The following is a 71249-nucleotide window of genomic DNA, read 5'->3' as shown; positions in this document are numbered from 1 at the left end:
CTCTTTTTGACCTGATGTTTTTGGTTAAAAAGTGGCCATCCAAATCCTTTCTTTTAATTCTGAACTACTTTTTTTTTTTTTTAAATCTCATCCTGAAAAATTTTCAGAGATATGATACTGAAAACAGTTCATTTATCAAAATTTCCCTCTCTCTGTTTTGCATACAGGACTTTCTGCCTTGTTGCTTAAGGAGTGCTGTTGGGCTGATGGGACATTTTAACGTAGAAAACGTGGGAGTGTTTTAAACTGATGTGTAAGGGTTTCTTCATATTTAAACCTCTTATTGTAGCTCTGTTTGCTTGCCAGGGCAGAGCAGTCTACACCTTTTGCTATGTGCTTGCCTGCTGTCATGATTTACATGCAGGATTAAAGCGGGGGCAATAAATTAACCAAGTGTAGCTCCATACTGCATAACTCTTGGCACTTTAAATGAAAAGCAGTGTGCTGTGGGCAGAGGAGTGCTTGGTGCAGAGCTTTGCCCTGCAGGCACATTTTTCACCGCCCCCTCTGTGGCCCCAGATGCTAGTGGTAGAAATGCCCATTTTACGCGTTTTTCTTTTAGGGGATCATCCTTTTCCCTTCATTTTATTATTATTATTGTTTTTTTTTTACATTATCTTTCTTGAGACAGTTACCAACTGCAGATGAAGTCAAGCATTCAACCCAAGGCACAGAAGCGGAATGCATGCTACAAGCTGGAGCAGCATAAAATATTCAAAGAATGAACACGCACGTATTTAGGTCAAGGAAAATGAGGGATCCCTGCAGTCGCTTCCTTTCTGTGCCCTGAGCACACTGTTACTTGCTGGTATTTATGTGCCCACGATGTCTTCTTTCAGCTCCCTTCAGCCGAAGAACTGGTGGCCTGGCATTGGGTCCCTGGAGCCTTTTCCATGCAGTCTGCCTCCATCCCAGCTCAGTCCCCTTTCCACCAGCAGCATCTACAATGGCTTTGCCTATGACAGCTTTGCTTTCCTTCTCCTTTTCGCCTCTCTTCATGACTATTATCTCCTGCCATGGGCTGGAATAGCAGCTGCTCTGGGAAAAGAAAGAAACACAGGACACATATTTTGCTAATTATTTCTCTTTTATTAAACCTCGATCTTCCATTCTGGCATATGCAGGGCCAGCACAGTCTCTGTGAAGAGTATGTGAACATGCAAAATTTCCTCCACAGACATTTTTGCCTGTTGTCCCTTCACATACTCTCAATGTGAGATTTCATTCATCAAGGTCTTTTTGCCACAAACCAAACTTGCTCAGTGACCAGTATATGGGAATTGAGACAAGAAAAGCTCAAACCGCTCCTTTCCCACAGCAATTTGCCCAGACATGGAATGAAAGCTGTTAGATCAATAAATAGATGTAAGCATTTTCTTTCTTTATATATATTTTTTAAAGTCTGCCCCCAGAAATGCAGGTCTAACTCACTGAATGCCTGAAAGCTGAATGGCTGGCACTCTCCTTGACCATTTCCTGTAACTTTTCAGACATATACTTCTGAAACATGTTGAAGCTGTATTAATTCACAGCTAAAACTTTGCTGTTCCCTCCTACCTCATGTAAAAATCCACTATGGGCCAAATACCCACCCGGACTCTCCCAGCTGTGGGGTGCCTGGGGGGTGTGAAGGAGCTGGCCATGGGCGCCCCTTGTCAGGTCTCAGGAATGTGTGGAATGAGAGTAGGAAAAAGCATCCCCCGTTCTCCTTATCTCCAGCATGAGCCATGTCCATCACTACGTGGCTCAGAGAGAGCTCATTTGACCCTTTCAGGTTCAATGCTCTGACAGTGGTCGCCAGAACCTCTCCCGTGGGCAGGCTGCCCCACACACCCCATGGCCCTGCCTGCTGTCCCCTGTAGAAGCCCCTGAATTCCTCCAGGCCACCACAGCTGAGAGTCTGCTCACTACAGGGTCCAGGTCCCCGTAAGTATCCCTCAGATAAGGGACAGCAGATGCCTTCTGGCTTAGGACGGAGCAGCCAGCCTCCACATCTGGGTGGGCTGCTCCCACTTCTTCCCTGGAAGGAAGCAGGAGGTGGCCCCTCTGCAGCGAGGAGCCCTGCGAAGCATCAGCCCTAACCCCCGGGTCAGCATTTTCCTGGCTGGTTCTGCACACTCCGTAATTTTTCTCCAGAACTAACAGGCTCCATCTCATTTGCAGCACATAACCTCTTCCCTCTGAGTTGCCAGTATTTCAATAATAAGATAAGCACTGGAAAATTAGCATGGTTAGTGCTCTAATTGGGCCATCTGTCCCCTCTCTGGCTCTCCATGTGTTTGTTGCCTTTTTGATTGCTGTTTCTTATCCCCACCAGAATCCAGCTTTGAAAAACAGGTTTTGGGGCCAGAGAGCATCTTCCTCCCCACCACACACATTTATGCCAGCACACAGCATAAAATGAACAAAATGAAAGCAAGAGTATCAGTTGGAGGTTTTCTACCATTTGTGCAGACAAACAGGGAAGGAGATCCTGCTCCATGTGCATTTCTATCATGACACAATCCAAGCCTGCTCAGGCTGCCCAGAGAAGCTGTGGATGTCCGATCCCTGGAGGTGTTCAAGGCCAGGCTGGATGGGCCTTTAGGCAACCTGGTCTGGTGGGAGGTGTCCCTGCCCATGGCAGAGGGTTGGAACCAGGTGGGCTTTATGGTCCCTTCCAACCCAAACCTTTCTGTGATTCTGTGATTTTACAATCCAACCCCAGCATCATTGTGCTCAGCCATCTCTCAACCCCTCCACACAGTCCAGGTAAGGTGGCACTGAGTTTAGTAATGGGAGCAATAGAAGCATTAACATTTATTCTTGTGATTTCATTTTTTTTTTTTTTCAAGCAGAGACCAGCTTCTCTAAATGGATTTCTTCAATCCGTAAGAATAACCCCCTGGGTTTTCACACTCCCTGTAAGGAAGAATGAGCAGTATGTTAAAAAGTTCTTCCTGCTGGTTTATTTCAATCTGTCTTCTCTTAATCCCTCTGTTTTAGTCTGGAAATTAAAATACACTTTCTTTCTCCTTTTATTGCAAACTCACGCAGCAATTAGACTGCTGAAGATTTGGAGAAATTCTAGTTGTACTAATGAGATACAGTTCTCTTTTGAGTAATATCTATCCAATGAGATTAGGAGAAGGTGGCAAAAATAATGTTTCATTTTGGGGGTGGAAAAATGGAGCTGAGGCCAGTTCCCTTGTTAGGAAGCACTGCTGGGAAGCTCACACCATGCTGGCCCTCACGTGGCCCCCAGCACAGCCCCTCAGCCTTCCCCATCACTCACATGAGCCCAGCCCAAGGCAATGCCTGACCCCCTCGCTGCCGTGAGCCTGATCCTGAGGCTGGCTGCTCAGCATCCTGGCAGTCTCTGCCCTCCATGCAAAGCCTCAGTGAGATGGCATTAGCCTCGTGCAGTCATGGGATGAATCTGGTTCTCCCTGGCTCGTTACTTCCAATGAGTAACAGCAGATTTGCCAATATTTATGCTGCACCCATAGGAAAAGACAGCTTGTTTAAGCCAACGTCAATATAAACCGTGCTATTGACTCTGGCTGAAAAGCTGTCCACGTTTTCTAAACCGTTCAGTCAAGGTAAAAACCTCTGCATCTTTATAACCGTCTTCATATGCATTCATGCTCTGTATTAATACTCCCCATTACAGAGGTCAGAGAGCAGCGAAATGGCGTTGGCACTTTCCTTCAGCACCTCTGACAGCCTTTGACAGCTTCCCGACAGCACCGGGCGCGCTGTGAACAGCAGGGTCAGCAGGCTGAAGACAGGGTTATATTTTTATTAGAAGTACTTTTCAGCTGTGGCACAATGTCACATCCTCGGGAGCGTCTAGTGCACGTATACAAATGTTCTCTGCCTACATGACTGCCTTTGTGGGGCCCTAAGGGTGCAAGGCCAGCAGTGGGGTGAGAACGGGGACCCTGCATCTCAAACCCAGCCCTCCGCTTCATGGGGACCCATGAAGCACAGAACTTAGGAATTCCCAGTCTGTGTGAGAGCAGTGTTACCCTCCAGGTGGGAATAGCAAGTGCTAAACAAATATTTAGAGCCACCATTTTCACTCCATTTCTCATGTGAAGAAATGCTCTCAGTTTGATCTGCTTTATTGAACCCAGTTCTGCCTGGACTCGGTTGTGTTATTACATGGACATTACCAGGACATGGATGGCAGTGTGCACCTCACAGAAGACAAAGAATGTTCTCTTTTCTGTGAGAGAGCACACGATGCTGGAACCCCTGCCCAAACCCCGCCTCATGTCGGCATACCCAGACTGGTTGAGGGGCTGACGATGTGAAGCTGGGAAGCAGGGGGCTCATGCTGGGCTCCATAATTGTGCTGCCATGTCCTGGCCTGACATGGGGCAAGAGGAGCAGCAGCAGAGACATAGAAACACAGAATGGTTTGGGTTGGAAGGGCCCTTAAAGATCACCTGGTTCCAACCCCCTGCCATCCCATGGGATGCCACCCACTGGCACGGATGCCAAGACCCCATCAGCCTGGCCTTGAACACCTCCAGGGACGGGGAATCCATAACTAAGAAAAAAAATTTTTTTTTCTTCTTCTTTTTTTTCTTTTTCTTTATGGGTTCGAGTCAAACAGTTCTGGCTGCAACGTGGATATGATCTAGATGAGGACAGCACAGCGTCATTAAAACTAGCCAGCAGGCAGAGATGGGTCTGAGGACAAGACCAGAATGTTCCCTTGAGCTTCCGGATCTGAAAATGAAGTGAAAAGAATCAAAATTACATCAAACACCCTTTTTAAATTATTTGCACAGTATTGGAGATTTTATCCTGTCTTCAGCAGTGACAACAAGAAGGAGGCTATTTAGGGAGAGCACATGAGGCTGGCCTCTCTGTGCTGTTCTCTTCTCCAGCACACGTAGTTATATTAAGGCTGCAGAAGGGCACATTCTTCCCAATTCCCTTTAGTATTTATAGTTCTGAAGAAGGAAATACAAGATAAGTGTCTTATGAGAAGCCTTGCAAGGAAGGAAGCCTGCTGGAGCTTTGTGCCCTCTGTTTTCTCCCCACCAGAGCCACCTAAACGTGCCCTCCTGGCTGCTGGCCTCAGGACTGCTGACTGCTCTGCTGTCCTCTCCCCCTGCTCTGCTCCACGTCTGGCTCCACGCAGCCTCCAGGGGCACTGAAGGGGTGTATTGGGTTTATGGGGAAAGGTTTTGGTAGTGGGGGGCTGCAGGGGTGGCCTCGGTGAGAAGAGTCTAGAAGCTGCCCCATGTTAGATAAGGGCCAGTTTATGCCAGATAAGGGCATCAGAAAAGCCAAGCAATTACGTGAGTAAAAGCCAAGGGAATCATTCACCTGTAATCACACCTCATAAGCGTGCACACCTCCTGTAGGCAGATGGAGAGTGTAAATAGGTGGAGTATTTATTATTATTATGAGGCAGTTTAAGATTTTTTTTTTTGGGGGGGTGGAGGGAGGGTTGGAAGAAGAGTGGGGTGGGGAGAGAAGCGTGCATGCTGTTTAAATATGAAATAAAAGACCACTTAAGGACAGAGGAAGCTTTGCTAAAAGGTCTGTCTTCCCCTGGCCTTATTTATTATTCAGGTCTTCAGCTGACATATTTAATACTGCCAGGCACTCGGAGACTGCCGTATGAAAGAAACGTGCTGCACAAAACCAAGCTTCCTCACAGGAGCAGGGAACACATCTTCCAAAGTTAATTGCTCTTTCACAATTAAATAAACCTCTTTATTGCTGCTCTGTTTGGTACACAGAACAACTGTGCAGCATGCCTTCAATTTCTTCAAGGCACATGTTATATGGGCAGCTTGATCCTCCTCCCTTTTCTGTTTTGATAGCAGTGAAAGCTTCACACCAGTCAGTTGACTCTGACTTTATCTTGGCATAGACAAGAGGAGAATTATTTGTGTTATCTGTGATATTTTTTCTTAATGCTGAAATTGGCTAGAGACACAGAGACACACACTGATTTATTTCATAAACGCTGGAGGATAAAGCATAGAAGAGCTGAAAAGAAAACATGGACTTTGTCCCAGGCTGTTTTAAGCCGACAGCAGCAGATAATATATTAAGTGGAAAGCACACTAGAGACACCAGTGTGTGCTGTTACAACAAGGGAAATAAACCCACAGATATCAGAGAGAACAGCTGCAAATATGAGCTCTTCACCATGGTAGGAAGGCAGAGGCCACCACCTGAGCAACAGAGCCGTTCAGATGCTTCTCTCCTCCAGAGCAAACAGAAATATGGTTCATAAAGCTGCTGCAAAGACCTCCCTTGTTTAAGCAACCAACGATCCTATGACTAAACCTGACAACCAAAGCTGTCGGGGCTCTGCACAACAGGTGAACATTGCCCCCCGGCAGCGGTCCCTTAGCGAGGTGCAAAATGGGCGGCAGGAGGTGCACCATGGGCCCAGGGCACGATGCAACCACCTGTCAGGGCTCGGCCCAGGGCCTGGTTTCACAGGCAAGCTGTGAAATGTGGCCTAGGTGAATTGGCAGTGGGGAGGGTTAATAACTTTATTAAACTGGATTAAAAATTGGAGAGCTCTGGGCATTGTGCTCAGTGGTTGAGTCTAGTTGGAGGCCTGTGGCTAGCGGTGTCCCCCAGGGGTCAGTGCTGGCTCCAGTCTTATTTAACTTAATCAGTGATGATGAAACAGAGCACCCTCGGCCAGTCTGCTGATGACACAAAGTTGGGAGGAGTGGCTGGGACCCCAGCAGGCTGTGCTGCCATTCAGAGGGACCTCAACAGGCTGAGGGTTGGACTGAAAGGAACCTCTTGAAGTTCAACAAAGGTAAGTGCAGGGTCCCACACCTAGGGGGGAATAACCCCAAGCACCAGCACAGGCTGGGGGGTGGCCTGCTGGAGAGCAGCTCTGCAGAGAGGGACCTCGGGGTCCTGGTGGGCAGCAGGTTGACCACGAGCCAGCAATGTGCCCTGGTGGCCAAGAAGGCCAACGGTGTCCTGGGGTGTGTAGGAAGAGTGTTGCCAGCAGGTCAAGGGAGGTGATCCTCCTCTGCTCAGCCCTGGTAAGGCCACAGAGAGGTTGTGGAGTCTCCTTCTCTGGAGATATTCAAAACCCACCTGGATGATCTTCACAGGTCCCTTCCAACCTCGGCCATTCTGTGATTCTGTGGTTTGTGGTGCTGGGTCCTGCCCCTGCACACCTGACCCAGAGATGCTGTCTTTGAGGATGAGGGAAATAAGAAGAACTGTGGGTTGGAGTGATCAAGTATGCTTGTGGCTGCATGGAGGAGAAATTGAAAGGCTGGGACTTGATGCATGTGCAAAAGGGAGGGCAAACGAGAGTTCAGACAGGGCCAAATGCATATGTAAATGGCTGCATTACAGAGGGAAACACATCTTTCAGCACTTCCAATGAGCATCCTGTAGTGTGGGTACACCAGCACGCTGCAATGACTTTCATGCAAACCTGCATAAGTTACCTTACAGACAGTTAACTTCTGCAGCCATGAAAGGAACAGGATCTTTAGTGACATTAAATCTATTAGTTGGATACATATCAGAGACTTAGATTGTATATTTACTGAAGTAATGGAAACGACAAACAGGTAACACAAGAATACTCTTCCAGGAGAGTAGGGGCATGTTTCAGGCTCTGAGGTTTCTCAGCTATTCCCCCAGTTTGCATTTTTTTGTGGAGAGCTGCTGCTGTGGTGAGGACTGATTTTGTAGGGCGCTCAAAGCATGCAGCAAGCTTCACTACTTGCAAGCAGCCTCAGCAATTGCATGGGCAAATAAGAACACCCTCATGTTTGCATTTAGCACATGCACTGATGTATAACTCAGGCGCAAAGTACACAGTCTCTTACAAACACAGCAATTGCAGAGATTTTCTCTTTGATGGGAGAAAAAAAGAAAAAAAGAAAGCCATTCAGGCAGGGGATGCCAGATGGCTCACTTTGCACAACCACACCTGCACCTCGTTTGCTTCTGAACGGGGAGGTGGCTGACCCAGTTCCTGAGGCCTTCTGGTGGAAGTTTGGGTTCACTGAGAAATCAGGTGATCTCCATGCTGGTTTTGAACACACTGATAAATGGTGGGAAAGGAAGGAAGGGTGGAGGTTTGGTTGATCTGCTTTGTTCTTTCTGAAATCAGAAATACAGTCTGTCTACTTTGGGGGAAGTTTCAAGAGTGAAGTTTCAAAATGAGCTTTGTGAGATCAGGTAGGAGCTAGATGGTACTAGTGGGAGATGTAGCATAGTTGCCTTCACTGCAGTCTGAAGGAGAAACTAGCACACGCAAATCACAGCTTTTGTGCATCTTGTGTTGGAAGTGTATTTCTAAGTGAGACTGTGGTGGAAGCACCTCCTGACTGGGTGGTGGTGGCAGGAAGTAGACAACACTGCTGGTGAAACATTCATGAGATGAATGAATCTTTAATTGTGGTGTTTATGGTCTGATTTGTTGCTCATCTTTTCACTTCATGTTGGCTGGCTCAGTGAAGTGTCTTAGCAGTGAGAACAGCCATATGCTAAGAATCTCAAAAAATGCCTCTCTTAAAAAGACTGGATGTTGTGCTATTGGGGAACTGTAAGGGATGACTTTATTTGCAAAGTAAGTAAGGAAAAAATGTTTAGTGAATGAATGTAAAGGCTGAAGTTCTATGGCCTGCATTACAAAAGTAAGCAGGCTTTTGAAATAGTGTTTTTTTTTTTTTCTTTTTTTCTGGTTATATAAACCTATAAAAAGAAAAAAACTTCCAGCAGTTCTAGTTAATTAGGTCATCACTCCTTTTTTCCTTCCTTGTAAGCCTTTAATGGTATTTCAGTATTTGTAACCAAATCTTTTGGTTCTGTTTTCTTGTCTGTTTCTAGCAAATCATAAAGAAGCCTCTGTGTTTTGGTTTGCCAGTAATGAAGTGGACCTGGTATTACCTAGTTATCTCACAGGGGTATGCTGGAAGTTAACTACAGTTTGAAAAGCAACCAGGTCCCCCGCTTCTTAATTACCATGTGGTAACTGTACAGCACTGCAGCCTTAAAAATTGCTTAATAATGAGTTACTGAAGATGTGACCTCATTTTATCCCTAGTTTCAGTTTTTCGAAGGTGAAAATGTTCCAGTTAGCCCCTGTTCTGCAACGGAATATTCATGACTAATTAGCAGCGGTTAGTTGACACAGATATAATTTAACTGAAGCGTTGGCTACAGTGTATTTAACGCACTAATAAAGATGCTAGTTGCAGATAACAACGTGTGTGGCAAAAAAAAATAGCGTGTTTCCCTGATCAATATACTTGCTGTAACTGGAGATAGCTCAGAGGCTTGAGGACTCAGAATTCCCGGAGCTGTGACTGAACCAACACTACCAGAGGAAGCTGTGCTACCGAAGAAGTGACAAGTTAGAAATGCTTTCCCCTCTTTTCAGAAGGAATTCAAGACTGGGGGTGGGAAGGTTATCCCTAGATGGGATATTCCTAGACAGGCGTGAGGCTTAGTAACTTTGGCAAAGGGAATTAAAAATTGACGTTAACATCAAACTAATAGTTACAGATCATTCTTTGATGAGGTAAAGCCTGTACCGTTCATGTATCTGTGTGTACATCTATGCCGAGTTTTTTGCTTGCAAAATAAGCCTTATTAGGAATTTTGGGGTCTTTATTAAGATAAGCACGCAGGTGCCATCCCCTCACCGGGAAATTGCGAAGTAACCAGTGGGCAAACTCCGCACCCGCGGGGTGCTCCAACGCTCCCTCTAGCGACTCTGCACCACGGGTACCACAAACTGATTTTATTGTTAATTTTTAATTAGTTTATTTTTTATGAATTCTCCTAATGTCTATTTATCACATGCTTGCTGGCAGCTGTGCAGGGTGGGTGTCACATCCTACTGTGGAGGAGAGGTATGAGTTCTCAGCTAACATCTTGTTGCATGCACCAAGCAGGTTTGGTTAGAAGAAATGAGTTTCATGCGGGTGGGTGTCATGGAGCCTGGTCCTCTGGAAGATTTAGTTCCCAAAAGTGTTTCAGGTTTTGTTCCAGGACAAATAATTGTGCTACACCTAAATGGCCATGCTGCAATGGTGAGGGTGCAATGTAAAGCTTCACTATGGTGGACTTTCGGAGCTCATTGGAGATACCTCCTAACTTTGAGGTCTTCAGCTAAGAGCCCTGTACAAATTGTATCAACACCTGAATGATTAGGACTGCAGGAAAAGTCTCTTATCAAGCATCTGAGCAATTCAGAGTTTAACTCTGAGTTGCAAAAGTGACCTTGGACTTGGAGACACCCAGGCGCTTAGAGGTAAAAGTCACCTGCAGATATTTTCAGCACTCTACAGTTCTTCTGGTGAGATGGGAGCCTATGGCATTACTGAATTCCACTAGGAGCCTGCTTATCTACCCCAGTACGTACATGGATGTGATCTTTAAGTTGATCTGTAGACACTGAAAGGTGTGAAAGGTTCATTTTCTACTGAAGGGTTTCAGCAGGACAAGTCAAAAGTACAGATTCTCTTACTTGCTAGCCAGCTGCTACCTGACCCTGAAAAGGTACTCACATGTCAAGTGTCCATTTTTGACAGCAAATCTAATTGGGAAGGTGGAATTGTGCTTTTGAGGATTTCTAACACTGCCTCAGGTGGGACATACTGCACAGGATTTCTGACCCAATGTATGGCCCTCATTGGCTGCCAGGGCTTTGATGTAGTAAGTGCTTTCAGGGGATTTCTGATAAACCACGCCAAAAAAAAAAAAAAAGCCTCTTGCTTGTCTGTTTTTCCTACCCTTCATAACAGGGGATAACCACCTAGGAAGTACAGGTTCATTGAGTATCTAGTTTTGATTTTCCTGTGATCCTGATGGTTCAGTATGCGCTTGTCTCCCCTTCTCAGTTAGGTTAACAAAATCCTGTGGTTTAGGTCATTAAATCCTTCTAGGCATTGCCTTAAAAAGGAGCCAAGCTGACTGTGCTCTTCTGCTGCGTTTGGAAATAAAAACATTGGACGTGTTCCTTAAGACAGATTGCTTCTGGCAGATGACTCAAGGCTCTGAATGAACGGAGGGCTCTTCTGGTGCCAAGTGAAGTACATAGCCTTGGAAATAAGAGGCATTCAGGACAGCTCTCTAGCACTTTCTATTGCTTAGGCTAGGTGTCCTGTGTGCTTTTGTGGTTCCCATTTACTGGCACCAAACTCTCAATCTGGCAACCAAAGGTGTCATGTGAACTCTGCAAGCTGCAGCAGATGACTTGCTGTGCTGTGTTGCCCAACTATGTCCACAGGCATAGGTCTAAAATGTGTTAGCCCTCTCAGTAGCCACGGCCAGCTCAGCACTTGGTTGCACAACCGTGTCTGTTTATGGCCATACATGAGCATAGCAGCTACCCTGAACGAGTACAGCTCACCACTGGACTCAGCTCTTTGCACGCAGGAAGATGGGTTCTTTGGAGGTAATTGCATCTGTGACTACAGCAGAGGAGACAAAGTGCAGAGTGAGTCTGAAAAATAATTGCTTAAGTCTGGGTTCTTGAATGAACGTGGAAGCATTAATTCTCCAAAACCTTGACCTTTACTTTTGGCTGCTTTGCCTGTTACTTGTACTGTAGCCCCAGTTCTGTGGCTGTGCAATGAAACCCTGACACAGGAGCTGCCTCTGGTGCTCTACTTGCATTCCCATACAAGCAACACTTGCATGGGATGGGTGCCAAGGACATGGTACCAAGGTCCATGGGTACCAAGGACAAAATATTCTGAAGTCCTGTATTTACATGGATAGTTCCAGGCTTGCCTTCTATATGTGTGTGTGTGTGGTTGGTACTTTTATAACCACCTGGAGGAAGAAAGAAGTCACTGCACAAAGCAAGGTAGCTCAGTGCACTGCTGGTCCTGTTGCCTTTCTGTCTTGTCCTTTTTCATAAAGACAATGAAGCCTTCAGGGCAGGCCTAGTTGTCTCTTCTGAGTTTGTTTATAATCTGTGATTGTACCTAAGCCTTTAGGCAATAGTCATACTGATTTTTTTTTTTAATAGGCACTACTTACAGATGCTTGTTACAACGATTCAGTTTCCTCACTGTGTAAAAAGGAATTTGTCATTGTGTTTGGAGATGGCCTATGGCTTCTGAGTGTCCTTCTTGCAACTAAAACCCTTCTGGAAAAGACAGGAATTTGATTTGGCCAATATGCTAGAGGTAGCCCTATCTTCACTTTGAGTGGCCTGCAGCTGCTAAGGAAGCCAAATTGCAGGGTGAGCTGGAAAGCAGGGATTTGTGAACTTGTAGTTCCTCAAAACTGGTGCAGGACTTCATACATTAGGGCTACACCTAAGCTGCAGATGGTTTTCTTCAGTGTGACAGCCATGGGTGAGACACTGGTGTAGTGCCAGTGATTCCTGCGAGCTGTGCCAAGGGGCACAGAGTCATCTCTTGGGATAGTACTGCTGTCCTCGCTACTAGCTTTTGCACTTCGGGATGTGTTGGCTAAATATTCCTGGCTGCTAAAGCAGCAGAGAAACGCTGACAGCTTCCCTGCTCTGCAGGTTGGCTCCTGGCAGATGCTTCAGTGCTGCCAGAGTAAAGCAGCTGCAAAGTAAAGGGATGCTAATTGTAGTGCTGTTGGTGGTCTTTCACTGGGACTACAGCTCAGGAGGAAACAGCAGCTGATCAGTGGGGAAGCTCGGGGCTTCACGTGGAGTACCATGGAAAAAAATACATATATTTAGGGGAAAAGAATGTTTTCAAGTAACTTTTGTTTGAAATAGTCTTAACTGAGATGCGCAGGATGAGCTTGTTCTGGTGAGAATCATGTGTCTAAATTGCTGTGCTATGAGATAAGGAAACATTCCTGTGTTTTCATTTTGTTTTATCTACTTGCTCGCTTTTATGGCACCACTGTAAATGCCTCATGCTTCAGCTGTGCATATCCCAGAATTTAAGCCAGTGCTCCTTTACCCATCAAAAGCTCGTGTCCTCAGAAGCCTCGTAGGCTGAAAAATACCTGGATTTGATGCTGTTGTTTGTTATCCGAAGCAAGGGCACCCCTGAATTGGCACCTCCTGACTCTCTATTGTGCTCTGCCTCGCCATGTGACTGTGCATGCTGCGTGTCAGGGACAAGCTGGCTATTCACAAAGCCACGCCGTGCGTGCCTTGCCGCTCACTCGCTGCACACATCGATCTTTTTGAACAAACACATCCATCGATGGCAAGGCCAGGGGCTTGAAAAGGGTGCAGCGAGAGATGTGTTAGGTAGCTTAATGCTCTTGATGGTCTCTTAAAGCGGTTTGCTTGTGAGACTACATAATGAAAACTCTGTGCTTAATGTTTTATGTTAGGAGGAAGAGCTCAGATTGTAGGCAGGACAGTCGGTGGTCTGTTTTCTCCTCAGCTGTTAAATTCTCTAATGTAGCCATGAGGCACTGGCTTGCCTGTTCTTAAGTGCTAGCAAGTCTCATGGGGGAATCTCTGAAGCTAAAACCAAATCACAGCTTAATTTCAGTAACGTGGCGTTATCTGTGAGCGTGCCTGTGCTTTGCTGGCAAATATATAACAAATAGGAGGTGGAAGCACCGAGGACGGCAGCTTCCACAGCAGCGCGAGGCGGTGTGTTTGGTTATGATACCGTGAAGCCTGTTCATGCTAATGGTGTTAGAGCAAGTTTTTCTTGCCCTGTTACCCTGTGTGAAGTTATGTCGAGGAACAGAAGTCCTGGTGTTGCATTACACGCATACCAGACAAGGTGTACAGACAGCGAGACACCACACTGGGGAGAAAAATGCTTTATAAGGACTTGGATGAAGGGAAAAGGGTTGTGGCTGGAGGAACTGGGGCTGGGTTGGACAAGCCAGTAACCCCAGCCTGTGGGCTTCTAATGCTGGATTAAAACTAAGGGATGTGCAGAGCTGCCCCTGTGTGTGTTCGCTCTGCAGATCTGAGCCTCCCTGAGGCGTGGCTGAGGTCTTTGAAGCCTTTTTTCAGCTGAAGCCATCGCTCCTCGCGGCTGGGAGCCGGGGGCAGCGGCGGGGCCACAAAATGGCGCCCCCAGCCCCCAGCGGCGGCCCCGGGGCGCGTCCCTCCGGGCACCCCCAGCGCTGGGAGCGGCTCCCGTGCCCCCGACACCTCCGTGCGGCCGCTGCCCGGCTTCGAAACCCCGGGGCCGGGCGCTGATGGCGTCTCCTTCCCCCTCGGGGGCCGCCCTCACCTGCGCGGGGCCGGCCCTGACGCGTCCCGCCCCGCCTGGCAGCGCGGGCGGCGCCTCCGCGGCACCGGCAGCGGGGAGCGGCGGAGCCGGGCCGCCATGGAGCCCCGCCGGGAGCAAGGTAGGGCCGGGCAGGGCAGGGCGCTGCCCTTTGCTCGGTGAAACCCCACCGGGGCAGGGGGGGTGCTTATTTATACGGGGGGGCTGCCGGCCAGACCAGGAACCCGGGGTGGGGTGTGGGGGGGGGAGGCGGCTGCCACGTCCCGCTGGCGCCGGCACCCCCCGGGGGCTGCAGGGGGAAGGGGACCGCGGAGCACGGCTGGTGCCTGGCCCCGTGGGTCCGTAAATCCTTCCTAATGGTTTGATTTTTTAAAAAAAAAAAAAAAAAAAAAAAAAGCAAAGCGAGCACCGGCCTCGATGGGTCCGGGCCTGTTGTGATGTTTTCGGGCCGCTGCTGTTGTGCCTGAAGCTTTCTCAGGTTTAGTTGTTGCGCTTACAGAGACTTGGGCAGCTTCTAGTGGGAAAAGCGAGCTATTGAGCTTTCCTCGAGAGCTTTAGAGACAGTGCTGACACTTCCTATGGGCTCGTCCTGTTACTGAACTCATTGTGGCTTGACATCCAGCCCTGGGTAGGAGGGTGCTGCACCCCAGGCTGTGTAACGAAGCGGTGTATCTGGTGTGACAAACCTGCCATGAAGCATCCATGGTAAAACACCCTCTGCTGCCTCATTTTAGGGGATGAATATGCTATTTCCTCTATCAGGCGAGGTGAAGACCTGCAGGTACAAGGAGAAGAACCTAAGGAAGGCACCACACTTGTGCCTGTTCAGTTAGTGGCTGGTCGTGCTCTGCTGGCCAGCCCTCAGAGGCTTTATTTCTGGCAAGCTGGAGTGCTTGTGCTGGAAATCCCATCTGGTGATGCAGCGTTACTCACCAATGACATGCATTTTGCAAAGCCCCAGGCTGTCAAGTCCTGGCCCTGGGGCTGGTGTGAACATCCTGGGTTGCTTCTGTTAACCAGAGAAGAGTTAAAAACTGCCTGTGTTTCCCTCCTCCACCCACCATCTGCACGTGTCAAGAAGCAGTCTCTGCTTGGCTTGTGCACTGAGCCCTTATGCTGGAGAAGAGTGGAAAGGAAGGTACTAGCCTGTGACCAGCAGCAGCAGAATCATTGAATGATTTCTTTCTCAGTTGGAGAGGCTTCATTTTCAGCAGAGGGATGTCTGGCATTCCTTTAAACGATGCTCAGTGCACACTCCTTTGCCAATCACTCCAGATAGCCGGGGCTTTGAGTGCTTGGAGTCTCTTGCTGTGTGATTGCAGGCACCAAAGCAGTGCTGCCAGTTCAGGCTGAAGGGACGTAGTGCTCCGAGCCTTCTATTGCTATGTGTCAAGGTGCCATGAACAAAAATCCTGTTGTTGCGTGGGCTGAGTAGCTGAATGGGCTAATGACTGAAGTTGCATGGTTTCTAATTTCTTTTTTTAATAAAAAAAAAAATAAATAATGTACCTGGTTTTGCTGCAAAAGAGTATCTGTGTGCCTTGCCTCTGATACTGTTAGCGCAGGTCCCATGCACTACTGGAAAACAAGGATGGAGCAGCCCCCGCAGTACAGAAGCAGCACCTTGCGGTGCTCTGACTGAGGAGACTGCCTCTGAGCAGTCTGGTGACTACACACAGCACAAACCATGGTCTGGTGATACAGAAACTCTGACTTGGTGATAAAAGGTGGCTGTATATTCAGCAGCTTTTCGTTTACGTGAACTGGGGACTTTCAAAATGTCCTGTTCTTGGGGGACTTTCAGGACGAGTCCCAAAACACTGCATGGGATCTCTTAAGAGAGCCCGTAAGCCCTTCTTTTCCTAGAGCCTTGACTTGCATTTCTGGGGCTGATAAAGTGGACTTTAACATTCCTTATATGCCGAGGGAACTGGTTGCTGGCAGTGGGACAAAGCTTACCTCATTGTCCGACCGAACAAAGGAGCACCTCTTTCTTCTGCTGTGTTTGCTTTCTCTATCACTGGGTACTTGCAGTACTGGAGGTGAGGTTTTTCTTAACGTGCTGTTGTAAAAGTCAAAGGCTTTGTAAGTAAATAAGACAGCTGGTGTCAGAACTGCAAAGGAGGAATTAGCTCACTGAGCTGAGCATCTCTAGCTGTGTCCTCAGGATGGAGGAGGGAAAAACAGAAGACCTGTTACATCAGCGGGTCCCTTGAACAGGAGCAGAGCTGCCTGAAATCTCTGGGAGGGGGAAATCTTGTTCCGAGGGTCCTAGGTGTTGTTACATGGGTTATTTAATGATGTTTCTGTCCTCCTTTCTTCCTCAGCGGGTGCCTGGATGAGGTGCTGAGCTGCTGGGGATCAGTGCACGGTGTTGGAGGGGCCCTTCAGCAGCTGACATGTGCAGCTGCCTGTGTTTTGGCACAGCGTGGGTGGCTGGAGCAGCGTCAGCTGTTCTTGCTGGGTCAGAGATTTGGGAATCGGAGGGTAACGGGAAGCTGTCACTTGTAATCACCCTCTTTTCAGGAGGAGGAGCAGGTGGGGTGGTGATGAGGCTGGCCCTGCCAGTTCAAAGCAAACTGGGACCATGGGGCTGTGAATGAGGTGAGTGTCTTGCTCTGCTGGATCCGTGTGCCTGGTGGCAGAGTGGTACAGCTGGCTGAGGCTGTCGGATGCTCTGTAAGGCCCATAGGGGACAGAGGAAAAAAGCCTTAGTCATGGCTGTCTTCCTTCCTTCCTCCTCTCTTTGCTGCCCTCGCCGTGAGTGCAATCATCAGATGACCTTGCCTCAAGCCTCTGCCAGGTTCCTCTTTTGGCCAGAGCAGTGGTGCGGGGCTGAACTGGGCTCCTTCCTCCTCACCAGCAGGTCTCGGGGCTGTGTCCTCTTCCTCTCACCCCTTGCTCTTTTAACAGGAAGGGGCCCAGGTGATTTTCGTGGGGAAGGAGCCCCCCAGGCAGCACAGAGGAGCCTTGCGTGAAGTCAAGGGATGAGATTCACCACGTAGCATCAGTGAGAGAGTGCTGGACATCCGTGCAGGTGAGGGAGGATGTCAGCTGTACCAAAGAAGTGATGTTTCCATGGCAGCAGGAACAGGGAGTTGTCTTGAAAGCCAAGGTCTTGATGACCAGCTTTCAAAAGGAGGGTGAAAAAAAACCCACAACCCCTCCAGTCACTGGTAGGTAGACTGGTGACAGTTCCACTCTTAGCTCTGCTGCAGTCCTGGTAGCGTGGGCGCTGTGTGTGGAGGCTCTCCCACCAGAGGAGGGGAGGTGTTCACCCTTGTCCTTTTGATGTCCTGCAGTGAGTAAGCAGAAAAATGTCAAACAAAGGATGACCGAAAGGGAAAGCGAGCATTAAGTGAGATTAAGCACTACGTTGCAATGCTGCTGTGCAGCCAAAAATGTTCCTCTGTCAGCTTCAATTTACGGCTGCAGAGGGACCACTTATGTTCCTCTTAAAGGCAGCGAGTGTCTTTAGAGTCACTCCTGTCTGGGTTTGGATTAGCAGCAGCCAGGGAGGCTGGGGCCTTTGATCAAAAACCCTGAGGTGCTGCGGGAACCTCTGCCCAGCCGAGCTCCTCTGTGGGAAGGAAGATGTGGAGCTGCAGCCAGCAGCGGGCTCTGAGCTGTCCCCCTGCTTTGAGCCACGTGTGCTGTGCCTAAAACCTCCGTGGGCAAAGAGGAGGCACACTTCAATTGCAGTAACGATTCCTGACGCTCCCATGAAGCTTTAGCTGAAGAATAATTATTAATTAGGATCTAGTTACTGCAGAAAGATTACTTATACAGACAGGGTGTCATTAATAGTAACACAGCCAAAGTTCTTATCTGCACACACAGTTTCTGCACCTTCTGGTGGTGTTCTCACCCTTCGACCGGCTTCTGAGGCTGGTAACGTCACCTTGGTGGTGGCAGGGGTGTTGAGAGCAAGCTGGCAGTGTTGTGACCCCTTTGGTGGCTTCTTCATCGCTTTAGGATCTTTAGGATCCTCTTCATGTGTCTGCTAACATGCCTTTTACCCCTTTGCCTTTTCTCTCATTGGTCTGCAAGCTCCACGTTACACTCAAATTCACTCTATTTAACACCTTCATCTGTGTTAGTTCCGATTTCTGTGCCGTTACCTCTGAAATCCAGTTTATTCCCACTGTAGGTCTGACATCCCTGTAGCTGTGGGGTCTCCAGCTTGGAGCAGTGGCAATACCCCACTGCGGGAATATCCCACAGAGGCCGGGGAGCAGCTTGCAGCTTGCTGTGGGCGGTGGGAGTGGTTGGAGGAGGCAGCCAGGCGCACGTTTTCTCCTGTTTTGCTTTCCCTTCCGTAGCAGCTAGAGGGAGCGGAGCGTTGTCAGAGCCTGCCAAGCTGAGCCACGCACAAAGGGATGTGACCGGGGCTGGGTTTGGTGCCTTGGTCAGATGCTTCTCGGGGATCAGAGCCCACGCTCATCTCACTGCGTGAGGAAAAACCTTGAGGGAGAAACTTTGTAAGTGATGCTCTTGAGGATCACCTGGGACAACCCTGGGAGCCTTGAGCAAGGTGGGGAGAGTTCAGGGCTGGGACTGAGGGGCTCTGAGCTCTGTCACAGCCTGGGGTGCTGCCCCTGCAACACAGCCAGCCCCAACACGGTGACCTGGAGTGAGTTCCTGTCTTCTCTTCGTCCAGGATAGCTTCAGCGCCTGCCTGGCAGGTACCTGTCTGTTCTCGTTCTTCAGGGGTTTGTCCTCTGGCTTATGGCAGCCGACAGACCTGGCTGGTTCTTCAGGTGCCCCAGGTACTCGTGTCACAGTGTGCCTGTGCAGGCTGACAGCTGGGAGCAGGCCCCTGGAGGGCTGCAGGGAAGGGATGTCATCCAGGGGGACCTGGGCAGGCTCCAGAGGTGGGGCTGTGTGAACCTCACGGAGTGCAACAAGGCCAAGGGCAAGGTCCTGCATCTGCAAAGTCCCAAGCACAAATACAGGCTGGGTGAGAATGGACTGAGAGCAGCCCTGAGGGGAAGGACCTGGGGGTGCTGGTGGATGAGAAGCTCAACATGAGCCAGCAAGGTGTGCCTGCAGCCCAGAAAGCCAACTGCATCCTGGGCTGCATCAAAAGCAGCGTGGCCAGCAGGGCGAGGGAGGTGATTGTCCCCCTCTGCTCTGCTCCTGTGAGACCTCACCTGGAACCCTGAGTTCAGCTCTGGGGCCCCAGCACAAGGACACAAGTATTAGAGTGAGTCCAGAGGAGGGCCACGAGGATGATCAAGGGGCTGGAGCACCTCTCCTATGCAGACAGGCTGAGGGAGCTGGGGGTGTTCAGCCTGGAGAAGAGAAGGCTCTGGAGAGACCTTACAGCGGCCTTCCAGTGCCTAAAGGGGACCTATAGGAAAGCTGGGGAGGGACTCTGTGTCATGGGGGGCAGTGATAGGACAGGGGGGAATGGCTTTAAACTAAAAGAGGGGAGGCTCAGATTAGGTATCAGGAGGAAATTTAAGGAGTTGCATTATTAACAGTTAGATCTGGAGCACCTTCTGTGCCCATGGCAGAGCTACCAAACCTGGTGTAACACTGATGTGCAGGGTATTTTTAGCTAGACCACTCCTTAAACACAGAGGTTGAAAGGTTTACCAGACTAATCCATTAAATGCCAGCTCATTTCGTGGACCGGAGCATGACCATGTTTTGGGGTGGGGGTTAGAATTGATGTTTTATGTTTACAGTTGTGAAATGGGGCATGTGATGGGTGAGCTTGTGCAATAGGAAGTGATGCTAAATGCAGACCTGCTGGCAAACCCTGAGAGTAAAGCTGTTCACTGCTCCTTGACGCTGAAATCCTGTTCAAATACTGTGAGGCTCCCATATTTCAGTAAAATAAAGGGTTTAACTTGCTCTACCTACTTCTCTTTTAGAAACGTAAGTAAGGATACTGGAGATCAGCTTAACCAAGTATGTTGGTGTTTAGGAGAACTCCCCTTTAGATGGAGTAGACAGGGACAGAATTATGTCATGCATGAATACACGAATACAGCTTGGAAATCTTGGCTTGAGATCAATGCTCTTATCTGAAGGAGTTTCCCATTTAGGTTGTGAAAAAGCAAAGATAAATTGCCTGCAATGTCACCCCGAGCCAGAAAGTGGTGTCCTGCCCAAAGCCAGATCTGATGGAGGCGGGGGATGCTCGAATTCCTCCAGGATCTAGAAATCCTTGAAAGCTTTTCCCCCTTGGCAGGAAATCATCTCTGGACAAGGTTTCTCGACCCTTTTCTTCACCTTCTCCTGCTGCTGGAGTGCTTAGTGCTTTATGGCTGGCCGGTGATTCATGTGACAGCGATATCTGCGGGCCAACCATTGCATTTAATTTACTGTCCTGCTCTGACTTGGAGGAAGAGCAAACGTCTCTTAACAGGATTTACTCAGCTCAGGCAGCATTAAAAGTCATTCAAGGACGTATCAATCAGATCAAGTCTCAGCGTACTTATTAATATAATGGGAACCTCGGTGGTGGTATTACTCTAAAGGTAGGTGCACGAGCTGCATTATGTTTAACACAACCCCCTGCACTGGCTGCCTGTTGTTAGCAAATCGCTCCTGGCTTGTTGCACACACAGCTGCAGGGCTCTGTCTCGGCTCTTCAATGAGATGAAGAGCAGTGCAAAAACATTTGAGCCCACGACTTACTCGGTGCTCTCAGAGAGGTGCCCAGGACCAGGGAGCTGCTGTGCGAAAGCACGGAGGTGGTGTTGGCAAGTGGTGCTGGCGCGCCTGGGCGAGCCCCTATTTCCTCAAGTCTGTGTGTGCTCACCAAAACTCTGCACTGGGTGAGAGAGGTAGGTGAATAATGAGCTTGTAGACATCAAACTGGAAGTGTCATGCAATAATAGCAACCAGATTTCACTCGTTTGACAACATGAAATCTTAAGTTTGGTTAGTCAAGGCCTGGGAAGAGGAAATAGGGAAGTGTATCAGCTTGGTATTTGCTATCGCATTGGCTGGCTTGGCAAAACCTTTATCTTTGTAGTGGATAACTGAGTAAGGAGACGGTGCAGCAGGAGAGCAGCTTAACCATACAACCAGTAACTTCTGTGGGGAAATTCTGGCAAAAAATGTACATTTGTACAGCTTTGTGGTCTTCAAGAGCATGGTGTGACTGAAAGGAGCCGTAGGACTTGAGAAATCAGAAAGGTTTGTGCTTCTCAAGAGGAACCACTTGAAAATAACTGATGTCCTAGGAATGTGAGCATATCTTTTGTTTGAGTACAGCAAGGCGTAGATTTGGCTGTAAGCTCTAAAATTCACTTCCACATCTTAATACTTATTTATTAGAGGCATGCTGGGGGGTTAAGCTTGGGCTCTGGGAAGAAAGGATAAGAGAAGCCTGGCTTCTTGTTCACTTCTGTAGCTTCTGGAGGTTCTGGGTTACCCTGGAACATGCACGTGTGGTGTCTTGTTTCTTTGATGTCCTCACAGGAGGCTATTTAGCCAAGTGTGAAGTCATGGTCTGGCAGAAATGTCCTGTTAGAAGTACCTTTAGTTGAATTCTGTGGCACTGACAGGTAACTTGTCTTCCAGCTTTTCTGTGTTACAAGAGTACATTCTTCCTGCCCAAGAGGTGGACGCTCACTTGTCTTCTGCAGAAAGGGGCTCAGGGAGAAGTGAGTGGCTTTCCAACATGTTTGCCAGGAGCTACTTCTGAGTTAAAGGTCTGAAGTCAGGTATCGTGCCCAACGAGCTGCCTGCTTGTTCATTTTGTGAACAAAATGTAGGCAGTCCTTTTGGTGTAAATACGGAGTATTTGGTGGAGTGCTTCTGAGCCCTGTTTGTGTGCTGCTTGGTTGCAGAGGTGCTTCTGGTACTGCTGCCTGCTGTGCTTCTGTCCCTCGTAGCACATCTACACCCTTTGCTGTGCCAGATCAGGTGCAAACCCAGTAACTGGGTTTGTGGGAGTCAGTCCGTACCTCAAGCACTCAGTGTTTGCTGGCATTGCTGAGCAGCCTTGCTAAATCTACAAATAGTGCTTTTTTCCTTACTTTGCCTTTTAAATTTCCTTTTTGAATCTCATAACACATGATCCATGAATCAGTAACTCAGCCTGCTTTGTTTCTATCGCTCCCAGCAGCGTTTTGTGGCGGGACCTGATGCTGTGAGGTTAGCGCTGTGGGTTCCCGGAGCCGCTTTCCAGAGCCAGAAGCGCCGATGTGCAGCTGGAAGAGGCAGGAGGCTGCAGAGCACAGATCAGAGCTGCCTTCTGGGGGAAGCTGCGAGTCGTTCCAATCAAACGCCCTCTAGTAAAGCTTTTAATTAGATTGCAAACTTACATGCTCAAACTTTAAAACAACGCTGTTCCACGCCACAGCCTTCTTTCTCTCTAATCTCTTCCAAGTGCCATCTAGCTGCAGCTCAGCAATATTTTTCTCACATTTTCGCCATTTGTCTCTGAACGCGGGATCAGAGTCTCTAGAGAATGGCAGCAGAGCTGGGATAAGCAGCTGAAATCAAAGAACAAAATACAAATTCCTCTAAAACCTACCTGGCAGGGTTTTGACTCGGTTAATCTTGTTTGGAAGTGTTCCTCTGTGTTCTCGTTTTGGCCTGGCTTTTCCAAAGGTCGTGCAGTGCCTACCTGATGGCTCACTCAGCGTCCTTTGGCCTGGGCTCTTGGTGTGGGCTGGAAATGTTTTTCACCCATTACTGCTGGAATGGACAAACGGGATTGTTCTGGCCACTGAGGCACAGCACTTGGCAATGAGGCAGGGAGTTCTCCCTAAGAAAAACCTTAAATGCTAGAGGAGATGGCTTCAAAAGGTAGTGGAGAAGCTGTGTGACTTTTATCTGAGATACACAGGCTGCAAATCTTATGGTATCATCTTGTCTGGCTGCAGAATATGCTGCAGCACGGATCTAATGGGTTTAATCCTTTGCAACATCTCAGGAAATCAGCCTGTTTGTAATTGGACCGGGAGGAGGAGGGATGAGAACTGCTGCCCATGCTGAGATCCGCCTCAGCAGGCTGAAATGCTGCAGGCTGAGACTCTGGCCTTAAAAAAGGAGCAGCGCCAGTAACCTGGAAGTCATGAACCCCAAAGCATCCACATTATAGGACAGTACATCTCACCTGGTCATTCTAACAGATCTGTTCTTTAACATGGGTGAATGAGGACAGTTCAGTGCTGAAAAAATGTTGGGGGAGCTGTCTCTGTACAGAGAGCCCTCCTGGGCAGTGCTGTCGTGTGCAGGTTTGGTCTGGAGGAGGTCCTGGGGGGAGGCTGAAGTGTTAGTGAGGGTGGTGGCGGTGAGTTAGGTGCTGCCAGGAGACAGCAGACACCTAAACCTCCACCTGCAGGTCTGCTGGCTGTCCCTAACAGGGCTGTAGGAGCCCCAATTGTTACTGTTCATCTGTTGCTGTATCTCCACAGCTCCACTTGCCCTATTAACAAATCTTGGGGGCTTCTGGTTTCTAAAGGAAGGGGGAGAGAGCACAGCATGGAAATTAGAGTATAAATGCACCGATTTAAGGCTTGCTGAGTGTCTGGCTTTCTGTCTTATTGCCTCATGGCATCTTTTCCTCTTAGAGCAGTCTTAAGGCCTCAGATCAGGCGCCGAAAGGCTTTACGTGTCCGTAAGGTGGTGAGGCTTTGAAGATCAACCTGATGCTACAGAGCCTACGCTGGCTTAAGCTGCTTAAGTGGCTCTTTAGCTCTTGTGAACAGCACTGCTTGATGTAAATTGGTGCTGGCCAGCAGCAGGCTGGGGTGGCAGCTAGAGAGCTGGGGAGCAGAGGGGACCTGAAGAAAGAGCAGCACCTGGCAGTAAGCAGGCAAATGTCTGGTTAGTGGTGTTTGCTCAACCTTTCCGGCTTTGCTAGCTGTGCTTCTTCCCATTATAATTCCCGAGCACAATCTGTGCTACCTGGGAATGCTAAATAGCTACCTGGGAAAGCTTCAAGCACTCAGACCTTAACAGAACTGATGATGGGGTGGTTAGTGGTGGGAGATGTGGTGGTAATGCCTTGCTGAGCGCTCTGTGATACTCGCTTGAACTTGTCAGTAATTGGTTCAAGCATCCTTGACAGAAGTAATTTACCTTCGTGTCAGTCTTCTAGCATGGTGCAGGTGCCTGAAGGGCCAACCTATTTGTCCTTAGCCAGTCAGGATAACAAAGCAGTACAAGTTCTGGAGCAGCAGAAGCATCCACAGCGAAATCTTCAGTTTAAATCTCAGGGGTCGTGAGCAGAACCCCACTGCTACCTGTCTGTGGAGCAAGTAAGTGCTTTTAGACTTCCCTATCTATTGAGGAGGGCAAGGCACATCTAACAGGGCATGGCTTTGCAGCCTCAACTCAGCTTGAGCCAGCTGTGTGGGCCCCAAATTCGTCTGGAGAGTGGGGAGGGAGGCAGGTTGTGCCGTGGTGTGTTTTGGTCATGGGCTGGCCCTTACCAAAGAAGAGAGCCGTTCCCATAGCTTAGGGGAATCCCGATCCCTGCAGCGTTGGGGCTGTGGAGGGCTGGAGGTGACCTGGCTGAGGTGACCGAGGAGGAGCCTCGCTCGGGGGGACGTCATCTCTCAGGCTGCAGTGAGGACGTGTGGCACACGCTTGTGTCTGTGCTGCAGTGGGTGGCCGGGGCGGTAACCTCAGACCAGCAAGCCAGGTGCCAGACGGGATGTGAGAGTGTGAGAGTGCCTTTTGCATAGCAGAGATACAGGAAGAGTCCCAGATCGAGTTTTGCCACATGCCATCTATTGAAAAAACAGCACGGGGCGTTTCCTGTGAGCGAGGGGAACATCAATGTTGACTCTCATTCATGCCCTAGCCCAGGAAATGGTACTCCTGGTGGCATGAATGGATCACCAGGGATGTTTTTAGCTCTAACAGCACGTCAGGACAGTTGCAAGTAGCTCGCATCGATTCGCTCCCAGTGAGTGATTCTCTGGGGCTGTCAACTTGCCGGTGGTAAACTCCCCTTCGTGCTTTTGTTTCAGGGAAGTGGTGGTGGAAAACATTCAGCTTTCCAGTACGCCTCGTGCTCCAAGCTGCTGCACAGGGCACAGGCTGCCTCTGAGCTGCACGAGGAGAGGCTGCAGGACACTGCCACCGAAGCTTTGAACTTTTTGGGGTGAACTTGACGATATTTCTGGCCGCTGCTGCAGTCACGTGTCAGAAATGCAGAGGGATGTTGTATTGTCATCTTCTGAGTGGTTTCAGGCAATAGCAGAGCTGTGTTTCGGGCTTGCGTGCGCTCATTGTTAGGAGCCTGCAGGCAGCCTGCGCCAGAAACCAAAGTAGGTCTGCAGCCCAAAGGAGCTGCTCTTTAATTAGCCCAAAGGCCTGCTCCTGCGGTGGAAGTGAGAAGCTAAAAATTTAAGTGGTGTGCTTTCTTCTGGTACCCCTGGGGAGTTCATGGAGGTGGCTGTGCTGCAGGGCTCCTCTGCTGCTGTGGCTCTGAGCAGAGTGGCCTCCTGTCTCTGCTCCTGTGGCAGAGGAAAAGGAGAACTGCCTTTTGGTTAATTCTGCCTGCAGGCTGCGGCTCGGAGCCCAGGTGAGGGCGTGGGGTTGGGAGGGCTCCGTTCAGGAAATCATTGTTGATTTCTTCATAGTACACGTGGCAAAACACCAGGATGAGGGCCGTGCCTTCCAGCGTTACCAGTTCCTGCCGTAAGGCTGCCTGACGCACCAAGGGCACGGGCAGTGCACCTCAACAGGGTTTTTTTTTTTAAAGAAAAGGGAAGGAAAAAAGCCCCAAACACAGCTTCATATGTAGATACGAAGCCGTCAAATACCGCAGTGCACATCTTCACCTCCGTGGAGCTGGGTGGTGTCTCCAGCACAGCCCTTGAGACGAGGGCTGCTCTGTCACCTCCTGAGCTCGCAGAGCCGGGTTTCTGGCACTCACAGCTGGAGAGACAAGAGTTACACAGGCAGAATTTTCCATTAATCAGAGGAAAAAGTCCTCCCCAGATGGTATATAGGGTAGATTACGGCTACTAATCCTTTTGTGTCCTAGAAGATTAAGGATATCCTGGTGTGGCTGCTGTCAGCTGACCCTTTTTTATTTAAATGATTGAAAATTCTTGGTGCCGTTCTTGCAGTAAGGGCGAAGGTTTCTCCGTTCAGTGCACGGCTCCCGGGCTTCTGTTTGGCAAAGGCACGGTCTGTTTAAGTCCAGCCCCAGTTATAAATTTACAGGAACTCAATTTAGTGCCATGTAAACAGCAGAAGCTACGGCGTGGTTAAGAAATTTCTCACTGGACGGCTCTATCAAACACGGGAGAGGTGTCGGCTGACTTTTAGGAGGAGTTTTTGTACGGTGAGTGCCAGGTGAGGAAACGAGAGCTGAAGGAAGCCCTGTGGCTGCCGAAAGCCAGGATGCCTCCTTCGGCGGCAGCAGAGGGTGGCTACGTGCTCTGAGCTTTCTGACATGGATCTGGCCGAGGATTACAAGTCGCCCTTCGATTTCAACTCGGGAGTGGACAGAAACTACCTGTACCTCTCACCCGGCATAAACCTTTCTCCGCCTGGGTCGCCGACGCTGACGAAGCCTGGTAACGTCCTGCTCTCTCTTTGTCACAGCGTGGTGTGGGAAGCTTAGTGGCTAGTATCTGTAGAAAGGATCTGCTCGTGTGAGGGATCTGTGGCTGGGCTGAAAGGCCAGCGTAAGTGAAGTACTGCTGTTATCTGTGTGGTCTGCGGGCTCTGGGATCTCATGGAGGTAGTATCTCGTGTGCATCTACCACCTTTATCTTACTCATCAACTCTGTAGGAAGGCAGTTTGTGGGGAAACAAAGCAAAAAATTAGGAACAAAAGGGCAACATCTGCAAGATTGATGTAGCCAGGCTAGTTTGATTAGATTACTTTTTTTTTTTTTTGGGGGGGGGGGAAGCGTAGGAATTATATGCTTAGACTGGAGCTCTGAAATTACACTACCTGCTGCTGCCTGAGTGTGTGTGTGTGTGTGTGTATATATATATACATATATATATATGTATATTTAAAAAAAAAAAAAAACGTAGCTGCTTGACAAAAATGTCCTGTAAATCCTCAGCTCTCCTCACTTAGCATGCTCTGGAGGAAGCAGCTGTTAGGTGCTGTGCTGCAGCAGCAGGTGCCCTGTGCTGGTGCCTAGTGCCTACCCTGAGCAGCTCCCAGCTGGTGACCTCTGTTCCTTGCTGCGGGACAGGATTTTTCAGTGCTCGATTCTCTGGAGTAATGAAAAACAGAAGGCTTAGCCCTCCTTCCAGCGTGAGAAAGCAAAGCTAAGTTAGATGTGATGGCTTTTTTTTTCTTTGTGGGCTTGTTCTTTAAAGTCTTGCAACCCCTGGGGGTGTGAACGAAACCAAACCTCTGTGTGACCCAGATGAGCTTCAGGGCACTGAGGAGCAGCGGTCAGCTCTAGCTCTGCACCTTGTCCTCCTCTGAAAGGGGAAGCAGCAGCCCTCAGTACCTAGTGCCGATGCATCACAGCATGTGCCAACCTTCTGCTGTTTCCTTCTTCATTCACTTTGAATGGTTTTATGAGTGGTGTTTGGGAGAGGCCAAAGGATTCCCTTCCTGAGGCTGAAAAAATGGGACTGGCCTTTTCACTGAAAGGGGAAGCACTTCATATTCAATCTTTCTTATATATTGTGAAATAAATCCCCTCTTTTAGCCACATCATATTATAAATTTAAGATCATTCCGGCAGCTTGTTCTTCTGGGCTCTAACAAGTACCTTTAGCTTTTTCTTTGGCTTTGCCAACTGCATAGTGATCATCAGACACTTGCAATGAGTGTTTTGGCACAGAAGGTCTGTCTAAAGGTAAGGTTTTTTAAAGCGAACCCTTCCCCACCCAAAAGGTTGCTCATCTGAAGTGACCAGCGCTTCCTGAAACGGCTGGTGTGTGTTGCTAATCTCTGCCTTCGAGCCAGGAAGTGGTAGGAACTTCAGGTCAAGATGGGTCACAAACTCGGGTTGAAAACAGCAAAGCACAGACCAAAACCTGAGTGAGAACCGAATGCTTCATCTGCCCTGTAAGAGGAACGTGGGCTTTAAGTCTTATTTCTTTGACTGCTTGTGATCTGCAGAGACCTGACAAACTGAGTTCTCAATGTCTTTATTTGGTTCGTTTAACTAGATCTAATCAACTGTTGGGATAATTTCTCAGTCTTAGAAAAGCAGACATCTAAAAACTGACCTTTAAAACTAGGTAAGTTTTCCCAATACAGGCTAACTACTTCCAGCTACTGGATTCTCTCTGCAGAATTTCCCCTCTGCTGAAGAGATTTGAAATGCTCACACTAAACTTGGTTACAGCAGGTTATCCAATGACTGAGTTTTAAGTGCTTTGCAACTCTAAAGAGAAGTAAGGCACTGTGAAATAAGAACAGAGGCCAAGCACTGCCTTGCAGGTGCACCGTGTCCTTCAAGTAGTGACGTGAGAGTAGGAATAATGCCAGGGCAGAGGTGAACAGTAATGGGGTGAGAGCACGGGTGGCAGGTGTCTGCATGCTTCAGATGGGACTGAAGGAGGAGTATCATGTGGGAGGGGGACAGAAAGCAAGAAGGGAAGGTGTGACGAGATGAGCTAGGTGAGGTGTGGAGGCATTTGATTAGCAGTGACTTCCTATCTTCCCAAACCATCTGTAAATGGGGAGGCGAGGTGAGATCTTTCCCATGCTGCTTAGTGTTGAACCTCAAGTTCAGCGTTGTGCTGCAAGAAGCAGCAGAAACTGCCTTGAAACACCACTTTTCCAAAGGCAAAGGATATTCCCCAAATGCAAGCTTATGATGTGGGAGGCAATCCAGCCTGTTTTTCTGCCCCTGAGTTCACTTGATCTATTTTTGGTGAGATAATCCAGATGACCCTTCCTAACCAGATTGAGCAGCCTCTCAGCAGGATGTGCTAATGCTCTGTAGGCAGCGTGCTCTTTGGTGCTTGAAAAGCATCTCAAATTTGGGTTTGAAGTGGTGAGGTCTGTAGCCCTTAAAGGGATTGCTAACCTAACTCAAAACCTGCTGTCAGGAAGAGGACAGTTTGCTGAGGATGACAGTGCATCAGGGAAAAGTGCAGTTTGATTTTCTTCCTTCTTTTGGGCATATATAATAGCATAAGTAGCAATTAGACAAAGGTATGGCATTCCTAATGGCTTGGTGTTACAAAAAGGAAATGTGTTGGTGTATAAATAAGTGATCTGGCTGTGGGACATGAGCTGTAATCCTTCTGTATTTTGGGCTGAAGTGCTATGTTTTGTTTGGGCATTAGACTTGAACCCTCTGTGTCCCCCTTTAGATTTCTGCCAGAAAGTAATTGGGAAACCTGTAGGCTCTCTTATGTTTAAGACAGACGTAATTCTCTGGGGAAAATGTGGTGCTGATTTCATAAATGCAGGATTCAGTGTGCTTCCTGATTGCTGTGCTCCACGGCTGACTCGCCACTTACATTCTGGCCATACATTGGTGTGCTTTTACTGTTCTGGGCACAAATAGAGGTGGAAAACATACCGTTAGGGAGAGGATTTGTGGAAATTGAGCTTTGTTTTAGTTTAATAACTTTATCAAGAAGTCATCATCTCTTCTTATAGATTTGACAGCTGCTGGGAGCATATTTTATAGAATTACAGCTTTGCAGAATCTTTTTTTTTTTTTTTTTTTCCCCAGGCTTTTTCGGTGTGTTGTGATGTAGCTGTTTGATACCAAGCCTCACAAGGAAATTAACAGTGATGTAACATTGCTCATTAATGAGTTGGTGGATTCTCAAGCCAAACGCTATCACGTAATGCCATCAACAGCTGCTGAAACCAGGGTGGGATTGATCTGGTTAATCACTGTGGTGCCTAGCAAGGGAACGCTAATGTGTCCTCAACTTGTCTGAAGGGATGCATGCTTCCAGCCCTGTGAAAGGATAGAGGAGGCAATTGTTCTCCTGGTACCCCTGAAACGCCTCAGTGCCAGGCTGTTGTTAACAGAACAGCTGGCTAATAGCTGGAGAAGATCCACCCATAACTCTGCTTTTCCTGAATTACTGGGTTTGTCACCCTCCACTATCATTTAAAAAAAAATCTCTATGGTTTAATTTGTTAGGCTCTTCATTTTACTCTATTTTACTATATATACAGCTATTTTACCTCTTGGTGAGTGTTAGTTCTGGGATCCTGTAACCATTTCAGCATACAATCTCTCTGCAAATTGGTTTCTTTGCAAATTAGTACAGGATTCCCTCGTTTTGGTGAACTGTGTTTACATATCAGCTAAAAAGATAGAAAATGGGGAATCTTTTGCTGTTTGTTGCATTACTTGGTTTGTTCAGCCCAGAGAAGAGCAGGCTGAGGGGAGGCCTCATGGCGGCCTGCAGCTCCCTCACGAGGGGAGCGGAGGGGCAGGCGCTGAGCTCTGCTCTCTGGGGACAGCGACAGGACCCGAGGGGATGGCATGGAGCTGGGACAGGGGAGGGTCGGGCTGGGGGTTAGGGAAAGGCTCTGCACCCAGAGGGTGGTCGGGCACTGGGACAGGCTCCCCAGGGAGGTGGTCGCAGCACCGAGCCTGCTGGAGTTCAAAATGGAGTTCTTAAAACTGAGCACATCGTGGTGATACAAAGAATGTTGTTCTCCCTCCTCTTCATGAAGGTGTGAAGACAAAGGCTGGGAGGGGTCATAGGGGTGTTTGAGATTCATACAGAGGGGTTCAGCACAGTTCTGGTTTCTGGATTTGGAAGGGGAGGAGTGGAAGAGCTGACTGACATCCTCCTCAGTCCCTTCTCAGCACTCCATCACCTTGTCTGCAGTGGAGGCCTTTTGGTCTTAAACTTTCTCTGGGCTTCTCATCTGTCTTAAGCTGTTCTTTTGTGGCTGGATTTTACTTCTAGTTCCAGGCTCTCTGTGACTTCCTAGCCATGGCAGTTCCAGTTATGAGGGGCAGAAAGGTCAAGCACTGCATATGGGGAGGAGTTCTCCACTTGTGGTGCTGAACTTGCTTGTGGCCATGGCAGTTCCCAGTTTGCTGAGAACAGACACTTTTCTCTGATCCAGAGAGCAGGGAGGGAGGGAGCGAGCCTTCTTTTCTGGTTCCAAGCACCTCTAATGTCTCCAGAGTTGGTGCTGCAGGGGCAATTCAGAGCAGTAATCATATGAAGTCCTGGGCGGAGCATGTGTATGTACTGCTCTGTGGTTGAGATGTGCTCTGAGCCTTGGTTTTCATCAGAGTAGTGGGCCAGGTCGTTCTCAACAAGTTTCCAGTCTCCTCCTACAGCAGAAGTTGAAATTATATTGAGTTTTATTGCAACTTGATAGAATGAAACAGTAAGATATCTTCTGGTCTCCTGTATGCCGTAGTACTTGGAGTGTGTCTCTTGTATCCTGTCATCGGTCTTATTTATACACTGGCGTGAAAGGGCTGTATGTCAGCATGTAGTTGTCTGGCAAACGCACAATGATTTGACTCTTAATGGTTTGTTCACCTCTAGGGCTGCTGAGAACTGACTCTATACCTGAGGTTGGAGAGGATGCTGCTGCTACAGTGGGTATGGCAGAAACACTCTCAGAAGAAGAACAGGATGAGCTAAGAAGAGAGCTTGCTAAGGTAAATCTCTTAAATAGTTCTTAAGTTGGTTTTGAGAATTAAAATCCAGGTCTCTGAACACACAAATAATGCTACGTGTATTCATTCTGAGTGAAGCTGGGTACTGCACTCTTCTGTGTTGTGGGGTGTGAGGAGAAAGGGAACATGTCAGGAAGAAACTCCAGTTATAAATACGGGGAATTAAGCTAAAAGTGCGTAGTAAACAGAGCTTAAAACAGAATTTATAGATGTCTAACTCTTTTGTCCACCCCTTTCTCACCTAAGGGTGGGAAAAAAAAAGCTGTCAGAGAACATGGTTAGAAGCCAGTACCAAGTGTTATCTCTATTGCTATGGTGTGATTAAAACTGTTCTCATGAAGGATGCTTTGTAGTAAACTCCATGTGTACGCTACTTTGCTAATTGCTAACTGTGTAACTATTCTTGTCTATTCTTGTCTATACTTGACAGTAGCAGAAGTTTTAAGAGCAATTAAAGTAGCACTTGTTGAGGGACAGTAAAATATTCAAGCCTGGTGTATGCATTTCATAAATCATCAAAGTCAAGTTTCATTGAGTGGACTTCTTTCCTTTGTAGCTCCCTGTGACTTTAGGACCCTAAAGGGAATAAAAGAAACTAGCATAAGCTTGAAAGTTTGGCATACCAAGGTTAGCTGTGAAATAAACACACAGCTTTTCAGTTAGGCTTTGTTTTTAGTAGTCCTGAGTATTGTTCCACACAGAAACAGTCAATTGAAGGTGGTAGGGGAATCTGGTCCTGCTCAGCTGTCAGGCTGATCTTTATACAGGTATCCAAACACAAGGTGCATTAAGGATATTGGTACTTCCTCAAGGGAGCTTAAATGCGTAGGCAGCCTGACATCCCGAAAAAGGGTGTTCCAGTCTGGATGAAAAAAGTAGGGTTGGAAGTATGCCTTTGTACATGTTGCCTTAGTGCCTCTGTCAAACAGTTCTACAGTGCTATTCTGTAGGCTGTAAGCCTCTGACCATGACCTGGTCCATGTTTCTGAGAGTTAACTGACTACCTGTGTAAATAAGAAAGTACACAGACATTAATAGTTTCTTCTAGTTGTGGAAGAGATTATTATTATTATTATTTTTTTTTTTTTTTAAACCACTCAGTCTGCCACTATTCCCACCCCTCGAAGTCCTTTCCAGCACGCTCTGGGAAGGATACTCCTGTAGCTGAATTCAGCCACAGAAGAATTTTTATGGCCAAGAAAGGAGACAAAACTCGTGTGTGGAACAGACATGCTCTGAGCTTCCTTGTGTTGTTTGTAAGCTAGCATCTCTTCTGATCTGGAAAGAGCATGCAGGCTTGGTGGTTGTCCCAGGTTTGACTAATATTCAAGCTCAATGTAGGCCCGTGGAGTCTAAGGGTAGTAATATCTAACTATACAGTCTTTCAGAGCTACCCAGTTGCTTATGCCTATTATACTAAGAGAGCTAGCTGCAAGTAGGCTTATTTCTGACTAACTGGTTGTTGTTGTAGATTGTTTGATTTCCCCTTCAGTAATTAGAAACAACTGTGAGGCAATGCTAAAAGAAAAAAGCTATTATCCCTTCCATTAATGGTGTCTAGTAGGTGTTTTTTCCTACATATGTAGTTAAATGGCTGTGTAGATCACTTGTTGACTTGATTCTCTCATCTCTGCTGCAATAGGTGGAAGAAGAAATCCAGACACTCTCACAAGTGCTAGCTGCCAAAGAGAAGCACCTAGCAGAAATCAAGAGAAAGCTGGGAATTAACTCCTTACAGGAACTAAAGCAGAACATTACCAAAAGCTGGCAAGATGTTACATCAACTGCAGCGTATGTATCTCTTCATGATGGTAGTCTGAGATGAAAACTAAGAAGTTCTTATGTCTAAATCATCTATTTCTGTGAAATACGATGTGTTGATAACACAAAGTCAGGTTGCACTAAGATTTGTGTAAATAATTCATAGACTTATCTCATTGAGGCCATTACTAGTCATACCACCTCATGCAAAATAAGAATGAACCATAACATGGGAGATTCTAATACATTTGACTAACAGAACTGAGATACCATTACCAAGATATCATGGTGTACCAAGCCAGAGTATCCTTTTCTACTGTGGAAAACTTTGTAAACTGAGCTCATGCAGGAGGAGTACAAAGTCACAGTTAATATTCTAGCCAAACAGAAACTTCTACTTTAAGGGGTAGAGTCAACTTCATTTTCTGCAGTCACTGACTTTCTAGAATGTATGAGGATGTACCTCTTAATACAGAATCTTGTGCTATGAAGTTTATTTACAAAACCATTATGGATAAGACTTCAGACGCTTGGTACCAAAAATAACATTATTTCTTAATGTGTATTTGTGTTGTTTTCTCTTTTTGAAGCCCTACAGTAGCAGATAGCATCTGTTCTGGGGCTGGAGTAGTAGATATATGTTGGTGAATCTGATCTGAAATCTGAGGTGGCAGAGATGCTGTAGCCAAAAGAGACAGCAATGATTCAAAATAGTCTCTTAAGTAGCTTGTCCATTCTTCCCGAAAGTTGAAGTATGCTTCTGGGTTTGATAAAACTTAACATACATACACTAAAAGTTTCTCATGTGTTCTGTTAAAATAACTGCAGACTTAATTTTATTTGAACACAGATACAAGAAAACATCAGAAACCCTGTCTCAGGCTGGTCAGAAGGCTTCAGCTGCTTTTTCAACTGTTGGTTCAGTCATAACCAAGAAGTTAGAAGATGTCAAGTAGGTGTCTTTAGTTTTTAACAAAAAGTTGCATTTTCCTATTTAAGCAGATCACTGAAACAAATTTATGCTGTTAACGTTCTTAGCACTTCTAAAAGTTATTCTATTAAGAACTTGGCATGCCTTAGGAGTGCTGAGTGACTTGCTGCAAAATGTGCATGTATGTCCTGATGTGGAAGAGTTCTGTGGGGTGTGTTTTATATATGCAAGAGACACAACATATGCTATTACCTTTGCTGCCACTCCGATTTTTCTGGTAGGATTGCAGATAGCAGCATCCCTGTCTGCCTCTGTGTGCCCAATGCAGGTAGCATCATCCCTTCTGTTCCCTGACTTTCTCAGCTTGTGGAATGCCACACTTGAAAGACAGTTAAAGACTTCTTGTATTTTGTGTGTGTGAATTCCTTTTATGGTGCCTTACTTGTTTGCAAGCTGTTCTACCTCACAGCAGTGGCTTGATTTTATTACCTTTTAGCAGACTATTTTAATTCCTAAACATTGGTATGTAACAGCGTATTTTGACTGTGTGAAGTGACACAGCCCTTTCATACAAATTAGGTAAGTTTGATGGTAACTTCTATCATTACATGTACTGTTAACGGCGTGCAAACTAAGCTCTTCCTGGGTGCAATCTAATCATATGCTTAGAATTCTTTGATTATATCATTTTTACTGCTGGAACATATAAAACTTATCTCCACTTGTAACTTGTTATGAATAGTGGATCAAACTTATTTTTCAATTATTGGACAAGTAAAACATTCAAACAGAATATTGCTGCACTGGAGAGCAACGTAATAAAATCAACCATTGATTTTTGAAGTGCTGCCATTAACCTCTTTCTTGCTTGTTGAAGTCTAGTGAAAAAAAAACTTTGAGGTGCAGCTTCAGTTACTTATTTTGCTTCAGATTTATCAGAACTTCCTTTCTCTCTTTAATGCTTACTCTGGCATTGCGCAGACTACAGGCATTTTCACATTCCTTTAGGTAAGGTGGGCACAAGAACTGTTTCTGAAACTAAGCATGTAGTCAGACTGTCTCCATTAAAAGCTTTAAATGAGTTGTGTCTGTAAAAGGTAATTTTTTTTTCTCTGCTGTTAGTTGATGTAAAGCTGCAGTTCTTCTAATGTCAGAAGACATTTTGTCAAGTTCATCTGCTAACTGTCCCAGGACATGAAATCTTGATAATATGTAATAGTTTCCCTTTTGTGTAAGAAAGGAATCTGTTAAAGTGACTCTGGATTTCTTTTTTAAAGAAGTGGAATATGGTTTTGAGGTCAATGGCATGCGGAACTCCTCCTTTGTCTGTACAGTGTTTGTGCCTTGAGAGAGTAAATTTTTTCCCTTTCTGGTGTCTATTACAGTAGTCGTTCAGCATTGTGACTCTAACCAAATCACTACAGGTGCAGTGTGAGGTAGTTTGTGCATTCACATGTTCATGGAAACAGTCCTTATCTTTGACCTGATTACTTCAGCATCTCTGGACGTGGAGTATTTTAATTACCTTTGCTGCAGTGCCTTTTATCTGCTTACTCAAAGCAAATATTCACTGTGAAGTTTTCAGTAGATAACTTTCCTGTGTAGCAGCTTCTGTCTATTGCCTCATCCTCTCATGTGCACCTCTGTCTGGCTTCATCTTCTTCGTGCTCTCTCATTATGTACCCATTTAGATGGTAATAGGATCTCTAGAGATGTAGGGATCTGGCTGCTAGAACACGAGCTAGGAGCTCTAGCCCCTTCTGCTGTGCCTGCAGAGGAGGCAGACAGTGAGCCCAGTTTGCTCAAGGATAAGAACATCTGCAATATATCTCATCTCTAGCCATCAGCAAGACAGAGGGAGACTGGAAATGCCTTTGGGATGCAAGGCTCAGCTGCTTGCTTAACTAACGGGGTTCACCTTCCTTCCATCAGGCTGTGGTGTTCTCATCCTGCTATTGGAGTGCTCTGTTTGACAGGGATGAGCAGACTCCTAGCTCTCTTCTGGCCTTAAGAACTTAATACCTCAATATCCAACCCAACAAGAGCGTCCTAATTGCTCAAGGTAGAGAGTATTCAACAGCGACCTGGCCATGATCAGAAATGAGGCCGCTGGGAGCAAGAGTGACAGGGCCTGGGGAGTCACACTGTCTGTGTGCTGCTCTGGGGAAATCATGGCAATGGAAATCCGAGGTATGGATATAAACTCAGGAGCAGATGGATTTAAAAAAAAAAAAAGGGGGGGGGGGAGGGGAATTAGTGCTGTACTAGATCTTAATTGCACTTAGGAGATTAGAAACACTTAATTTTTTGCTTTCATGAGGATCATGTTCAACTGGGATTTCAACTGGGATTCAACCAGTGAATTCAGGTCCTGTGGTTATGTAACCCCTAAAACGGTGTCTACTTTTAAGATGACACAAGCCTGAATTTCAGGAAGCATTAGATGTCAAAGTCTTTTCCTAGAACTGCGAATTTATGGGTCTGATACTTGAACAAGTACGGAATATTGGGGTGCATTTTTCTTCAAAGTGGTTTCTTCATTGTGGCTTCCTCTTGTGCTGTCTTAGCTTAGGGATTTTTTAGCTGTAGTGACATGATTGGATTATTTCCATGCCACAAACGTATGCAGGTGTTCATTGTTGCGATGGGACTGGAGACAGTTGTAAAAAGGAATAAGGCAGCTAGCTAATGGAGCTGTGAACTTGAGAAGTATTGAAACAGGGAGGACTGGGATTGCAAAGTCAGGCAGCTCTTGCTTTCTTTATCTGTTTCTTCTGCTTTTTGTTGTGCTGTAAACAAATTCTGTCCCTTCTGAGGTTTTTCTTAATACCTTTATTCTCCTTTATACGAATGTTTTGATTAGCTAGACATCCTCATGTGGGCAACATGAGTACTACGTGCCAAATAGCAGTAGTACCACGATGCAGCTCTCACCAAACTTCCTGAGCTACCATAACTCTGCACTTAGCTCCTCTTGCACTGCGTCCATACCGTGGAGCAGAAATCCTCATCTTTCCCCTGTTCTGAGGTTGTAGAATAACTTTTGCTTGCTTTGGAAACGTGATGTGATCATGGACTTCAAAATGTCATCATTTGTCAGCATATCAATTGAAAACCTGACTATTAACAAAAGGCATTAGTGCTTATGAGCTCTTAAGCATATTTTCAGGACAGGGACTCTGTCATGGCTCTGTATTCTCAAAATGTGAGGCAATGTAGTAATTATAAAAATAATAATTTCTAATAGACCAGAAGCCTTTTAATGTAATACAAACTATATGGAAGATTAGGGAGGAACTTACTGTGTTGGTTTTGCTTTCATAGGTAAGCTAGTGTCTTAACTTCTGGGTGTTGTAAAAAAGGGCTTCTCATCTTCAAGCTGCCCTGCTTCTAGGTCTAGCTGAGTGAGTGCTTTGTGGTATTCTGTTAATTGGGAAGAGAAAAATTGACTCATCTTTGTAAAGCTTCTCAAGACTTCATCTTGCTTCTTAGAACCCACTCGTTGAACAAATGATGTGATGTTTAAGATTACCCAGTGCTCCTGCAAACCAAACCATTCTGTGCCGAACCTATACATTACGGTGACACTTTACAAAACATCCTGAGTATGTGCAAGTGGATCACATGAGAAGTAAACTCCGGAATGCAAATGGTTCTTCTATTAAGTGATCTGAGATTAAAGCTCTCTAGGCACCTGTTAGAAGATCTGCAATATACCATAGCTTGTTGCTTTTCTGTGCAAGCAGGTTTGCAGATTGTAAACACGGGGAAAAAAAAAGAAGGTAACTTTCACCCTTTTTAGCCTTAAACTTCCTCAGCTACTGAGGCACTTCTTGCAGGCTAAGGGGAAGTGGCTCAGCGTGACTGCACAAAGAGTTATGTAGCACCAGCCTAGTTCTGTGCTGAAACTTGGCGCAGAGCAGTGAAACCAGAATTACTAGAAATCCACAGCAGAGAAAGGAATATGAAGATGCTTCTGAAGATAGTCATCTTCTGTGTGCTCTGAAAAACTTTGTGGAAGCCAAACCATCAGTGAAGATGAAAAACAGCAGAAAGAGGTTTAGGGTAAAGGAGCAAAGCATGGCCACACGTTACTGACGTGTAGCAGGACAGCAGCTGGCCTTAATGAATCTGATTCCCAGTGCACTGTACCTACAAAACCAGGAGTTGTACATCTGCTTTAAGGGATTCCAACCTTAAGGCAAGTTTTCTTACATGTGTGTTTTTCTTCCTATCGTTGCGTTTGGCCAACGAGCCTCTGAGAACTTCCTATGCAATGACCACTTTTGCTTTTGTGAACGTATATTCTATTGTGCTGAGGTACTAATTTGAGCTTTGGAGGTGCATCAAATGTGAGGGTTTTTTGTTATTCCTCCCCACACCAGCAAGCGTGGAAAGGATTCTCTTGAAAGACATCATCAAGCCCTATCAAAAAAACAATATTCCAAACAATTATGAAAAATCATCACTTTTTTCTAATTTACTGTTGTGGTAGCTGACAAGAAACATTTAACACTAAGACTAATTTGTATCAAGAGTAAATAAGGATGTCCCAGAGTATGAAACTGATGGTTTTGAAGTTATTTGGGAGCCCCTTAACCTACCTCCAGCCATCTTCTAGGAGTAGGTGTGTTCTCACCAATCAGTACCAGTGTGGCAACGCTGGTAGGTTACAGAAATCCTCCATGAATTTCAGAAGTGTTGAAACGAGGACTTTTTCCCTGCCCCCACCATAAGTCTGAAGTTGGATATAGGTTGATGTAACTGCTCTCTCTAGATAGGATTTATACACTTATCAATATAAATTATACTGAATTGAAGTGGGAGCCCTCTGACCTTTGGACTAATTCTTTGAGTAGGAAGGTCGGTTGGTTGATAACTCCGGATTGTTTGCTTTCTACTTGATATTGTCAAAACCGTAAATGCAGCATGTCTCACTTGAAAAAACTTACCAGCAGACAGACTTCAGCTAAAAATATGTACTTACTAATGAGCATGGCACTTGGATATTTTTAAAAAGGAAAAAATTGTTGCAGCTTTTGCTCTGTTGTATGTGTATGCGTGCATGGCTAAGCAATTAAAAAAAGCAAAACGAAGCAGTTCTTATTTAAGACTGTATAAGACTGGCTGTTTACCCAAGATGGTGTCTGGAAATCAGCTTTCTAAGCCAATTTCTGCTGTCTATCATTTCGACTAACTTCTTGCTTTCTCTTTTCTTAATGCTGGCAACTTAGTATACGCTCCATACAACATTCAATTAGCATGCCTATTATGAGGTAACGTATGCATAATCCAGCTGTTGGGTATATGTATTGTCATGTGTGGGATCAAGTAAAACTGAATTTAACTAACAGATTAAAAAAAAACAACAACAAACAAACAAAAAACAAAACAAACAAACCCAAGAAAGAACAAGACTTCATATTGGTGCAGGAAATTGACTATGTAGGATAATTTCTTTTTATTTCTACTTAATCTACTTAACAGTGATGGTTATCAGACATCTGGAATGAGACTAAGTGCACTTTCCTGATGTTTGGAGAACTGTAACACTTTACCTTCCTGTTAGAAATGTAATTGACAAGTTTGAAAGACAGTAGTTCACCATCTGATTTAGGACTGTCTTTTGGAACTGAATAGAAAATGCGGTTTCCTAAAAAGTCTTTTTGTTGACTTGTAGTGCTTGCTTGCTTTTCTCTTTGCATTCTTTTTTTGGCACTGTGTCCCTCTATCTCCTGAGGGAATCTGGTTTCAAATATAGATGTCACTGTGTGTTTTCCTAAATGAAAGTGTGCTGCTAGGTGTGGGTGACTGACACAAACACCAAGCAAAGGGAGGGAAGGAAGCTTAACCTGTTAAAAAAAACTTCTTCCATTTTTATGTAACTTATATTTTGTCTGCTATGAATCCTTAGCCTTGGTCCATGGAGGGCAAGCATTTTCCATTCTGCATAAAGGCAGAAAAGGTGTAAAAGCTACTGCAGAAGTTTGCAAGTGTCAGTGACAGGCACTCTTTTGACCCTAGTATTAAAAATACAGTGGCCCTCAGCACTGAACACTGTGAGCTGTCCCGCTCTGCATATGCAGAACGCACTGTTTGTAATCACAGCTGTCTCCAGCCCTTAAAAAACAAGGGGGAGTCTCTCAAACTTACGTTAGCAGAAAATGTCACTGTGAACTATTTTGTTATCTAAACGCAGCCTGTTAAATTAAAGTTGTTTTTCTCCAACAAGTGGAAAAAAAAATCTGACAAGCTTTATTCAGCGGTAATACAGTAGGCTATCCAAAAGGGGATGACAAAGCTTTTCTGAACAAACCCTTTAAGCCAGAAACCTGTTTGAAATCACTGTGTGTGGAGGGGTGGGGGAGTGTGGGGAAATGGCTAGTGCTCTCTTCCATCTTCTAATGAAGGATTCTATAGCTGAGACTGGCAATGGCTAATTGACGTGAATAAGTTGCAGCTTGAGTGTTCTTCAGTTTTATAAATAGAGATCCAGATGTAAACTCTTTTAAGCTGCAATTAAAAACAAAGGAAAAGCCCCAAATAAACAAAATGCATGTTGACATTGGAAAAAGCAACTGCTTGCTTGTTTTCTGATATTTATATGCTAACTGGATACACTTTTAATTTTGTGGTTCCTTTTTGTCCCTAGAAATTCTCCTACATTCAAATCTTTTGAGGAAAAAGTTGAGAACTTAAAGGTAAGCATTAGTAAGAAGTCCTGGTGACTGTGGAGCTGTGTATATGGAGAAGACTTAACTGGGCTCTGGGTAACCTGTGTGTTTTTTATGTTACTGGTAAGTTGTTGAAGGTGCTTAGATGACGTCTTTAGAAATACTGTGCAAATGGTTTCTGTGCCTAATGATTTCAGAATAAAAACAGAAGGATGCTCATAACTAGATGGATCAACAGCTATCTAGCCTGTACAAGTGGATAGTATGATAATACACCTAGTATAATACACCTAGTATTATATCAATACACCTAGTATTATATCAAAAAGTCTAGGCTTTTACTTCTGTGCATTCCTAAGGACTAGTATCATATGTAGGAGTACAGATTGGGTTGCTTCTTTTTAAACTATGTAAGGTCTTTGTACTTTGGTTCTGCAGAAAATATTCGTAAAACTAAATTTACTCATAAAAGCCTTAATACCATTCGGGTAGGTTCTTTCCTACCCCCCCCCCCCCTAAAAATACAAAAACAAACAAAAACACCTAAAACAATACCAACTTCAAAAATAACTAAAACATATAACTAGATCCAGACTCCAATGTTCTCAGGAGCACACTTGGCTTGATGAGAAGCATACAAGCATTAGACAATCATTAGATTTCTGCAAGCTCATTGTCACTAATGGCCATGCCATACCACAAAATAACTTCTGTAGAGAGAAGTGAAAAGGTGAACAGACTGCCTGGAGAAAGTAGCATAGCTGCAAGGCTCCATGAAAGAACTCAAGATCTGCTCGTGAGACTGAAAACCGTTCAAGGCTTCTAATTGAACAACACAGCAGCTAGTTTTAACTCTGAATCTTTCAAAGCCTATCTGGCTTAAAAGGCGGCATACCTGTACTGTTCTTAACTGAGGGTGTGTGTGTGTGTCAGCCTTCAGACTCCCCAGAATTAGGTCTGCTTCATTCTTTTTCATTTTTTGTGTCTTGAAGTCACAGGGAAGCTGGTGTGTCCGTGATATTTAAATATTTTCTAAGTAATATAAAGTGTCGTGGGGGTAGCTCAGTCCTGGAAAAGCTGCTCTGCTGAGAAGAGTTGTTAAGCTTCTTTGTGCAGAGGTACTGGTTTTATGTAGATAACTTTATGTTGAGGCTCTCTTTATGTTCTAGTTTAAAGTTGGAGGAAACAAACCTGCCGGGGGAGACTTTGGAGAAGTTTTGAACTCTGCTGCCAATGCCAGTGCCACAGAAACAATTGCAGAACAGACACAGGAGGAGACCCACTGAGATTCCTGCCTCTGTCCTGCTACCCACTGCCAGATGCTGCAAGCAAGACCTAAGCACACTTCTAACATTCTTTGCGCTCTTTCCACCAGATGTGCTTTTATTTAGCACGTAGCTATTTTACCAGGTTAACTGATACCAAGCTTGTTTGTGGGTTCAAATTATTTTTGAAACTAAAATGCATTGTTTGGGGTTTTGTGTGGGAAGGGGAATTTTTATGCCTTTCAAACATTTAAAGGACTTATCTCTAATTTGAAGGCAACCTTTAAAATACAGCAATGAAAACTCTTCTGAGAAGTTAATTATACTGTACATACACTGTGGATACATAATTGCTTCTGAATCTGTAACTGCTGTTCAACTGGATCATTTTGAATCTACTTTTGCTGCCAAACTTTACTCCCTTGTGATTATTTCAATTAAGTGTTGCCTGCATGGGAACCAGACTAGGAGAATCACTCCCAGCTAAAGAAAGGACTTGTACTTCAGCAGGCTTTAAACAAGTTACTTGTAGCACAGTTACAGATGTGTTGGAATGTACTGTATTAAGAGCTTGGTTTTTGTACAAAAGATACTGGTAGTATAACACATGACATCTAAAACTTACTGATTTGTCTTTGGCTTATCTAACTAGGAGGACTCTGGAAGCAAGATGCCTATTAATGCTGGTTTAGTTCAGTTACAATAACGTGATCAATATCGCGTTTTGTTCTGAACTTTTGATCAGTTGCGAATCTTAATTCAGATGCAGAGGTGTCAGACACTAACAGAGCAGGGATGGTAAGAATAGGCCTGAGCATGAAAGTGGTTCTTCTATTAGGCAGTGGGAGAGAGCTGCTGTCAAATGCTTATGTTCATTCCCCTGTAGACTGACTGGAAAAGATCTACTACATACTACATAGCTGTTTTTTTCTGTAGGTCTTGAGGGCCTGAACCCCTTAAGATGTACCACTACTCCCATTTACTCTGCTGCGCAGAGTGTTACATTGCAGCATGGCACTCTGGCAAGGTCTGTTCCTCTACCTGTTGCTTTATCGGATTGTTGTCTTCAAATTGCTTGTCTTTTCTATGTTTCTGGCACCTGGTGTGGGCAAGATTAGAGCTTTGGGCATGTGTTTATCACCACGGTTAGAACTGGAAGCAGGTTTGAAACAAGTGCGTGAAGCCTGAAACTTCCCCCTGCTGTGGAGGGGTGTGGAAGAAAAATAAGAGTTCCTGACAACATTATTAGCATGCCAGCTGTCATGTATATATGCTCAGTTCCTTGTGAGAAGCTTAATAAAAAAATAAACTAAAAACCAGAAGTGTGAGGAATGTATTGTTAATATAGAGGATTACACTTAAACATAAGAAAATAAATTTACTTCCATGTGAAAATAGCGGGGCTCTGTGCTGCTGAGGGACCCGGGCCCCCCTCAGCCCGCCATGGGGCGGTGCCGGGCGCCCCGCAGCGGCCGCTCCCCGCCCTAAGATGGCGGCCGCCCCGCCTCACCGCCCCCCGCGCGCAGGCGCAGCGCCCCGCCCTGCACGCGGCCCAAGATGGCGGCGCCGGGCTGGCGGCAATGGCGGGCGGCGCGGCGCTGGCTGCTGACGGCGGCCGGGCGGGGAGGCGGCGGCGGCGGCCTCAGGCAGGACGGGCCCCGGCAGGACCCCCCCGGGCAGGGAGCAGCCCCTCGGCAGGAGGCGGGGAGGCGGCCGGGAGGCGCCGTGGCGGCGGCAGGGCGGCAGGTGAGGGCGGGGAGGGGCCGCCCCTGGGCGGCGGGGCGGGACCGGGGCTGCTGGCGGGGGGCGGGCAGAGCCCGGGCGCCTCAGGGGTGGTGGGGTGGGGGTGTGGGGGGGTGGGAATGGCCTCAAGTTGTGCCAGGGGAGGTTCAGGTTGGAAAGGAGGAGACATTTCTGCTCGAAAAGAGCAGTCAGGCACTGGGACGGGTTGCCCAGGGAGGTGGTGGAGTCACCGTCCCTGGGGGTGCTCAAGGAGAGGTTGGACCTGGTGCTTGGGGACGCGGCTTAGTGGGTGACAGTGGTGGTAAGGGATGGTTGGACCAGATGATCTTGGAGAGCCTCTCCAACCATAATGATTATTTGATCTACCTATTCGCATTCACCTATCTCATCTCTCATCCCTTCACTTTCTGTAGTGAATATCCTCCAGAAAAGTTGACAGTTCTCGTGCTTTTCGTTAACATACTCCCACAAAAATGTGTCCTGTTTCTGTAGGAAACACGTGGGTTTAACATAGGAGGTGCAGGTCTGCAGCTAAGCCACGTGCAGGGTTTTATTAGCTGGCAGAAAGAAGGTGAAAAGTGTGATGAAACGTCAGTGGGTGGGATCAAAGACGTTTGAGGATGGTACTCTAGTGGCTTACAGCAGAAATATTAGGGCAGGAATGAGAGAAATAAGTGGAAAGCACTTACGTGAAAGTACTCGCATGTGAAAGCAGCAGAAGTTGCAATATGGGGGTTAAACAGGTAGTTATGAGGGAGGACAGCCACCGTTCCCTGGGTGCTGGTTCCCTGGTGCTGTCACAGTGGTGGCAGGGGGGCGGTGATGTCCTAGGCAAGGCCCAGCAGCACAGAGGTTGGATGGAGAGCAGACCCCGCGTCCCAACAACAGGAGGGCAATCAGCTGGCATCCCCTTACCCACCTGGTGTTCTCCTCTTACCCCACCACGAAGCAGAGATGCTTTAGACAGACATGGCGAGACCCACGGTGAGCAGCAGCTAAGTCACCCTCTGTGGTTGTTGCAGTGAATTTTGTCACGCTGATTTTCCCCCAGTATCAGCTGTGATAGTGGCCAGTAACAGGCACCTAGTTACAGGAAGAAGCAGTAGATGTGTATTAACATATCACAGAATATCTCCTCCAGGCTGAAAAATCCCAATATCTTTGATTTTTCCTTACGTGGAAGATATTCCGTACTGCTGGTCACCCTCATTGTGCTTCGCTTTGTAATTTTTCCAGTTCTGTGTGGCTGGGATAATGTTAGAGTGTGCCCAATAGGATATGGAGGCTAATGCTGTTTGTTAACATTGCAGGACAGACACAGTGCAGGGAATGCAGAAATGCCAGTTACTGGATCCAGGAGCTGATAGCCCAAATTATATTGTAACATTCTGCTTTCCATTGAATATCCATAGTAATGAGGCTGGCTGTGCTAGGATGAAGCTGTGAGCTGGCTCAGGTACTGTCCAAGGGAGAAGTCTGCAAAAGATTTTAAGAGTGGATCCAGCTGACCTGGCTGTAGAATATAGCAAACTCTGCTTCGGGGGTTAGATTCTTTTTTGCCCTGTTAAAGTAACAAGTTAGGAACATAGTTTTTTTTTTTTTTTTTTTTTTTTTTTCTGTTTGTATATATTTATAGAAAGTCTTTAAAACGTCTTTACAGAAAGTCTTTCAAGTTTGTGTAGGTATACTGAACTAACTGAAATGTTATGTGGTATTCACAGCATCGTTTCTAAGTGTAATTATGTGTAGAAATATAAACACCTAATACAATCTGGACTTCAGCGTAGGAATGCAAAATGAAGAGCTGGACCACGGCTCTGGATTTTTCTACGCTGTACTGAATTACCCTGATGTGAGGAAGAGGAAGGGCAGTGCCGTGCTGTGTGATGTCACAGGGATGTTAAGAGCGTGACAAGGAGCTGAAGTGAGACGGCCTCAAGCCTGCTTCTGTGCTGTTCGGAGCCCAGTTAGCAAAGCGCTCAGAGAGCCCCAGTGTGGCCACTGGTTGTTCACGGCTCTTCTCTTTTAAGAGGATGCAGAAGAGGGAGCGTGCTTGATGAGAGTGAGCGAGTATGCAAGGTGGGATACTGGAACACGAGGAGAACACAAGGGGTCCAACACCCAGTGTTATTTGTTGGCTCTTTCCAGGTTTCTTAGCTCTCTGTCTCACTAACTGTAACCTATTTTGATTGCTAGAAAGCGTGTTTTTGGATAAATAAACTTCCCGCAGGTATGTGCAACCTTGATGGTAACGCAGCATGAAGTTCTGTGATACTCATGGGAGATACTCAAAGCATATGAAGTCTTTTTAGGAAAATCCTTTCAAGGGGAGCAACATGCTCCTCTCCTGAGGAAAGGGTGCAGTGGCTCCAGCTGCAGTCCCTTTCCGGGGTGCTGTGCATCCATGGGATCTGCTCTTGCAAGACACAGCAGCTGTAACAGCACAGGGATGTAATTTGGGTCCTCGGTGATTCTGCTTCAATAGAGGAAGAAATACACAGATTCAGTGGCATTTCTGCACTGGTTTCATGTATAGGGTTTTTTTCTTCTCAGTTTTGAAGCTGCACAGGTGCCGCAGTGTTTGGGATGCTGTGGTGTTTTGCAGGCAAAGGTTTATTTTATGTGGATGGCAGAAAACTTGGCAAATGGACATGCTGATTTGCAGTTGTTTTAGGTAACTAAAAAAGCATGATGGTATTTTCCCTGGGTAGCTTCTTAACTTTTTAGGGCACAGCAGCAAATGCGTGATGCCGACCTTGCTTCCTAGCTGCCTGCTGTTGTTCCCTGCTGGCTGGTAATGTATCAGAGTAACGTGTTTTATTTTTCAGGTAGGGAAATCTATGGAGCAGGTGCGTAAATGTTGCTTTAAGTCGTTAAAAGTTAGCAGCACGGTAAGCAAACTATTCTGGGAACCCTGCGTGCTGGTTAACCTTGCCTACAGCGGGCGGCTTACCTCTCACTGCTTTCTCCTTCTGCATTTTCGTGATGATGTAGTGCCGAGCCTAGAACACCAAACCAAAAGACAAGCCTGGAGCTCTCCTCCTCTGCGTGGAGCCCCGTAAGGAAATCTGTCAGAATCGGGGGAGATGCTTCGGGTGCTACCCGCGCAGCCAGGTAGGGAGCCCCTTTTTTGGGAAGGACGGAGGGGCGCTGAGAGGGTCTGGGCCCCCTGCCCCTGCCTCTCCTGCGGCGGCCGGCAGGGGGGGGTCGCGTCGCGCACAGGCAGCTCCAGGGGAGGCGCAGGGTCAGAGCAAACCTCGCTCTTTTTTATGGCTATTTTTTTAAAGTTGGCCTTACGGGGACAGGCTCCGTGCAGAAGCTGGCCTGCGTCTGAACTGGGCGGCGCTGAGAGTGTCACCTTGCAGCGTTCAGGCTTTATTTCCATATTTTCACCTTGGCAGAGGCGTACAGATTTCATGTTGCTTCTCCTCGGTGCCACAGCTCTCACACACAAAGTTTAGCATGTGCATCGTGCCTTCTCTGTCTGTTTGAATTCTTACACGTTATGCGTATGGAAATGCTGAAGAGAGCCAATTGTATCCTTGTTGTGGATGTGTTTTAATTTAAATTTCACTTACGGGATCGCAATCCTCATTTTGCAACCTTAGGCAATAGTGTATACTAACGTGTATGCCTAAACACTGGGATCATTGAGAGAAAAGTAATTAGTTTAATCTGCAGGCTGCAGATTGAACTCTGTAGCAGTTTTTGATCTCTGCAAAAGAAAAGCATCAGAAATCTACAAAACGGTGACTTTTCAGGGCATTGGTATCAGTACATAATCATAACTCATTTCTGAAATAGATTAGGAATTATTCCATCAAAAATGTTTGTCCTTTTTTTGTCCAGCCATATGCTATTTTCTGAAAGGATTAGGGAATTTGAGGGCATCCACATATTTAAATTTCTGGTTGCTGTTTTCAAAAGTAAGATATCCATGGTCATAAAGAGAAGACAAGTGTTGTAACAGATGATATAAAGAGCTGTCTTAGCTATTTATATTTAAGGCGAGAGACTAAAAACTGAGACACAAAAGCAATAGTTTTAAATGAATGTACTGCCCTGTTAGAAAGGGTAGGTGGATGTTCTTTACAAAGGACACGTACCTGCCCTACTTATGCAGTGTCTTCTCAACCTCAGTTTGGAATAATGCCTAACACGGGGCGTTTTGGAAAAAAAATATCAGAATTACTTATAGTGCAATTGCTGGTGGGAAATAGTTTTCTTAATCTATCTTTTCACCTAGGATATTGTCTAGAAGATGGTTTTACTGAAGTTGCAGTTATTTGAGAACAAAAATAGTTACTCTGGGCATTTTTCACTTCAGCATAATGTTTCTTAGTGCCCCTATAAACTGTGGGTGGAGTGCGCTTTCAGTCTTAACAAAAAACTTAAAAACGTTTTTGTTTTGATTGCAAATGTAATAGCACTGTACAGAAAATACAGAGGTGACTCTTTCAGGCAGATTACCTTCTGGACAGCGTTCAAGTACTCGACGCTGCTGACTAGCAGAGAGCACAACTTGCCCCTCATGGAATTTATGGGACCTGGAACGAGTTTGCTTTACCTGTGAGTTTCTCCTGGCTTGCGCTGGCTGTGTGTGCGTTTGAGAGCCTTGGGTTATGCCTGCTCCTGCTACACTGTGAACGCTTCCTGAGGCTGAATGCAGGACAAGGGCTACAGCACAGACTTCTCAGCATCCTCTCAGCTGTGTCTGCTCTAAAGGCTGGTTTGCATTACAGTCCTTGGCAGAACACAGAGGTGCAGTGACTCGGGAGCACAGACTTGTGTGGCAAGGCCCTTAACACCGTGCAGAGCTCCCTCCTCAGCAAGAAGACCACAGCACTTAGGGAACGGGTTGCAGTTGTCTTCTGGAACTTCTTTAGATAGCTCTGAGACTGCTATCTAAGTGATGACTGAAGCAGCGTAGCTGCAGGTGCTGGGCTCAGGCACCACAAGTTTCTCTTAGCACTGCGTGCGCTGGTCTGGTACGACTCTTTGTGATGTGACCCATGGAGCGGGCTCACCCTGGCTTAGACATTTCCCTTCTTCAGAGATGAGAATTTCTGTTCTTTTCAGAAGTGAACTGAAGAGTTGAATGTTTTGGGTGTGCTCAGCATGTGCGCAGGGAGGAATCTTGCTGTTGAGAGTCGATCCGAGCTCATGTAGGAGCGGGTGCCGGCATGAGGGAGGAGTATATGTGAGCTGGGGGAGAGCTGGGAGGAATGTGAAAAGCTGTGGGTCAGGGCCTTATAGGAATCACCTCCTAGTTCTTACGTTTTCTTCCCATCTCTTCCCATATATAACAAAATGCAGTAAAAACATTTAGATAACTATAAGTGGTTTGAGTTGGCTTCTTTTCCTATTACTGGTGAAGATACTGCATTGAGACTCATCTCTCCTTTTGCAGAACATCAGTGAACTTTCATCTCTGCTATGATCTTCACCTCTTTTGACCTATTTGTTCTCCGAGGGCTTCATATTTTAACCTTATATTGACACAATCACAATGTTATAAAATTGCTATAAAATAATCCTTGAAGAAAAATATAGATATACTTCATTTAAATTGCATACAGATATTATTTACATCCAAAAAAAACAGGCAGGTTTATTGCAAACAAATTATATATAATTTTATGTTATCAAATACATTCTTCACTCAGCACTCCTAGTACGTGATCCTTCCAGCTACTAACCAGTATATTTTTAAGCTGCATTTGAAACCCTTTATGGAAGTCTTGTTTTCCAATTTCTGCGCTGTGTACCTAATGAAAATGTGAAGATAACTGGAGAACCTTCTTCTTACAACACAGTTGCTGTGGAGTCAACCAGTGCAGCAGATTTATATGTACATTTATAAGATTTGGGGAGTAAACCTTGGAGGTTTTGGTAGCGTTACAGTGTGTTAGCAATGTGTCTTTGCTGCTTTCTGGTATTATAAATGGGCAGTTGTTTTGCCTCACAAGAAGTTTCAAAAAAGGGACTAAAAGCAGCTGTAGATGCTTAATTTCCTTGTGAAATAGAGCTGTGATGGCTTTCCTTTCACCAAATGTGCTCTGTTGTTTTATGCTGTTCCTCCTCAACACAGTTGCTTAAAGTCACAGAAAAAAGGTATAAATACAAATTTTAGTCATGTACATCTCTGTATACTAAAAAAATCCAGATTTAAGCAAAACAGACCATACCATCGGCACTTTTGGAAAGGGGCAGGTGTAGCCATAATGGAGTCAGAAGGCTCCAGTTTTTTTATTCACTGTGCTAGTGCATGCAGCATTTCTTACAAGACTTACAAGGGTAGTTTGAATTAGAACATTTAAATTTCTTTTATGAACAGAGCTACTACATTTGATTTAGCAGCACAGAGTAAGACATCAGTAATGAGTCATTTCACAAAAGAAATAATTAGTGTGTTTTGTGAGTTTAAAGAACTGTTCTCATGCTACATCTAGATGATAAGTCTAAGAAATACCCGTCTTCAGACAGATAAAAGCTTCAGAAAGCAATGTAAAGAGCTTACCAGACAACAGAGAAGTTTTGATTTTTAAAGTCCAGCTCAGGAAAACCTGTTGCATATTATGCACAGCGTACAAATCATATTCCTATGATCTTTTTTTTTTTTTGATGTCTGCATGATCCTACTTGAAACGTGTAATTATGAGAGACAGAAGGGTAGTTTTCACCATGGTATTTTCCTGGTTAAGTGCTACATGTATTTGGTTAATTGTTATTTGCATCTCTTTTAAAAATTTGCTTAGTTCACAATATTACATTGTTCGTTATTACGAGGACAATATATATACAAATATATTTTGACATACAAATGTAATGCCTCTTCTCTGCGCAGTTGAAAAGCTTTTAATTAGAAGTTATTCTGTATGCAAAAATAAGATTATATTCTTCAGTCAGCGTTGCAGTGAGTACCAAAATGCGGAGCTTGATGGAAAGATAAGCAGAAGGTAAAGACTGAACATTAAACACCAACATCAACTGCTTTCAAATAGTGTGTGCTGAATCTTTCATTATTTTAAAAATACAAGTGTAGTCCTTTCCCAATCGCCAATCAAAATGCAATTTTAAAACATTTTTTTTCCAAATGTAATTTCAGTATGTGGGATTTGGCTTAAAATTGTGTGTGCAGTGAATTGCAAAGCAAAACCTAGAGAGCTTTGCCAAGTATGACAGCAAATAACTTGTAACTTCCTATGACCGTGTTTGGTCCCTTTTGGATAACGCTACAAAATGTGACTGTACTATTAGTATAATTGATGCTTGGTGCTTTTGGTATTCTTTTTTCTTTTGGGGTTGAAAAAGGTTGGCAAGTAGAAACTGTAACGTGCACAAAGTGAAGGTATTCTTCAATGGAAATCAGTCATTTCCTCATAGCATGCATTTCAAATTAGCTTTGTGCATGTTTTTGTGTATTAGCCTGTCACAACTCTTAGAGGTGGGAGTCAGTGAAGCAGCTGCAGCTCTTGCAGATCTAATTTGGGGTTATACGCCACGAGATCTTGCTGCTTGCATGAGAGATTGGAAAAATGGTACCTGCATTGTTGAAAGTATATTCAGTTTAATCTTAACTGAAGATTAAACAAATTTTTTTTTAGGCTAGAAAAGATCACTATGAGCATCTAGTCTAACTCTGACATAGAGCACTGGAGTTTCAGCCAGAGACTATTGGACTTCAATAAAAAAAAAAAGTCTCAGCCATAATACTTGCACATAAGAACGCAACCTCAGAGTTTGTTCCAGTATTTCTTGCAGTGTTTTGTGCCTTATGAAGGCAGCTTGGATATCCACGTAAAGTAGTCTTCCAAATGGCATTACCTAGAGGCTTTTTTTTTTCCAGTATTATTATGGTTTACTTAAGACTAGATTGAAAAATAAAATAAGGCATACTTCATTTCCAGGACTTACAGCTCAGCCAGTTTCAAGTGGATAGGTGAGAGCAGTTCTGAGTTCTCCAGCTTACAGCTGAGCTGTAAAACATTGCCAGAATGTTTTGCCCAGGCTGCTCACAAACCTTACCAAGCAGGTGATGCTTTCTCAGTAGTTCCTTGGGGGCTTGAGGGTCTTCTCAGAGATTTCAGCTCGTGTGTGCTCCCAGCGCACACAGGGCGCTCTGAGACTCCTCCTTGCACGTTGTGTGCAGCAAGATCCCTGCCAGGTTTTACTGTCAGGTTAGTGGTGAATATGGAGATACCCTGGCTTCCATAGCTGTGTTGCCTAAAGCCTGATCCTGCAGTATTAAAAATAATAAAAACAAAAATATTAGGGTTTTAATGAAGAGTTCCTTACAAAATAGTATTAGACTTGCACACTGTATTAGTTGCCAAATATCCTAGTATCTTCAGCAAAATTTAAATGACTCTTTGCCAAAACACTTAGTCACCGCTTCTCACCAAGGGATGCTTAAATGTCTAATTTCAGCTTTTTACTTCCAGGCTTCTTGGCTGAAGAGGTTTGTTTGTTTTGCTTTATGAAATGAAACCACATTTTTTTTTCTGTACTGAGGAAAATGTATGGATATTCCTCTTTCGGTTGGAACAACTGAAGGTTTGCTCTTTGGTGGTTCTTTAGGGATGCTTGTAGCTTCAAGTTTGTGATGGGAAATACCTCTGGACAATTAAAACCCTAAATATGTGAGTTTTTGGAAGTTAATAAAGATTTAATAAAGATAAGAATGAAAACATAGCAGTCAATTTCCTTTATCCTGTTCTAGGCAAAAAAAAAAAAAAAAAAAAGAAAAAAAAAGCTGTTTTCCTTTGCCCTTTTTGGTTTTTGGTCATAAAATCTGAGATGTATTTCCTCTGAATTGTAAAGTTTTGGAGGAAAAGCCTTCAGCAGTCACTGCTCTCGTCTTGAATACCAGTTTTGTAGTTCCATATTTTATTGAAAAATGATTGTGTTTTCTTCTCTCTCCTGTTTTCTTCAACCAACTTGCCTTTAAAAAATGGACACAGACACTGTGTGTGTTTATTCTAAAACTAATCGGGGTTTTGCTACCATTGAAGGTGAACTCAAGTCATCGCGCAGGCATGGACAGAGCGTGGTGGATGTGGTGTCTGCAGGAATTGCTCGGCTTTCTGAACTGCTGCTGTTCCCTTATCTGCAAGTCCCCGTGTCTCCAGAGCGTATTTCCATGTTCAGAAGAACAAAGGAGACTTTTAAGCCGGAATGAAGAATGTTTGGCATCTAATCTGTTGTGATCCCAGATAGAGCTTTTTAGCTACACTGATATGTCTTGAGCTTGCCTGCAGGTTTTAAATGATGAACACTGGAATATATTAAAATCCTTACAGCTAAAACACTTCCCTGAAAGAACTCAGGTTGTCATAGCATAAGCTGATGGGCAAGTATTTTTGTAAATTGGACATTGAAACAGTCTTTGCAACACAAGCGAATCATGTGAAGCTTTTTATTAGGATCTTTTTGCTTTCAAGCAAAGAAGTTTCCAGTTTTCTCCTCGATTGCTTTCAGAGCTGTCCTTTGTGACTTCGCAGTCATTAATCTTGGATTTTTCCCTGAATCACTGCTTTTATTTCTGCTTTGAATCATGGGCCCTTCTTTTCTGCTTGGCACTGTTTGCCTTCAGCGGCTTTATTAAATAACACAAATCTTGCTTTTGTTTGTTTTCTACAGTTGTTGCTAATAAAGGGGTTTGAGAATCAAGAGCTATGTGCTAGCTGCTCGCCGTTATCTCTTTTCACAGAATAAAATGGAAAAATCTATTGTTTTGAGGAAACTGAAGAGATCTTCCACGTCTTTGTGGTTGCCCAGTTTGGGTTGTGAGTCGAATCTGTTGGCAAACAGCATGAACTTCAGTTGTTCTGTTTGTGTGATTGTTTTAAACAGGACAAAACCTCTGACCACGAACAGGAGAGGACATCCAGATATGTTACAATGGGGAAAAATTGCAAAACACACAGTGGAGCTTAAAAGAGCAACCTCTTGAATTTGTGCTGGCTTTGGTAATGCTGTCAGGGAGACTTCGAGCTTTGAGTCCCGCTCAACTGCTCGTAAACTCTACCAGGTGAATTTTGCTGGCAGTTGTGTTTAATTACTTGCATATCAGCTAAAACTTGTGACCTAGTTTGCTGTATGAAGAATAATCATACTGTTTTTTTTGAGTGTGTGTAGTTTCATGGTTTAGCGGGTGAGGTTGGTAGTAGGGTGATGGACCAGATGATCTGGAGGTCTTTTCCAGCCTTAATGATGCTGTAAATCTATGCCTGCTGTATCCATGACGTGTTTTGTTAATAATAGCTGATATTTTAGTACTTATCTTGTTGAATGTTGCAGAATTAAACATCAGGTTTCAAAACAGGCTGCAAACAGTAGTCAGATGTGTTGGTGGAGCATCAGGCTGATGGGTATGGTGTGTGTTCTCCATGCGTGAGTACTGCAGAGTAGCTGGCAATATGCAAGACGTCTTCTTCAATACTACTTGAAACTAATGCTGGAATTAAGAAGATAGCAACTAACTTGGTATTTTTTTTTTCAAATGGCATACTGGAGATGGCAAAGATGCATGTTACGCTGGGGGATAATTCCTGACTTTGCGTTGCTGTTCACGAAAAAGCCGGAGTGATGCTCCGGAGTCAGGTTTGTGATTTCTTCCAGTGACGCAAAATAGGAGCGAGTCATCTACTGCATACGACAAGCATAAGTATTTTTAAGATTTTGCTCCTAATTTGTGATAATACAGGTGCTGATAATAAGCCTGTGAACCTCTGGTACGCAGGGCTATAGCTCGTGCCATGTAAAAAAGGGAAAGTAGGCACCAGGCTCCCTCGAGGGAGTGGGATGTGTAATAATTCAGGGACTGCTCTATATTGAGGCGATTACTGGTGGTGGTTTGTGTACCTCGAGAGGTGTTTTGCCAAGTGCTGAGCTACTTCGGAGCAGGAGACAAAAAGGCTGGGGAGGGAGGAGGCTGGGAGGACCCTGCAGGCTGCATGGGGGTGCTGTCAGGGTGGCAGATAGCTCTGTGGTGGCATCAGCCTGGAAGTGCAAGACTGAGTTGGTGTTTAAGAAATCTACATTGGGCACTTACTTATTTTAAAGGAAAGAGACAGTAAGTATTAGTGACAGCTTCAACTCTTAAAATGTGTTTTATCTAAGCTTTTCTTTCTGCTAATGCAAGTAGCGGAGCTTTTGCTTTAGAAAGCTCTAAAATCACCGCCTACTGCTGGGCACAATGTGGCGAACATGCTCGGGGTCGGAGGTATAGAAGGTACTTGAACTATTTGGTCGAGAGGAGACGGAGCTGCACGCCTTTGTTTTGACATGAGTGAAAGGCATGGGGCCAAAAGCCTGGAGGATTATATTCTGGGGCCAGAATAAAAAGCATTGAGCTTCTCAGTAATGAACCGTAAGCATTCGGCGCAAATAGTTTAATGTATAAAAAGAAGGCGACAGCCAGAGAAATGGGCTGTACAACTTTGAGCTGCGATTGCTTGTGTGTTGAGGGTTCAGTCGCTGTCACCATACGGCAGCCCTCGCAGTGCTCCTCTCGAGGCTTTACCCTCATTTCTCAGAAAAGCTTCAGCGTGTAGGGAAAAAGTGGTGGTGAAAACAAAGCGTGTTCTTTGATGGGTTCAGGAGAACTCTTGAGTTTCGCTTGTTAATGCTGCTTATCCATTTCTGGGTGGAAGGCCATTAGCTGCTTGATGTAAGTGTTGGCAGCATGGTGTTGGTGTGAGTTAGTCCTGGTGGCTTCGGGATGATATTTTTGTGCAAAATGAAGTTTTGACTTCGTGTCCAAGCCAGAAGTCTTGTGTGACTGTAGGCTGCAATTACTGCTCGTATTGTCTGAATACTTTAACAACTGCAGACTGGTGATTTTTGAATGAATATCTCGTTGTGCCTTGTTTACTGGGCAAAGTGGATTTCAAAGGGATGATGCTTTAGCAAAAAATAGAAATGGTTATTCATTTGATTTAAAAAATAGTAAAAAAACACTGGAGAGGAATTCAGTAAATTAACTGTGAAGCACTGTGATCTGTTGCCCCAGTAATCCCTTCAAAAACTGTTAAACAATTCCTGGGATTTAGGCTTATGGCTAATTAAGGCAGCACACTCGTAGCAGTTACTGTGTAGGGAAAAGCAAAGTTTGCTGGGCTAGTAGATAGCAGTGGGTTTGTTTAGGTTGCTGGTTGAAATACGTGCCTTGTCAATAGATACCTGACCAGAGGGAAGCTTAATACATTTTAATATTCTTTATAACAGGATCTCAGTCTGGTTCTTGAATAAAATAATGTGTGTTGAAAGAGATCTCGGGAGGCTGTCTGTTCAGACCCCTAGCTCCAAGCAGCACAGACTTGGGGCAGATGACTCAGGGCCTTTCCCAGTCCAGTTTGGGTATCTCCAAGCTGTTGTGCCTTTAGCTATTGTGGCATCACGCTAGCTCCCTGTTCCAAATTATTATTTCCATTTTCTTGTTTTGTGTAACTAACATTGGACAGAAAAACCTTGCAGGCTGTGGGTGACAGTGCTGCGGGGACAACCTTGATGGTTGTGGAGGGTTGCATTCCTTGCATGCTGCTGGATGCTCGTCTGTCATTCACCCTCTAATTGTAGCCCTCTGATTACCAATCTCCCATCTCCCTCCTTCATGTCGCATCCGTATCTCTCACATTCCAACACGTGTGCTACTTGTCTTTGCAAGCAAACTTAAAACATACAGCGAGGGTTTTAAAGATGTCTTGCTCAGTGGGTGGGACAGGACCACCCTGCTTGTATGGTTCATAGGCTTTCCTCCATTGGAGTTGCTTCTTTCAGTTGGATATTATTGGGGCTTAAATTCATGATGGCTTTTCCAACTTGCAGAATATTCTGTTATTTAAAGAGCTACATTTTTCTATTATTATTATTTCCCTATGTCCAGAGAGAGTGGAAGGCATCCAAATATTTGTGAATAACTTTCGACCCTAGAAAATTAGAAGGAAAATCAAACAGGCTGGGCATTTAAGAAAAAAAAAAAAAGAAGTCTTTGCACTTGAGGTATTTGAGAAGAATGTTCCCTTTGTGCTTCTGGACTTTTTTAGTGGCCTCCAGCTTCTGCTACTAGTGAGTGATCGATGCATTGCATATATCACAGCTGTATGGCTAGCACTCATCGAGAATCAAAAATGTAAAGAGGGTTTCATAAAGTATGTTGCCCTGTTATCTTAACTGTCTTACTATTTTTCTGCAGGGGCACTGTGAGGAATGCAGTGAAGGAGATTTGGAAATGGTGGAGGAAAGTACTCATTAAATCTCTTTAAAAATCTAGATAAGTTACTTTCATAAGAGAGCTCCTGTGGGTTATGCAAAGGAAAAGATGCTGTGCTTTAGCTCACTCTCTGTTTCTTGGCTGTCCTCAGTCATGTTCTTGATGGCAGTAACCAGTGGAGTCTTTTGAAGATTCCTGTGTACTTGAATTAGATATTCATGATATTCTTGAGAGGTTTCTCTGCAGGAAGCTGAATGGAAAAAACCTGCAGACTTGCAGACCAGTGATATAATTCAAACAAAATCCTGGTGGCTGCTTGGAAAACTGTCCACAGTGAAGGATGGCCAAGGGGTTCCTGGTACATTAGCATTCGGAGCTCACTGACTTCAATCTCCGTTGCAGTAAGAATTGAGTACATTTGTCGGTGTGGAAAGATAGTGCTCGGGCGTTGTGTACAGAGATTTCTTCCCAAGCAGGCTTTCAGATGGGAGAACTCTGTCTAATTTTTTTCCTGCCAGAAAGATAAAGGAGAGGGATGTTATTAACTAAAATGGGCCATTTGTAGGGGATAAAAACAGGAAATCCGTACAATGTTCATGCACCCGTCTTCACAACGCAGAGATTAAAATGTCACAAGCGACAGCTCTCGGGTAGCTTTAGCTGCTGCCTGTGTCATGGCATGAAAGCAGCAAGAATGAGGTGAATGTGATTGATCAGTGGCACAAAGCAGGGTCAGTGCTGGGTCCAGTCTTGTTAAACTCCTCCATCCGTGACCTCCACGAAGGACCAGAGGGATCCTTCAGCAAGTGTGCAGGTGACACAAAACTGAGGGGAGCAGCAGATACATCAAAGTTGGTGCTGCCATCCAGAGGGGCCTGGACAGGCTGGAGAAATGGGCTGACAGGAACCTCATGGAGCTCAACAAGAAGTGCAAAGTCCTGCACTGGGGAGGCACCACCCCATTGGAAAAGACCTGATGGGAACAAGTCTTCTGGAAAAAAAAAAAAAAAAAAAACAAAACACTTTTGTGGGCACTTTCCCAGACAGGAATTTTGTCTGGGAGGAAGTAGAGAGTGGAGGCAGAGTGACACATGGCAGTGCCACCTTGGTTGGTTTAAACCAATTGGTTAACCAATTTATGGAGTGGTATCCTAAATTAATAAGACTGAAAGGAATTTTTGGAGGACCCTAGAGAGATTTTTGTCAGATGTTCACTCTCAGAGCAGGTGAAGTATTTGGAATGGAAGGATGATCTCCAAACACCGTGTTCTGAAAAGCCAGCATCTCTGCCAGTTCATGGTCCTGCATTTTTCTCTCTGTCTTCAACATCATTTAGTCTGGAGCAGAGGAGGCTCAGGGGAGACCTTATTGCTCTCTGCAACTACCTGAGAGGAAGGTGTGGGGAGTTGGGGGTCGGCCTCTTCTCACAGGTAACTAGTGATAGGAGTAGAGGGAATGGCCTCAAGTTGCACCAGGGTAGGTTCAGGTTGGAAAGGAGGAGACGTTTCTTCTCCGAAAGAGCAGTCAGGCACTGGGACAGGTTGTCCAGGGAGGTGGTGGAGTCACTGTCGCTGGGGGTGTTCAAGGAGAGGTTGGATGTGGTGCCTGGGGACATGGTTTAGTGGGTGACAGTGGTGGTAGGGTGGTGGTTGGACCAGATGATCTTGGAGGGCTTTTCCAACCGTAATGATTCCATGATCCCATTTAAATATTCCTCTTACTGGTTCCAGTGTTTTACATTCATTCTTGCAGCACTTAGAAATGCATTCCGTGCAATTAATTTTTGTGTATTTGAATTTAGAGTGCATTATGAATTCCCGTGCTTGAAGCTTTATCTGATATTAGTTCTCCTGTATGAAATCCCACTGCGCTGTTTGTGGTTCTCCATCACCAGCAGCTTTACTTTTGTGAAGCGTGCGTGCACGTGCATGTGTGTGTGTTAGAAGGCATTTTATTCGGTCCTTGTCCTTGGGATGCTACGTTTAAACTTCCCCAGTTCTGAGGCATCAAATTGACCAGGTGTCAGATCTCTAGCTTTTAATTCCTGAGGTTATGTCATGTCAGAACAACCCATGCTGTTTGTGCATTCCAGCGAATCTGGAATTCAAAACTGTTCCTTGTTTTGACTTCCCTAAGAGTAAAAGTTTCCAAGTGTGCGAAGGGAAAATGATGGCATTATTCCCTGCTGGTACGAAATGCAGACGGCCTTCCAGCATCTGCTTGCAGTAGTCAATGGGGACATGTTTCCCCCCGGTTCTGTCATGTTTGGTAAATAGTTGGTTGGCAGAAACGAGACATCTTTCTTCTGCGGTCTAGGAAAGCATGGTTTTGATACTTTGATTTAAACCATTTGAAATTATGTTATTTAAATCAGGAAGAAAAAAAATATCTTGGTGCTATTTCCACAGTCCTGGTGCAAAATCCACGATGCGATTGCTTCCCACAGTTCTGTTCATCAGTGTCATGGAAAACCAGGGAGGAACAGTCAATGCTAGCCTCTGTTCTGAGGACATGGTAACTATAAAAGGAATCTATCATGTATTATTTACAAATTTTAGATTCTGGTTGCTTTCTTACAGTTGAGGGCAGTGTAGTTTAGTTAAACTTCATGCTGTGAATTCAGCCCCAAGTTCCTGTGTGCTGAGCAGAGCCTTGCAAGGTCACAAAATATATAAAATCCAGATATATCCAGATAAAATCTGGATATAAAATCCAGAGTGCCCGTGTATCCTTACCACACTCACATACTGTGCTGAACATCCTTAGTCACTGGATTATTGTAATAGAATAGCAATTCACCGTGAGAATCCTTAGCAATATTATTTCTCTCTTCTTCCAGGCTTTCTGGTAAAGTGGAGTGAATTTTCAGAAGAGCTTTTTACTTTGAAGCCAATGTATCTCTAAATCATTAATTCATTGTGTTGTTCTGTTTAGTTCTTATGTCGGCGTGAAAATAGTCTGAAATCTCGCATGAAGTAATTGTTCTCTCCAGTTAATTACCACTAAAGGTGAGGGAAAAATTAATAGGCTCTCATTTTGTGTGTTTGTGCTCTCTTTTTTTGTGAATTTGTTTATCCATCCATCCAATAAAACACTTGGTTTCACTTTTGGATTTCAGGTACGTATTGCTTCCAAAACGTGTGTCCCCTTTAAAAGGTGACAGTCTTAAGAAGTGGTCAAATTTAGTGTATCAGAGGAAACACATGAGAATGAGTCTCACTTTGATGTAACTGGGTATGTTTGTCTGAGTTAATGAAACCTTTGCTTTCAGTGTGTAAAATGTTTTGGCTTGGAGAATAGAACAAATGACTCCATAGAAGTACTACTAAAAATGTGTGAAATACATAAACTCTTTACTTGCAATAATCCTTTCTGTATGTTACAGGTTTAATATATTTCCTCCTCCGAATTGTATATTTTGTGAAATGAGTACCTTTATTTATCTTTAGGTTCCTTCAGACAAGTCGGAATCCTTTGCATCCATGCTGAGGCGTTCACCTTTGATTCAGATGGGGCCTGCCAAAGATAAAATTGCCATTGGTCAAATATTCCACATTGTAGAAGACGACCTTTACATAGATTTTGGTGGCAAGTTTCACTGTGTGTGCAAAAGACCAGAAGTAGATGGAAAGTAAGTAATAAAGGTATGGTAAGCAAATAAATAGGGGAATGATGAACTGAAGAGCCTAAGCAATTTGACTTGATGATTTTTCAGGGCTGAACTTTCATAGTTTGTGTGAATTGTGTGGTTTAAACTAGGGAAGTTAATATGTTCATTCTGCACAGCATTTTATCACAGACAGATCTGTCTAGCTCAGAAATCATTCTTTTGTATGCAAATTCCTTTGTAAACTTGCTTTATTGATATCTACATTATTCATGAAGACCAAAGGAAGTTACTTTTCTTTGAGATGTAGGTTGTTCACAGAACACCAGTTACAGTTCTGAAGTAACTTGCTGGCATTTTCTGTTCTGTGTTCATTTGAATATACAAGTTAACAGCATTTTTCTTCTGCTGAAGTGCATGTTGGCAGCAAATTGATAATGGACTGCATAGTTTTGTGATAGGATGACGTTCTGTGTGTCTATGATTTCACTTTTGTGTGTTTGATTCAACAAAGCTAACAGGTTCTTCAGTTTGTTCCGTGCAAGTAACTAGATTGTTAGAATTTCAGTTAAAGAAACTTAGTTATAATATTGCTTCAATTACAGATAAGGAGATCTGAGTTTAAGAGGTTATTACTGTAAGAGAAGCATCAGCTTTTCATAGTAAAGGTAGTAAACCTAATCCATCTACCTCTGTAAAATGAGCTTAGTATTTATTCCATGGGAGAAACCTCTGTTCTTTGTGAGAGAGCATAGGATGTGTGAATGGAAAGCAGACTGATCGAGTCTTGCTTTCTTCAGTTCTCAGTTGCTTTGCAGCAGCTGCAGGTGAGAAGGAGCTTTCATTTTTATTTTTTTTTTTTTAATTTCCCTAAAGGGAGAGCCCAGTCTCTTGTCTCATTTCCACTTGTGCAGTAGGTTTCACCTTCTGACCAGTGGGGCTTTTGTCACTAGGAAAAGGGAAATTGTTATTACCTGAGTTGGTAAAACAAGCATTATTTCTTGAAATACTTGGAAGCTTTGTGAATGTGGAACTTTAGTCCTGTGCAGACAGTAAGCCTTCTTGTGCAGGAACTATCTATTCTAAATATACGAACGTGAGGTGACATACTGGGGAGTTTACACATTATTTGGCTTATCAGACAGTCCATGGCAGATACCCACCATGGCTCTGTCTTGGTCTTCTCTCTGATTCTCACCTGTAACTCTCAGCTGTCTCTGCCTGTGGGATAGCACAGCTGCATGCGTTCCTGCTGCTCCTTGCTTAGGGTGCAGCTCCCATCCTCTTGTCCCAGGTTTGGGGAACAGGCAACTTCTCGTATTGTCTTTAAGTCCCTAACACAATTTACCCGTTGAGTGCTAAGCCCACCACTCCCTGCTTCCTCCTGTGTGTCTCGCTTTGTCCTGGTGCTCTGTAATAGCAGGTGACGAGACAAAGTAGAAGGTATTTCAATGAAATGTGTCTTCCTGAAAAACCTCACAAGTAGACAGGTGTTTTGGTCTGTCCATGGTTTTCTTTTAACTCCTCTCTTTTTGCTCCTAATGCTGTGTTTCTGCTCTGTCAGCACAGGCTGTGGTGCTGGTGTAGGAAGTGAGGCCCAAGGAAATGTGTAGGAGCGGGTGCTTCAGGGTTCTCTGTTGAACGCTGGGAGCATAAACCTGGCCCTGAGAGCATCTAGGCCAATAAAACTTTTTGGCTGTGTGTCCTAATGATAAAAACAAGTCGATCCACATAAGGCTTGGTCATGCCTGTCCCCTGCCTTTGAGTGGCAGTAGAGAGAGGGACATAAAGAGTCTGGGCATTTTTAATGAAATAAGATTTGGAGCTAAAGTTGGTAGGTACTTCACCTGATGGCACAGGCAATATCCACAACACCGAGAATGTTGTGGCAGTGTTGGTACTGATGGACCCATGGACCCCCCAGCATTTATTGAGATGTAGGAGATTGATTCAAATCCTGTTTCTCATCAGTTCAGTCTTGGAACCTGAACTTGTTGATGGTCTCTTAAATGTTTAAATGCCATACAGACCTAATCCTCTAAATAAAAATATTTTTATTAGGAAATAAATAGTTGAAATAAATCTCACCCTTTTTCCAATTCATTATGTCTCTGTAATTGGAATTCCTAAAATTTATCTGGATTTTTCAAGGAACACAGTTGTGGGCAATCTTTTGTTCTGTTGTTTGTTGTTAGCTTGTCATAAGGTGCTGAGTCATGTAACATATTAGCTCCAGTCCATTTCTAAGGGGATTTATAATGTGAAACTTGCAGATTACTTGTGGAATCAAAAATAAACCCAGCAAACTTCTATCTTAGCTGCATATATCATCGATAGTACCTAGGTGCTGCTGAGTTTGGATCTCATGACTTATTAAAATGTAGTGGGAAGAATATGCAAGCAAATGTCGTTGCTTGTACAATTGCTTTGATCTGTGTACTTAGTAAAGACAGTAGCTCATTGATTCCCTGAGTAAAGTTTGCCTTACAAAAACAAATATAATCTTTTCATATACTGGCCTCTTAGTAAGTGTGAAGGCTTAATGTCTTGTGCATTGCTTGTTAAAGCACCTTGAAATGAGATGTTATTCCCTTTGGAAGGGTATAGCTGTTTTAGATCACCAGAAAAAGGGGAAAAACAGTGCTGCAGTACCTTCTTCCAAAACTTGAAAAGAACTCAGTAGAATTTGCAGTGTGTATTTAGGTCTGTACTTACTTTGGTGACTGCCATAAGACTTTGATACTGTTATTTCTGCGAATTCCCTTGCTGACAGAAGTGACATTATCTCTGTGTCTTCCTGGCATGTTATCAGTAGGACTGTTTACTGTTTTGTTCACAAAAAGTTTATTGTTTGTGCCAAGGAGAAAGAAGTGCACATTAATCTACAGAAAACAGATGATTTCTAGAAGGCCATCAATTCAGGACCAAAGAATCAGATTTAATCTTCAAATATGGAAATACTTCATACAAGTTTTATGCAGTCTGCCTTGTGAGCATGGCTATTCTAGTATCTGTGTTCTAACACTGATCCTTGCTTTTTCTATATTGTCTCTTCAGGCATTCAGTAACTTACCCAAAATGTTAGTTTAGAATTGCTGCGGGGGAAAACCCTTTCTCTTGCCATTTCTGTAAGGAGGCATCTTCATGAGCACATGTGCTGTTGGTACTTTCTTAGTTCTTATGCTTTTTGAGTTCTCACCAGAACTCGACTATTTGCTTTGATACTATAATTTAGTTTGCTTTTTCTTATGTAATGTTCTTTGATCTTTGAAAGTGCTGGAAGTTATTTGAAAAAAACAAAATCCTGCTTGAGGTTCTTCTCCGAAAACCTGGTTCTCTTAACCTGCTAAGTCCTGATCCTGACAGCTGTGATTTCTTGGGACATGCAAATGAAAGACCCTGCAGTTCTACTGCCCCATGGCAATCAGGATTTCATCCTTAACACTGTCTTTGCTGAAGGCGTAACTATAGAAACAGATGTCCTTAGCTTGGCAAAGTTGAAGCAGCTACCTGAATATATTTTTGTGTCAGCTCTTCTAAAGTAATTTTTCAACCTTAAAAACAAAAAAGGTAAGCTAGTAAGTAAAAGAAATCTTAAAACAGTAGTGGTATGGAATTTAAACTGAATGAACATTTGAATTACTTTTTTGCTGCTTGTTTTCTTTCTTCCCACCGTCTTTGCAGAAGCCGTTTCATAGGTTTGCAAAAAGCATATTTTATCAGTATTGATTGTTTTGAGATTATAAGCATAAATCAGCTTAGAAACCAAAGGTATTGTTGGAGAAACGTCACAGGCGTCAGACAGGGATGTATTTGGTTATAAATATCAACAGCAGGTTGCTGTCTGGGATTTCCTTCATGTGACAAAAGTACTTATTACCGTTATGATCTCAGGGTCTTACTTAATATGTGCTGTACTTTTAAAACATAGACTAATAAATACACGTTTCTTGTTATGCTTTGATTTAAATGCTGTATTAATTTTGAGTTGTGACAACATTATACAGAACTCTGTGAAGCATGCAGAGATCGTACGAATGGCAGAAAGGGTCTCTAAGAAAGCCAGGGTAAAGTAACTTTTCAGTTCTAGGAAGAATATGATGTTTTTTCCCCTTTCTTTCTTTTAACATGCAGAGGAAATGAAGTGTCATTCTTCGATCTCCAAATGAGCAACATTTTAATCCATGGTGAAAAGTTGCTGTTATAACCTGCTGCTGCCATTATCAGATGGAATTCTTAAGAACCAGAAAATGTGGGAAGGGGTTGTGCTGACACTGCCTGATACATGGTCTGCACCTGTACTGTTAATGACCAATTCCCATTCAAAGCACAAAGGCTTTCAGCAATTTTCTGAAATGCAGGATTGTAGGACCAGCTTCCAGAGAGGATTAAGCTGCACCTTTCCATGCCAGGGTAATGAAGCTTTATTTTCAAAGCTTGCTTTAACCCTCCAGCAACTCCAGTATTATCAGGCTATAGGATCAGAAAGACACTTCCTTTAGGTTTGGGTGTGCAGCTGGTGCAGGGGTTTCCAGTATGTCCTGTGGCAATTTTACTTGACACCTTTTATACTGTGCATGTTTGCCAAACTTAAATAGTAGAGAAGGGAAGAAATCATTTGATGCCGGCTGCGATTTAGATCATGACAGCTTAATGAGCATCCTAAAACATTACTTAATGTTGTTTTGGTAAACTGTATCAAAATGTTCATGCCGTTTGAATGGTTGCCAGAGTGAATTTTATTTGGGAAACATTTTAAATTCTTCTCTTTTTGTTCTATTTTTAAAATATTTTACAGATAAGGGCAGAGTGGAATCCGATTAAAAATCCTGTATCTTTTGAGTCTGGGTAAGGAGAGTAAGTCTGGATGTTTTATAGCAAATTCATTTATTAAGGTTGTCTTAAGTAAGACAAAACTTTAACAGCTCTTAAAAATGATTAAAAAAAAAAGTTCTTCACAAAAAGGTGCACAGAGGAGTCTGTGTGGGGGAGGATTTCAATAAGACAACGTTTGGTTTAGTTCCAGTTTGTGTGTTCAGCTTAAGTTACTGTGCATTAAGCTAGGCGTGAGTTTGGAGTTAGCTACTCCACTGCCATTCCTTGTGAATATGCTTCTTGAGCAATTACTGCCCCTTTCAGCCAGAACCTGACATAAAGCACAGTACAGAGCAATCTGCCTTGCCCCCAGTGTGCACTCACAGAAGGAAAGGTGCCACTGTATAGGAAATTCACCCTTTGCCTGCTGAGCATTTGTTTCCTTGACTGCTGTGTGCAAGATTACTGTGGGAAGGTTCAGAGAGGCAGTGGTAAAGACATCATCTTTCCAACTCTTTTCTTTCAAATTAAATAAAGACCAGACAACTGGCAGGAGTTAGCATTTTCATAGCTGAGTTCTGTTAATGTTTGTAGATACTCCCGTTGACATAATTTCATTAATCTATTTAATGCTTTGTGGCTTTTCCTTCATTAGGGGCTTTTTAAAAATTAAAACATTTGCTTTCCTTCTGATCGATGCTAGCTGCTTGAGTCATCGGTTCCCTTATAAAAAAAAACAGTGTGCATTTAGGCCAAAAAATGAAGAGATTTTTATGAAAGTAAAGATTTGTTTCAGACGTCTGGACTGCTGCTTTAAACGCTGTAAATAAAGCATGGCGATGCTGTCTGTCCTTTTTCAGTGCACCTTTCTTTTGCTCTAAGTGTTCATTTTAACCCTTACAGTACTCGAGAGTAGGCCTTAAGGTGAAAACCTTGGCACAAAAGAGGTGTTGAACACCTGAGCCTTTTCCATGCACCTTGTCTCAAGGTTCCCTGTCTCACTGAGCATGATGATGTCTTCTCTTCTGCTTCAAAACAGTGATGTTAGACTTCCCTCTTTTTCTGTCTGGAAGGTAAGAATGGTATGGAGAGAGGAAAGGAGAGGGTTTGTACCCCAGGCCTTTGTAAGGGGTGAAGAGAGAGGATGAGATAGGCTTCAACATGAGAAAAGGGGGGCACTTGTTGGAAATCATAAGTGCACGATCACAAAGGTGCTCTATGAATATGTGGATAGGGGAGAGAGAAGCTAGAAACATCCTGGCCGTTGGGAAAAATGAATGGAGAAGAAGAAAAGTAAGGCTGGGGAATCTCCAGTGAAACCTTTGCATAGCTAGCTATGAAGGTGATGCACAGAGGCATGCTCCAGAGGAAAAGGAGGGCAGAGTCAGGTCAGCATCATTTAAAGAGACGCAGGAAATTCATGACCTTCTGGCAGCTTGGCAAATTGTACAGCTTTCACGTCAAACTTGTAATGTTGATGGTACTACTGCTTAAAAAAAAAAAAAAAAAAAAAAAAAGAGTAATGTGATGTATAAAGGAAGCAAGTCTTGCTGCAGCAATGCTGATTTTAGTTTTACATGTTTGTTTTTACAGTGGTCTATTTCCTTTTTACTATCTGTCGCCAGCTAAATGCCATCTATGTGTGGTGTGTAATTCTCGAGGGGAAAGAAGGAAATTGCTAACAAGCAGTACGAAGGCTACAATAAGAGTGATGCTTTTGCAAGTACAATTTTCAAATTCCTGCAGATGCAGAAAAAAACAAGGCATTTGAAAGGGACTGAAAACCCATAGAAACGTAGTACTGTTTTTTTCAATCTTAATATATATTGAAGGTACTGAAAAAATTCACGCCTTACTGAATCAATGTACAAAATTACTTTTTATTTCCATGGTGTAACGTTGGCATAGAAAAGGCTCTAGGACTGCTGAGGAAAATTTTAAACTCCCACCAGTGTTAAGTGAGGAAAATGACAACAGCAACTATGCTAGCAGCATTTTCTCATTCTATTTATGTATTCGATTTATTGCTGATCGGTGTTCATTGGTGTTAAATTGGTACCTTCCTCCTTTGCTGCTTCCCTCCTTCAGATATAGTTTTTTTTCCCAACAGATCGGCCTTTTCCTCACAAGCCTTTTCTAGTAGTAAGCACACTGTAGGAAAATTATAATGAGATGAAGTAAATGCGCAGCCATTCTCTTACATGAACTAAATTATCTTCCGTCCTTCCTTAATCTTTTGATGGCATTTCCTCGTTCATGTGCTCTGATACTGCTATTTGTATTGGTACGTTAAGCTCCTTGCAGTCTTGTTTTCTGTATTCTTTTTTCCAATGCTGATTTCTAATGCATATTATAAATATACAATTTGGTTCATTTATCATTAATTGCAGTTTTATATTATTATATTCAGTATTGTATGTTAATAAGCTTTTTTTTGGTTCATAGATTATTGCTCACCTCTTTACCAGTGAGTTTTCCAAATGAACTGTTAGAATTTGCAGTTTTATTTTGTGCTTTTAAGCAGTTACCATGTTTGAGGGGTGCCTGTATTGTAGCAGTACATGTATTCCTTCCAATGATGCTTTTGTAAAAACTAATAAATCATTTTTGCTCTTTTATATATAATGAAAGCAGAAATTGCATGATTTACTAAAATACGTATTAACATTGTATGTAATCAGCAAGAACTTACCATTCACACAAATTGCTCTATTATTTTGTCATCAGATCAGATTTTTTTAAAACATTTCTTGCCTATTGAAAACAGCGTCAACAAAACCAATAAACCCATAGTGGCGTAAGTAAACAGCCAAGGAGGATTTGGTAAGATTGGATAACTGTGATTTCTTTTGCAACTATAACTTCAAATGGTTTAAGTCCATAAGCCCGTCGGTGCCATGTTGCTAGTAAATTTGTAACACCAAGTAACTCCCCAAAGTCAAAAAGTCTTTGTACTTGCCTACTCCACCCTCACCTTCTTCAGCCTCAAAGCTGTGCTACCCATTGAGTAAGCACTTATTTATTGCAGGGACAAATTCCTCTGTACTTTGAAGGGTCTTAGAACATCTTATTTTTGACTTATTGAATAATTGCGACCAGGTCAAACTTGCTGAAGTACAAAATGAAGTTCACACACGCTTTCCTGAATCTTTTCCAAGTTGTATCTTTTATGGAAAACATCATCAGACAGCCAGACTCCACGCTGTGAAAACCAGTCTCTAGCTGTGATTAAAAGTACCAGAATGTCATGTTGAAATTCTCTTAGGACCAAGGTGGTTGGCACCAGTCATCAGCAAACTTGGCTTTTGGCACTCCAGCCAGCCTTCGGTCACAAACTTTGCCCAAATTCCAAGGAGAAATGGTAAGCAGGACTGATCTTGTCGTCCTGTTCCCACATACCACTACTGCGACTTGAAAAGGAAGCCTTATTGTTTATGTTTAAGACAGCTAAACTCAAGGAGGTGGCACGAACTCCCTTTTCTACAAAGCTTCCATATAGTGCAATTCGCTGTTGCTCCTAGCCCAAACAATGCATGCGGTGCCACTGTGTCTGCTGCTGAACAATTTCAGCTTTCTTTTCAAAAGCATGCTCACAGAGTAGCCATGTGATTGCAAACTCAGGCTGTGTACTTCGGCAAATAACCTCTAACTTATTTATAGCAGTGTGCATTGCTGAAATTATAGCATTTTTATCCCCTATGGACATAGCTTATTATTTGCTTGGTTACTTTACAATTGTGCCTGTTTTTGCCACCCACTGTAGATCGTTCTTCAGTGGTTATTCTCGACCACAAATTGAGGTGTTGGCTTCTTGTGGTTCTGTAATACACAAAGACTCTGCTTCCAGAGTTCCTGGAGCCCAAAGCGTGTAAACATTTTTTGGACTGTAAATTTTTCATCACAGATAGATACTCCGGGGTTTGGTTAATGTAGTAATAGCATGGGACAGGTGTTGGTTATCACACGTACAATTCATCAGCATAGACCCGGGATTACTGCCACAGCAGTGCATGCTGTCCTGCAAATCCCTTTTTTTGTCTCTGTTTTTCATTTCTGTCATCAGTTTGGAGTAGCAGAGGGTTATGAGATTTGATGGCCTTTGGAGGAAACAAACAAACAAGCAAAAAAAAAAAAACACAACACAAAGCAAACCTCAAAAAACTAGCCGCATTTACTGGTGAAAACTTTGTGCCAGCCCTGCCTTCCCAGGGCATCATGATAAATGGAGATGGAATATGCTGTATAAAACATCTTGGGAGAACAAAGCAGTCTATAGGTGGCCTGGGGCTCTTTTGGCAGTGTCAAGGCCTGTAAATACTCGTTAAGCCACACATTTTCTCATATGTGGACGTGCACACACACACGATAGAAAACAAAGCTTGGGAAACTTACTACTGCATTGGAAGGCTTGAGTGCTGTCTGTAGGAGACGAGGTAGGTTAACTCTCTCTTTTGCCCTAATTCAGATACTGGATGCCAAGAACTGTAGAAACTAGAATTATACACTCATTATTAAGGTTGTTTCTAGTATTTTGTTCTGAAACCCATGAGAGTAGGTGACTTAAATCTTTATATGCAATCTGTTTGGAAACTATTTTTTCCACACTACGATAAAGCCTTGCTGTTGGCACATGGGGAGGTGCTGCCCGACTGAAATACTTGTAGTAATGTCAATTACCTCAGCAGCCAGATAAGGCTCCAGGAATGTCAGCCATCCCAGGTGCAGAAGATTGCGATTCCTGGTGCAAGCCCTGGCCCTCCCCATCCCGTCGGACTGAGGGTCTCAGGCTGGCAGCTGGCGAGGTAGCAGCACGCCAGGTACGTAGGTGTCCTGTACTCCTCGGGGGTGCAGGGAGCTGGGCTGTGCTCCACCACGCAGCAGAGCAAGGTCCAGATGTTCCTGGCTTAATTTCTGCCCACACTGATGCATTCCCGTAGCACAGGCAAGGGCAAACCAGCCCAGGTTGCTGAAGCAGTGTAACTGGTCGGGTGTAGCTGTGGCCTCGACCCTCTCCTTAGCATAACGAATTCAGCTGCAGTGCTGCCCGGCTGCAGCCTTTGGTTTCAGTTCGGGAGCTAGCTGCGCCTCAACTAGCTCGTGGCGCAGTCCGGTGAGAGGTGCAGACTTGCCCAAAGACAGAAGCTGTTGAGTTGCTAGGTTGAGAAATTGAATTAATTACTGTTAGGGCCAAATGTGAATTGCAAGGCTTCGTATAGTATGGATCCTACTCTGCAAAATTAATGCTATCGTATATCTCTAAACCAAAGAGTGGTAATTATTCATCCCTTCGGAACAGAGAGTCTGAGAAGGGGATTAGCACAGCTAGAGGAACGCTCTGCAGCTGATATACGAACCTCAGGGTGTTCAGACAGCATTAGTTAAGCCTTCCACAAATCATGAAATTAAAGTTGGGCTTCTTGTTTTTTCTCCCAGTTTCTTTTTGGGTTTGTATCACTTTTTTTTTTTTTTTTTCCTTAAACACTGTAGACTAGGAATTTCTAATTAAACCAACATTTTTAAAAAGGCAATAGAGCATCTTTTACCTTT

The 71249-nt window shown here is 44.5% G+C and overlaps 1 protein-coding gene across 3 annotated transcripts; it reads left to right on the top strand.

Moving 5' to 3' along the window:
- Positions 1-14199: 14199 nt before the first annotated feature.
- On the top strand, positions 14200-43570 carry LOC311206517 (tumor protein D52-like; the record flags this gene model as incomplete). Of its 3 annotated transcripts, XM_084281889.1 has the most annotated exons (8): positions 26527-26662; positions 31557-31672; positions 33333-33481; positions 34302-34403; positions 35364-35390; positions 39617-39658; positions 41035-41083; positions 42226-43570. In XM_084281889.1, 8 exons carry the CDS (start codon positions 26539-26541, stop codon positions 42340-42342), a joined length of 726 nt encoding a protein of 241 aa, XP_084138015.1. In that variant the 3' UTR covers positions 42343-43570. The 3 variants fall into 3 exon arrangements, with proteins under 3 accessions (XP_084138014.1, XP_084138015.1, XP_084138013.1); XM_084281887.1 differs by lacking the exon at positions 35364-35390 and having other exon boundaries at positions 26539-26662; XM_084281888.1 differs by lacking the exons at positions 26527-26662; positions 35364-35390; positions 39617-39658 and adding an exon at positions 14200-14274.
- Positions 43571-71249: the final 27679 nt, after the last annotated feature.

Source organism: Netta rufina, assembly GCF_964035555.1.
Source record: "Netta rufina genome assembly, chromosome: 2".
Lineage (NCBI taxonomy): Eukaryota > Metazoa > Chordata > Aves > Anseriformes > Anatidae > Netta > Netta rufina.
Note: the sequence above shows the minus strand (reverse complement) of the source record. Positions and strands in the feature narration are given on the sequence as shown.